Source organism: Ranitomeya imitator, chromosome 1, assembly GCF_032444005.1.
Source record: "Ranitomeya imitator isolate aRanImi1 chromosome 1, aRanImi1.pri, whole genome shotgun sequence".
Taxonomy (NCBI): Eukaryota; Metazoa; Chordata; class Amphibia; order Anura; family Dendrobatidae; genus Ranitomeya; species Ranitomeya imitator.
The window spans coordinates 56,246,151-56,318,239 of record NC_091282.1 but is presented as its reverse complement, the minus strand read 5'-3'; the positions used below and the strand labels follow the sequence as shown (position 1 = coordinate 56,318,239).

Below are 72,089 nucleotides of genomic sequence, written 5' to 3'. Positions count from 1 at the left end.
GTGTCCCCCTTATAGGGCCCAGTATTTATACTCCATCCTCCCACACTGCGTTCATGCCTCCCCCATCCTCCCACCCTGCGTTCATGGCTCCCCCATCCTTCTCCCCTGCAAGCATGGCTCCCCCATCCTCCCACTCTGCGTTCATGGCTCCCCATCCTTCTCCCCTGCGTTCATGGCTCCCCCATCCTTCTCCCCTGCGTTCATGGCTCCCCCATCCTCCCACTCTGCGTTCATGGCTCCCCCATCCTCCCACTCTGCGTTCATGGCTCCCCATCCTTCTCCCCTGCGTTCATGACTCCCCCATCCTTCTCCCCTGCGTTCATGGCTCCCCCATCCTCCCACCCTGCGTTCATGTCTCCCCCATCCTTCTCCCCTGCGTTCATGGCTCCCCCATCCTTCTCCCCTGCGTTCATGGCTCCCCCATCCTTCTCCCCTGCGTTCATGGCTCCCCCATCCTTCTCCCCTGCGTTCATGGCTCCTCCATCCTTCTCCCCTGCGTTCATGGCTCCCCCATCCTTCTCCCCTGCGTTCATGGCTCCCCCATCCTTCTCCCCTGAGTTCATGGCTCCCCCATCCTTCTCCCCTGCGTTCATGGCTCCCCCATCCTTCTCCCCTGCGTTCATGGCTCCCCCATCCTTCTCCCCTGCGTTCATGGCTCCCCCATCCTTCTCCCCTGCGTTCATGGCTCCCCCATCCTTCTCCCCTGCGTTCATGGCTCCCCCATCCTTCTCCCCTGCGTTCATGGCTCCCCCATCCTTCTCCCCTGCGTTCATGGCTCCCCCATCCTTCTCCCCTGTATGCACGGCTCCCCATCCTTCTCCCCTGTGTGCACGGCTCCCCATCCTTCTCCCCTGTATGCACGGCTCCCCATCCTTCTCCCCTGTATGCACGGCTCCCCATCCTTCTCCCCTGTGTGCACGGCTCCCCATCCTTCTCCCCTGTATGCACGGCTCCCCATCCTTCTCCCCTGTATGCACGGCTCCCCATCCTTCTCCCCTGTATGCACGGCTCCCCATCCTTCTCCCCTGTGTGCACGGCTCCCCATCCTTCTCCCCTGTATGCACGGCTCCCCATCCTTCTCCCCTGTATGCACGGCTCCCCATCCTTCTCCCCTGTATGCACGGCTCCCCATCCTTCTCCCCTGTATGCACGGCTCCCCATCCTTCTCCCCTGTGTGCACGGCACCCCACTTTTTTTCCCTGTCATACTTACCTCTCACCGGCGCGCAGCACAGAACTTCCTGGCATCTCAGCGTCTTCCTTCCTGTCTTCAGCGGTCACATGGTAGCACTAATTAAGGGTGATGAATATGCGCATATTCATCACCCTTAATGATCGGTACCATGTGACCGCTGAAGACAGGACGGCGCTGAGACGCAGTTGCAGCCACCGCTGGAGGAAGGTGAGTATTACGTCTTCAGGGAGGGAGGGAGGCGGGCGGGAAGGAGGGAGGAGGGGGGGGGCGGGAAGGGGGGCGGGAGGAGGGGGGGCGGAAACTTGAAAAAAAAAAAAAAAAAAAAGAAAAAACCTAGCTCAAGGGCGCCCCCCCGCATCCCGCCGCCCTAGGCACGTGCCCTCAAGTGCCTAGTGGCAAATACGGCCCTGCCTGCAGGTGTTTTTTTGGTAAATAAATGGGTGAAAGAGGGTGTCTGTTTTTATATTTAAAATACATGTTTTTAATCTGTGTGTTGATTTTTACTTAACTTACAGTGTTAGTAATCGGGGTGTTTCATAGACACCTCTCTATTACTAATCCTGGGCTTGATGTCAGCTGTGATTTTCAACAAATCACAGTTGTACTTATACTTACCGCTCTGGCAAAAATTAAGAGACCACTGCAAAATGTTCAGTTTGTCTGATTTTTCTCTTCATAGGTATATTTTTGAGTAAATTGTTCTTTTATTCTATAAACTTCTGACAACATGTCTCCAAAGTTCCAAGCAATAAATTTTGTATTTATTTTCTGAAAATGAGAAATGGTCAAAATAACAACAAAATGCATTGATTGCAGACCTCAAATAATGCGGAAAAAAAAATCATTTAGAAACAACAATGCTAATGTTTTAACTCAGGAAGAGTTCAGAAATCAATATTTTGTGGAATAACCATGATTTTTAATCACAGCTTTCATGCGTCTTGGCATGCTTTCCTCAAGTCTCTCACACTGCTTCTGGAGCAAAACTGTAAGCAGTTCTTCTTTGATGTCTTGTTGTGACTATCCATCATCCTTTGATTACATTCCAGAGTTTTTCAATGGGGTTCAGGTCTGGAGAATGGGCTGCCCATGACATGGTTTTGATGTGGAGGTCTGTTAATTTTTGCCAGAGCTGTATATATTACCCCAATTGCCACAGCACAAAAGCAATCAGGAAGAGCTGAGGCGAAACGCAAGAATTAGCGCTTCTAATACAACTCCTGGCAAAAATTATGGAATCACCGTCCTTGGAGGACGTTCATTCAGTTAATTTTGTAGAAAAAAAGCAGATCGCAGACATGGCACAAAACTAAAGTCATTTAAAATGGCAACTTTCTGGCTTTAAGAAACACTAAAAGAAATCAAGAACAAAAAATGTGGTAGTCAGTAATGGTTACTTTTTTTTAACCAAACATAGGGGAAAAATTATGGGGTCACTCAATTCTGAAGAAAAATTATGGAATCATGAAAAACAAACAAAAAAACATTCCAAAACATCCCTAGTATTTTGTTGCACCACCTCTGGCTTTTATAACAGCTTGCAGTCTCTGTGGCATGGACTTAAAGGGAACCTTTCACCCCCCCCCCCCCCCAGGCTTGTTTAACTAAAAGAGCCACCTTGTGCAGCACTAATGCTGCATTCTGTCAAACTGGTTCTTTTAGTTTGGGTCCCTGCCAACGCTGAAATAATCGTTTTTATAACTAGTCCCTCATACCTCTAGTTTGTCAGAGTAAATTTTTTTGGGGGTATGCGCAGTTTGCGCTGCCCTTCGACTCCCATCACATGATGGGAACTTACAGCGCGGGTGCTGGGGACGTTCAGGAAGGAAATGGAGGCGGCGCACAGAGGCCCTGAGTGAGGGCTGGGAGGCGTTTGTGTTAGGGGGAAAGACATGCCCCTCTGACAAACTAGAGGTATGAGGGACTAATTATAAAAACGATTATTTCAGAGTTGGCAGGGAACCGAACTAAAAGAGCCACCTTGACAGAATGCAGAATTAGTCTTGCACAAGGTGGCTCTTTTAGTTAAAAACACCTGGGGGGGGGGGGGGTGACAGGTTCCTTTTAATGAGTGTCAAACAGTACTCTTCATCAATCTGGCTGCAACTTTCTCTGATTGCAGCCCCATATCATCAATGACTGTGGAAATTTGCATGTTCTATTCAGGCAGTCATCTTTATAAATCTCATTTGAACGGCACCAAATAAAAGTTCCAGCATCATCACCTTGCCCAATGCAGATTCGTGATTCATCACTGAATATGACTTTCATCCAGTCATCCACAGTCCACGATTGCTTTTCCTTGGCCCGTTGTAACCTTGTATTTTTCTGTTTAGGTGTTGTCGATGGCTTTCGTTTAGCTTTTCTGCATGTAAATCCCATTTCCTTTAGGCGTTTCTTGTAGTTCGGTCACAGACGTTGACTCCAGTTTCCTCCCATTCGTTCCTCATTTGTTTTGTTGCGCATTTCCTGTTTTGGAGACATATTGCTTTAAGTTTCCGGTCTTGACGCTTTGATGTCTTCCTTGGTCTACCAGTATGTTTGCCTTTAACAACCTTCCCATGTTGTTTGTATTTGGTCCAAATTTTAGACAAAGCTGACTGTGAACAACCAACATCTTTTGCAACATTGCGTGATGATTTACCCTCTTTTAAGAGTTTGATAATCCTCTCCTTTGTTTCAATTGACATCTCTCGAGCAGATCTAATTTGATGCAGGTGTTATTTTTGGGTATGAAAATTCACAGGGTGATTCTATAATTTTTTCCTCAGAATTGAGTGATTCCATAATTTTTTCCCTATGCTTGGTTAAAAAAGTAACCATTACTGACTACCACATTTTTTGTTCTTGATTTCTTTTAGTGTTTCTCAAAGCCAGAAAGTTGCCATTTGAAATGACTTTAGTTTTGTGCCATGTCTGTGTTTTTTTTTTCTACAAGATTAAACAACTGAATGAACATCCTCCAAGGCCGGTTATTCCATAATTTTTGCCAGGGGTTGTAGATGCTGCATTTCTCGTGCGGCTGAGGACTAGTCTTACTAGTGTTGGAAGGGGCCAATATCCATGGACCTTCAAAGCTTTTTAATATCAGCCCTTAACTGTCTGTTTTGCCTTAGCTGGTTATTAAAAATGGAGGGGACCCCAATTAATTTTTTGGGTGAGCACCCATTTTTTAATAATCAGCAAAGAAGAAGCAGACAGCTGTTGACTGATAGGCTGAAAAGGTTAATGTTTATTGGGCCTTTCCCAGCATAATGAGAACAGTTCACAGAAAATAGAAGCCAATGTGGTCTCAAACTTTTGTGCTGTAAAATGGGGGTAGTAAGGGGTAAAGCTGAAAAATGGAACAAAATGGGGGTAATCAGGACAATAACCCTGAAAACAAATGTGGATAGTGAGATCACTTAAAATAACAGAGAATAAAAAGTAATAATAATAATCTTGAAAAAAGAGGCGTAGGTCCAAATGTAGGAGGAAGTGTAGTAGTTGGATGAGCTTGAGGTGGACGTGGTGATGAAGGTGGAAGAGGCAGGGGATGAGGGGATGAGACCTCTCTTAAAAGAGCATAGTATAAAATAAAATAAAAAAGAACAATGTAGATACAGTAGTCGGATGTCCAAGTGGAGGAGGAGGTGGTGTAGGTGGACCTGCAGTAGATGGACATTGCAGTGTAGGTGGAAGAGGCAGGGCTGATGGTATCCAACATTATTTTTGTTTTTTTTCTCTTTCTTTTTTGTGAGGCCCCAAAATAAAACAAATGACAAATAGAATACAACAATGTCTGGTACAGACAAGTCCTGTGGGCTCCACTCCTGGTTTATTTTAATGAATGCGAGAGTGCCCATGTTGGCTTTGGACAGGTGGATGCGCCTATGTGTGATTACATCCTCTGCTGTGATAAACACACGTTGTGACATTACACTTGCATGCCAGCACTTCCAAGTCGAAAAGTACAAGCCTAGGCCATGTGTCCAGTTTGGAAACCAAAAATTTAAATGGACAGAGCCATCACTTAGTACATGCAGACGTGTGGACATGGACACATACTCTTCCACCATGTTGTTATAACGCTGGCACCTGGTTGTACGGACCGTATCAGATGGTGGTGCTAGATGTTGTGGCGTGCTGATGAATTTTTTTCACATTTTAGCCATGCTAACCCTCCCTTCCAAGGTGGTGCCCCAGCTGCGTTGGCGACTTCCTCCGCCTCTGCCTTGTGTTTCTTCTGTCAGGTGGGAACGCTGTCAGTAGTGCCCCTACCAGCGTGAACTTGTATTCACACATTTTGCCATCCCGCTCTAGTAACGGAAGTAAAGATGGTACTTTGTCTTTGCTGCAGGGTGGCCACCCAGTAATCAGTAGGGGTACGATCTGGGCAACTCAGTGGTTGTTGCGCAGGCACAGCAGCATGTATTGGCTCATTTGTGCCAGGCTGCCCAGAGGTAAAGACAAGCTTTCCTCTGTGGAAGGTGTATGGTCTGTGTCCTATATCCTCCCTGCCATGCTTCAGTGATGCCCGTGAGCTACTTTGAGGGCCACCCTGTTGTGTTCACGATATGATGGTGAAGTGTTGTTCCGCGAAGCAACTCACCCGTGCGTGCTGCAGCTGAAACTCCAGTGTTGCTTGCTTCTGCTCGCAGTCTCTGCAGCGTATTCAACTTTTAAGTTCCACCTTGTTGATATGTCGCATATGTGGCGCTGAGCAAAAAGGCAGAAGTGACGCTGCAGAGGAGACAGGCGAGCAGCTGCAGGGTGTGAACGCCATAAGCGGCACAGACAACCTACAATTTCTGCAGCAGTTCTCACATACGGGTAATTTTTAAGAAAGATTGGCACCACTAAACTTAACACATATGCCAGGCAAGGGATGTGCTTCAAACCGGCTAGGAATAGAGCTGCTACCAGAATTCACCCGTTATCGCACACCACCAGGCTGGGATTTAGGTTCAGCGGCACCAACCACTCATCGGTCTCTTGTTTAATCCCTGTCCACAGCTCCTGCGCCGTATGGAACATGCCCCCCAAAATGATGAGTTTGAGAACAGCCTACTGTCTTTTCCCCCTGGCTGTGTTGAAGTTGCTGGTGCAAGTCTTACTGCTAGGTGGTGGAGTAAGAGGAGTAGGAGGCTACATGGGCAGAGCAATGTCCAGCAATAGTTGTAGGACATGTGGTAGAACGCCTTCCACCTCTGTCCCAGCTGCTACATTTACACAGTGTGCAGATAGGGAGATGTAACGTACCTGCCCATACTTACTGGTCCATGTATCGGTACTTATCTAGACCTTGCCACTGATGGCATTGCGCAGTGCACACCTGATTTTGGCTGCAACATGTGTGTTGGGCAGGGATGGGCAACTTGAAACATTAGTGGTGGATGGGAACCACGTACTACGCAACAGCCACCACCATCAGTTTTTTTAAAACGTTTTTTTCTCCATCAGTTGGAATGGCAGCATTTCAAAGGCTAGGAATTTGTAGATGCTGTTACTCAGGACCATGGCCTGTGGGCGGGTAGTGGGGTATTTCCTTTTTATCTATAGGGTTTGGGTGATGGAGAGCTGAACACTTCCATGGGATGGGGTGGAGATGCTTGGTGACACTGCTGGTGGTGGTGCTGTCACATTCTGTCTTTGCCGGTAGGCTGTTGTTCGTCAGCTGGACAAAGAGGTCAAGACAGCAGGAGGAAGCTCACATTTGTCGTGTTTTTTAAGGCGTCTACTGCAGCTCGTAGTTAGAACTCAGATGCAGGTGGCGCCCAGGTTAAGAAAATGTAAAAAAAAAAAAAAAATCAGAAGAGACTGCTTCATGACTTTGGGTTGATACTGCTTGGTCGATTTGCAAGGGGGTGAGGTGGAAGAAAGATGCCCAAGGTCCTCAGGTGAGACCTCTGCACTTTCAGCAGTGGACCCAGTAGAAGGAACTGGAGGCGCTCTCAGCCATCCAGTCTACCACCTCCACATGTTCTTGACTCACTCTCCATCCAGCTCCAGCAGTGCTCATGCCTAAGATATGATGCCCAACATCCTGTGGACTGCATGCACCAGCGGAACGTGTTTCATGTGGACATGTAATTGGCACAGATAAACCATATCATCTGCTTGAAGCGGCTACACCTCCATCTCGACCTTCATTTGATGCTCTCCTCATGTTTCCCCCCCCCCCAACAATAATTCCCAGTAGAGAAGAGGCTGAATTAGGGCACACTGAACCATGCTTCATTACTGTCAGAGTGCATCAGGTTGTTACGGAATGCTGTAACCAGGGTGATAAACAGTATAATGGTCTAAAAAAACTAAAATTGCAAAATATTAAAATTTGAGAATCATCAGTGGTCGATACCCTTTTAAAGGACTGTAAAACTGATTGTATGCAGCATCTTGGGAGTGTTCTCCTGTCTCTATCAGGGTCAGTATAGGAGGACACTTACAGTAGTGTATAAAAGAAAGCGCTCCCACTCTCATCCAGAACGGGAGGATTTGTTCTCACTTCTCATTGGTGTGCTAGCCCAGTTTTTGATAATCAGGGGCTATTAATCTTTTACAGGACCATTTTCAATTTTCCATACTACAGAATTGTATCTTTATAAATGTCGCACTGATGGGCCGTATGGCGTCCAATGTTTTCTGCTCACACCCATCTGATTTCAGTCACATTGCAGCTGAATACAGTAGAGGAAAAACTCCACCGATCTGCCCGACCTGATAGAAGAACATTGCTGAGTGCGGCCGATATTTACAGGATTGCACTCATCTGATATTTATGCCAGCATGGGACACAAAATGTGAATAGTCACATACTCTACTGAACAGGCCGTAAATAAGACAAGTGACGCATAACTATCAGTATGGAGGGGGGAAACAGTTGTGGCCAGAAATACTGCAGCAGTTCATAGATTGGGAGTGTGAGGTTGTATTGTCCTGGGACTTAGGTCAGATCCAGGGTTGTGAAGTCTCCAGGAGGTCCGAGGGGGGAACATTCCTTAATTGATGTAACGAGTCAAATACATGCGACACATTTATTCCAGCTCTGTCACAGGTCGTCAGAATTTTGAAAACTATTAGTACAAAAAAATTAAAATGTGAATATTACCTAACATTACAGATACATTTTTCCTCTGGAAAATATGCCATAGCCCAGAGGTGTCAAACTGCATTCCTCGAGGGCTGCAAACAGGTCATGTTTTCAGGATTTCCTGGTACTGCACAGGTGATAATTTAATCACCTACACAAATAATGAGTTGTTGATTAAATTATCACCTGTGCAGTACAAGGAAATCCTGAAAACATGACCTGTTTGCAGCCCTCGAGGAATGCAGTTTGACACCCCTGCCATAGCCTGTCCCATCAGTGATAGCAGCAGCAGTCAAACCCTCAGCGAAAAGTAGCTTATGTCTTAAGAAAAAAAACAATTATGGATTAAAAAAACAAACAAACAGCTAATCTGGCTGTATGGGCTGCATGGAAGTGCGGGTCTTGTCTCCTGGTGAGGACTACCCTGGTGAGGACTTCCCTGGTGAGGACTTCCCACAGCCTGATACAGATTTAGCTGCAGTTACTCTCCACTAATGTCACCCCGAGCTTTAACATTATAGAAATGAAAACAACTCATAGCTGGCAAACAATTTTATTACAAGTCAAATAGATAGAACTAAATAAGAAAATTATATAAAATATGCATACATACAAATGAATAATAATGAGTTTTAGAAATTAAAACGATGAATTAAGCCACATTAGAGACTAATGACAAAAAAAAGCAAAACACAATTTGTACCAAAATTCCCTGTGCTTTACCTGCAAAAATCCGGATTACTCACCAGTAATGCTCTTTTAGTGAGTCCACGACAGCACCCTACTGGAGAGAGGGATCTGCCCCACAGGAACAGGAAACCTACAGAAAGATAAAAGGGGGCAGTCCGCCTCTCCTCAGTTTTGATTTCAGAGTACCCGGAGGACCGCCAATGTTAGGCAAATATCATTATTTAAATTCAAACGTATTTGCTCTATGTTAGGCAAGAGGAATTTTACTTATTAGTATACACTATATTAACCTAGGAGGGATGTGAGAGGGTGCGGTCGTGGACTCACTAAAAGAGCATTACCGGTGAGTAATCCGGCTTTTTACCCTTCGCCACGACAGCACCCTACTGGAGATTTTCAAGAGACCATCACCTAGGGAGGGACCACCGTGCTGAGGACAGTCCTGCCAAAGTCTAGGTCAGAAGTTGATGATAGGTCAAGCTTATAGTGGTTATCATCAACTTTTGACCTAGACTTTGGCAGGACTGTCCTCAGCACGGTGATCCCTCCCTAGGTGATGGTCTCTTGAAAATCTCCAGTAGGGTGCTGTCGTGGCGAAGGGTAAAAAGCCAGATTACTCACCGGTAATGCTCTTTTAGCGAGTCCACGACAGCACCCTCTCACATCCCTCCTAGGTTTAGTGTATACTAATAAGTAAAATTCCTCTTACCTAACAGAGCAAATAAGTTTGAATTTAAATAATGATATTTGCCTAACATTGGCGGTCCTCCTGGTACTCTGAAATCAAAACTGAGGAGAGGCGGACTGCCCCCTTTTATCTTTCTGTAGGTTTCCTGTTCCTGTGGGGCGGATCCCTCTCTCCAGTAGGGTGCTGTCGTGGACTCACTAAAAGAGCATTACCGGTGAGTAATCCGACTTTTTACCCTTCGCCACGACAGCACCCTACTGGAGATTTTCAAGAGACCATCACCTAGGGAGGGACCACCGTGCTGAGGACAGTCCTGCCAAAGTCTAGGTCAGAAGTTGATGATAGGTCAAGCTTATAGTGGTTATAGAAGGTAGAAGGATCTGACCAAGTTGCCGCCTTACATATAGTTTCAATTGGGACGTCTCCTCTTTCGGCCCAGGAGGATGCCATCGCTCTGGTGGAGTGCGCTGTTATGCCTTCCGGAGGGATTTCTTTCCTCGCGGAATAAGCCAGTTTGATAGACTCTCTGATCCACCGGGATAAGGTGCTTTTTGTGACTCCATGCCCTTTCTTATGACCCTGGAAGGATATGAACAGAGCCCTACACTGTCGCCAGCTTCTGGTTCTTTCAATGTATTTTAAAACTACTCTTCTAACATCTAGAGTGTGATATTTTTGTTCTTCAGGGGTGGAGGGATTACTGAAGAAGGTGGGCAGGAGTATTTCTTGTGATCTATGAAATTTTTTTGCTACCTTGGGAAGGTAGGAGGGGTCTGGTTTGAGAATCAATTTATCCTGAAAAGTTAGTAGGAAAGGTAGATCTATAGAAAGAGCTTGGATATCCCTGATTCTCCTAGCTGAAGTCAGTGCTACCAAGAGGGCCATTTTAAGTGATAGGTGTTTAATGGGAATTGAGTCTATTGGTTCAAATGGAGAGTCTGTTAGGGCTTGTAAAACTAAATTTAAATCCCAGGGTGGAATTCTAGGTATGTTAATGGGATTTATCCTTTCGCAAGCTGGACGGACGGACGGAGGGAGGGCCGACGGGACGGACGGAGGGCGGGCCGACGGGACGGACGGAGGGCCGACGGGACGGACGGAGGGAGGGCCGACGGGACGGACGGACGGAGGGAGGGCCGACGGACGGACGGAGGGAGGGCCGACGGGACGGACGGACGGAGGGAGGGCCGACGGGACGGACGGACGGACGGAGGGAGGGCCAACGGGACGGACAGACGGACGGCCGACGGGACGGACGGAGGGAGGGCCGACGGGACGGACGGACGGAGGGAGGGCCGACGGGACGGACGGACGGACGGAGGGAGGGCCGACGGGACGGACGGAGGGAGGGCCGACGGGACGGACGGACGGACGGAGGGAGGGCCGACGGGACGGACGGAGGGAGGGCCGACGGGACGGACGGACGGACGGAGGGAGGGCCGACGGGACGGACGGAGGGAGGGCCGACGGGACGGACGGACGGACGGAGGGAGGGAGGGCCGACGGGACGGACGGACGGAGGGAGGGAGGGCCGACGGGACGGACGGACGGAGGGAGGGCCGACGGGACGGACGGAGGGAGGGCCGACGGGACGGACGGACGGACGGAGGGCCGACGGGACGGAGGGAGGGCCGACGGGACGGACGGAGGGAGGGCCGACGGGACGGACGGACGGAGGGAGGGCCGACGGGACGGCCGACGGGACGGACGGACGGAGGGAGGGCCGACGGGACGGACGGACGGAGGGAGGGCCGACGGGACGGACGGACGGAGGGAGGGCCGACGGGACGGACGGACGGAGGGAGGGCCGACGGGACGGACGGACGGAGGGCCGACGGGACGGACGGACGGAGGGCCGACGGGACGGACGGAGGGAGGGCCGACGGGAGGGAGGGCCGACGGGACGGACGGAGGGCCGACGGGACGGACGGAGGGACGGCCGACGGGACGGCCGACGGGACGGAGGGAGGGCCGACGGGACGGAGGGAGGGCCGACGGGACGGCCGACGGGACGGAGGGAGGGCCGACGGGACGGAGGGAGGGCCGACGGACGGAGGGAGGGCCGACGGGACGGACGGACGGAGGGAGGGCCGACGGGACGGACGGAGGGAGGGCCGACGGGACGGACGGAGGGAGGGCCGACGGGACGGACGGCCGACGGGACGGACGGAGGGAGGGCCGACGGGACGGACGGAGGGAGGGCCGACGGGACGGACGGAGGGAGGGAGGGCCGACGGGACGGACGGACGGAGGGAGGGCCGACGGGACGGACGGACGGAGGGCCGACGGGACGGACGGAGGGAGGGCCGACGGGACGGACGGAGGGAGGGCCGACGGGACGGACGGACGGAGGGCCGACGGGACGGACGGACGGAGGGAGGGCCGACGGGACGGACGGAGGGAGGGCCGACGGGACGGACGGACGGAGGGAGGGCCGACGGGACGGACGGCCGGCCGACGGGACGGACGGACGGAGGGCCGACGGGACGGACGGACGGAGGGCCGACGGGACGGACGGAGGGAGGGCCGACGGGACGGACGGACGGACGGAGGGCCGACGGGACGGACTTTTTTTTTTTTTTTAGGAATTATATTCATCAATGTAATATTATCAGACGCCCACAGTGTCATCCCTTTGGGTCCTCACATGGATTGTGGGGTCACCAGCATTCCACTTGGTGAAGAGAAGTCCAGTGATGAAATGACATCTGCAGGGAGGTCACTGCTCTGGGAGACACAGGATGGGGAAAGCCACAATACCTAGAATAAAACAGAAAAAATCATGCAGAAAACTCCATACAAGTAGTGGCTGACACCAGTGGCCACCGGGCTAATACTGAACAGAACAGCGTGCGAGGAGAGAATAAAGCCCGGGATCTGGAGACATTCGCTCCCAGAGGTCATAGGTCAGTCATCAACCTGACATCATGTGTCCCCACTAATATTAATGAGAAAACGTTTTATGTAAAAAAACAGAACAGGACCGACTCCTCACCTTCAGGCAGAGATTCTCATGTTAATATCAATCCCTCAGATCCCCAACATCATTCATCCCCTCCCCTGTTCGCCCTTCCCACCGCAAGTGACAGGACATGTAACATCAGCCCCCTACCCCCCGCAGACCCATGCGAATAACATTAGCCCCATTCCGCAGGTAGACCCCCCTGCACGCAGACCCCCCCCCACGCATGCAACATGACCCCCTTCCCCACTGAGACCAACACACAGACTCCCCCCACACAGGCAACATGACCCCCTTCCCCAGACCCCCATTACACAGCCCCCCACGCGTGAAACATGACCCCCTTCCCAATAGAGACCCCCATCACGCAGCCTCCCTTCCCCACAGAGACTCCCAGCACGAAGCCCAACTTCCCAACAGACACACAACCCCGCCCAAAGGAACATAACCCCCTTCTCCTAGAGACCCCCAGCACCCAGCCCTGCTCGCAAGGAACATGACCCCCTTCTCCTAGAGACCCCCAGCCCTGCTCGCAAGGAACATGACTCCCTTTCCCCACAGGGACCTCAAGCACGCAGTCACCCTTCTACAGGCAGCCCCCCACACAAGCAACGTCACCCCCCTTCCCCAGGCAGACCCCCAGCACGCAATCCCAGGCATGCAAGGTCACCCCCCTTCCCCAGGCAGACCCCCAGCACGCAATCCCAGGCATGCAAGCAACGTCACCCCCCTTCCCCAGGCAGACCCCCAGCACGCAATCCCAGGCATGCAAGGTCACCCCCCTTCCCCAGGCAGACCCCCAGCACGCAATCCCAGGCATGCAAGCAACGTCACCCCCCTTCCCCAGGCAGACCCCCAGCACGCAATCCCAGGCATGCAAGCAACGTCACCCCCTTATCCCAGGCAGACCCCCAGCACGCAATCCCAGGCATGCAAGCAACGTCACCCCCCTTCCCCAGGCAGACCCAAAGCACGCAATCCCAGGCATGCAAGCAACGTCACCCCCCTTCCCCAGGCAGACCCCCAGCACGCAATCCCAGGCATGCAAGCAACGTCACCCCCTTACCCCAGGCAGACCCAAAGCACGCAATCCCAGGCATGCAAGCAACGTCACCCCCCTTCCCCAGGCAGACCCAAAGCACGCAATCCCAGGCATGCAAGCAACGTCACCCCCCTTCCCCAGGCAGACCCCCAGCACGCAATCCCAGGCATGCAAGCAACGTCACTCCCTTACCCCAGGCAGACCCCCAGCACGCAATCCCAGGCATGCAAGCAACGTCACCCCCTTCCCCAGGCAGACCCAAAGCACGCAATCCCAGGCATGCAAGCAACGTCACCCCCTTACCCCAGGCAGACCCCCAGCACGCAATCCCAGGCATGCAAGCAACGTCACCCCCTTACCCCAGGCAGACCCAAAGCACACAATCCCAGGCATGCAAGCAACGTCACCCCCCTTCCCCAGGCAGACCCCCAGCACGCAATCCCAGGCATGCAAGCAACGTCACCCCCTTACCCCAGGCAGACCCAAAGCACACAATCCCAGGCATGCAAGCAACGTCACCCCCTTCCCCAGGCAGACCCCCAGCACGCAATCCCAGGCATGCAAGCAACGTCACCCCCTTCCCCAGGCAGACCCAAAGCACGCAATCCCAGGCATGCAAGCAACGTCACCCCCTTACCCCAGGCAGACCCAAAGCACGCAATCCCAGGCATGCAATTAACGTCACCCCCCTTCTCCCCAGGCAGACCCCCCCCCCAGCATGTAAATGCAGCCCCATGCAAGTAACATCACCCCCTTCTCCCTCCAGCATGCACATGCAGCCCCATGGAAGCAACATCCCCCCTTCTCCCCAGGCAGACCCCCCTCCAGCATGTACATGCAGCCCCATGCAAGTAACATCACCCCCTTCTCCCTCCAGCATGCACATGCAGCCCCATGCAAGTAACATCACCCCCTTCTCCCTCCAGCATGCACATGCAGCCCCATGGAAGCAACATCACCCCTTCTCCCCAGGCAGACCCCCCTCCAGCATGTACATGCAGCCCCATGCAAGTAACATCACCCCCTTCTCCCTCCAGCCTGCACATGCAGCCCCATGGAAGCAACATCACCCCTTCTCCCCAGGCAGACCCCCCTCCAGCATGTACATGCAGCCCCATGCAAGTAACATCACCCCCTTCTCCCTCCAGCATGCACATGCAGCCCCATGCAAGTAACATCACCCCCTTCTCCCTCCAGCATGCACATGCAGCCCCATGCAAACAACATCACCCCTTCTCCCCAGGCAGACCCCCCTCCAGCATGTACATGCAGCCCCATGCAAGTAACATCACCCCCTTCTCCCTCCAGCATGCACATGCAGCCCCATGGAAGCAACATCACCCCTTCTCCCCAGGCAGACCCCCCTCCAGCATGTACATGCAGCCCCATGCAAGTAACATCACCTCCTTCTCCCTCCAGCATGTACATGCAGCCCCATGCAAGTAACATCACCCCCTTCTCCCTCCAGCATGCACATGCAGCCCCATGGAAGCAACATCACCCCTTCTCCCCAGGCAGACCCCCCTCCAGCATGTACATGCAGCCCCATGCAAGTAACATCACCCCCTTCTCCCTCCAGCATGTACATGCAGCCCCATGCAAGTAACATCACCCCCTTCTCCCTCCAGCCTGCACATGCAGCCCCATGGAAGCAACATCACCCCTTCTCCCCAGGCAGACCCCCCTCCAGCATGTACATGCAGCCCCATGCAAGTAACATCACCCCCTTCTCCCTCCAGCATGCACATGCAGCCCCATGCAAGTAACATCACCCCCTTCTCCCTCCAGCATGCACATGCAGCCCCATGCAAACAACATCACCCCTTCTCCCCAGGCAGACCCCCCTCCAGCATGTACATGCAGCCCCATGCAAGTAACATCACCCCCTTCTCCCTCCAGCATGCACATGCAGCCCCATGGAAGCAACATCACCCCTTCTCCCCAGGCAGACCCCCCTCCAGCATGTACATGCAGCCCTATGCAAGTAACATCACCCCCTTCTCCCTCCAGCATGCACATGCAGCCCCATGCAAGCAACATCACCCCTTCTCCCCAGGCAGACCCCCCTCCAGCATGTACATGCAGCCCCATGCAAGTAACATCACCCCCTTCTCCCTCCAGCATGCACATGCAGCCCCATGCAAGTAACATCACCCCTTCTCCCCAGGCAGACCCCCCCTCCAACATGTAAATGCAGCCCCATGCAAGCAACATCACCCTTTCTCCCCAGGCAGACCCCCAGCTCGTGTATGAACATCCACGGCAAGAGAACACTATAAATCCCGGCGCCATGACATCCACAGCTTCCCGGTGTCTGCTCTGTGGAGGAGCAGGCGCCGCCCCTTCTGGTCACATGGCCATGACGTCAGCAGAGGTCATGTAGCCGACTTGAATTTAGCCTCTAGCAGGCAGGATGGTGTGGGGAGAAAATGGCGGATCCCGAGGAATTACGGGTGAGAGCAAATGGTCGCTCCTGAGGGAAGGACGCGTAGGAGGGGGCGTCAGGACTGCGGCATAGGGATTGTTGTCCCAGGCGAGGCTCTGCGGACAACCCTGGTGGGGGTGACAGTGACTGAGGGGGATGGGCAGGGTTGTCAGGCGGGATTCTGTGGTAAATAAATGGAGGATGACTCTGTGGTGACACGGATGACGTTTACACCTGTCCATCTATATAATGGCGCCTGTCAGTCAGTGCGGCTGCTCCGGCCTCTCCTGTCACTGATGATTTTTGGCCCATTTGTGACATGTATTTATACCACCACATGACTGCTGCAGCCAATCACTGGCCTTGAATGTAGCTTCACAGGATGGTGATTGCCTGCAGCGGTCACATCTGTGTTTCACATTAAATATCGATAGACAAACTCCAAACCAGCCCTGCAGCGATGTACGGGATGGCGGCAGGGTTATGGAGACGGCCTCTAAACGTAAAGGAAATAGGAAGGTGTGAAAACGTCATTATTATGTAGGGGGCTGGGTATGGAGCGGGTCCCGGAGCTGCGCCTGCTGCTTACCCGGCCCTGTTATATGGGTGTCCTCATCTGCGCGCTGTTCAGGCCCCTAATTCACGTGATGTGGAGGCACCACGGTAACCAGGGCCACTGATAGTATAATGTCACCCTCTTTTTTTTGGTCCTTTTATGTCTGAGGTAAATACAGGGTAATATAGGGGGTCGTCCTGTGAACCAAAGTGATATCGAATCCCATCAGATAGGTGGTAGGTTACTGATCCTCGGGGGTCTGACTGCTGCGACCCCCAACCATCGGTAAAACAGAACTCTTATCCCTGTCAGTTCACAGGCTCCATTCACTTCCTATCGGTGCAATAGAAATTTATGAAGCGGCCACGCTTGTGTCAAGAGAGCCGCAGCCAGTCTTGGCTTTGTGGTCCGATCTCAAACCGATTTATATGGCCATCTGCATGTGCCCTAACAGGGATCAAAGCTTCCAGTTCTGCTGATCAACGTGACTCCCAGCTGTCATACTCCCTACTGATCTAAAAATTATGTCGCGCCGTTCAGGACGTGATGCTGCAGTAACCGCACGGCGGCGCTGGAGGCAAAGCCCTAGGAAGGAGGACCTGCAGGAAATCAGAGCCAACGCTGCAAAAATGCAGCACGTCCAAGCTGGTGAGGAGACCGTCAGTAACACGGGATCAGGACCATGGATGAGAGCGGTGCTGGACATGAGTCAAGGCGATGGAGGTCTGCGGAGGTGAGCGGCAACGGAGAGGAAGAGACGAGAGCATGGTGAGTGGTGAGTAACAAGCCAGGTGGTCGGTAACAAGCCAGGAGCGTAAGGCCACAAGGAGGAGACAGAAGCCAAGTCACGAACAAGCAAAGAGGTCGGAAGACAGAGAGGACGGAACAGTATCAAATCAGAGAATGAAGGGACAGATCAAGTAACGAACAAAGTCATACACGTGGGAGTCAAGCATACACAGAGAAGTAGGGCAGGGGCACAGGGAAACGGGACAGACACTGCACAGGAAAGCAGAGGATCACGGAGTAACCTAGGTCAGCTGCTCTAGCCGAGGGACCGGAACTAGGCAGAGACAGCACTAAATAGCCGCCCCTGAATCAAAGAGAGGCGGATAAAATTAACCCTGACCTGACCAGGATGGGAAAGAAGCAAACCCCGTCCTGGATCATGACATAACGCTTGTCTTAGTGATAAGCGAACGTTCTCGGGTGTTAACTGAGTGTCTTTGGCATGCTCGAAAAATATGTTTGAGTCCCCGTGGCTGCATGTCTCGTGGCTGTTGGACAGCTACAACACATGCAGGGGTTACCTAACAAACAGGCATTCGCTGCATGTGTTGCAGCTGTCAAATAGCCGCGAGACATACAGCTGCGGGGACATAACCATATTTTATGAGCACGCCAAAGACAATTGGTTAGTATTCGAGCATGTTTGGATAACAACTTATCTGAGCACGTTCGCTCATCCCTACACCTGTCAGCATACCTCTTTTAATTTTACTATATACTGCAATACTGAAGTATAAGGCCGGGATTACACGAGCGAGAAACTCGCACGAGTCTCGCATCTCAATATGCGGCACTGCCGCCGGATCTCGGGACTGGAGCGCTCGGCTGCATAGAAATACATGCAGCCGCATGCTCTGGTCCCGAGTGCCAGTGGCAGTGCAGCGTATTGAGTATGTGTGACTTGTGCGAGTTTCTCGCACGTGTGATCCCGGCCTAACAATTGCAGTTTCAAGCTCCCTAGCCGAAAGAAAAAATAAAATTGAAATGAATTAAAAAAAAAAAAAAAGTTTTAAAACTCTCAAATAAGAAAAAAAATAAATATAACTTAAACTTGGATCCGTCATCAGGACAGAAATGACCCTTTTTGCTTTGCTGATTCCCTGACTATTCCATGGGTGTCTGCTGCTGCCACTAGGAGGCTGACACTATGCACAAAAAAAGTTAGCTCCTCCTCTGCAGTGTACACCCCACCGACTGGCATTCTGAACCTCAGTTTAGCTTAGTGTCAGTAGGAGGTGGACACGGGTCTTTTATTAGACCCATATCTACCTCAATGTGCGTCATTCCCTTTCAGGTTTCCGGAGGGATACAGAGTGAATAGTCACAACTGTAATCCCACAATACGGACTATGAGTACGGTGTGTACTGCCACCCCGTATCCTCATAGATCCGACAGCAGGACCAAGACCGCTAGCACACAAGCGTGCTTAGGAGATCCGGACTGGTCCTAGCTCCCTCAACTGGTGGCTGACGTCACCTCTCATCTCCCAGGGCAGGTCCTTCCTTCCAGTTCACTGGCAGGTGGTGACGACGGACGCCAGCCTTCTCAGCTGGGGTGCAGTATTTCATCACCTGACTGTTCAGGGTCGTTGGTTGGCTCAGGAGTCCTCTCTGCCGATCAATGTCCTCGAGATATGGGCCATCTTTCTGTCCCTTCTTCACTGGGAAAGGATTCTCAGGGGTCTGCCAATTCGAATTCAGACGGACAATGCCACAGTAGTGGCATATGTCAACCACCAGGGGGGACTCGGAGTTCTTTGGCCTTGGCTGAGGTATCCAAGATCCTCCTTTTGGGCAGAGGCAACGGTTCTGGTGATATCCACGGTGCATATCCCCGGCGTGGACAATTGGGCCACCGATTTTCTCAGCCGCGAGGGCCTCGCGGCAGTGGAATGGTCCTTGCATCAGGAGGTCTTCCGTCAGATTTGCCATCGATGGGGGACTCAGTATGTGGACCTCACGGAGTCCCGACTGAACAGGAAGGTCCCTTGGTTTGTCTCCAGGTCCTCTCGCAGTGGGCGTCGATGCTCTGTCCATTCCTTGGTCACAGTTCGTGCTCCCCTATCTATTTCCACCCCTTCCCCTGCTTCCCAAGCTGTTGAAAAAGAGCAAGGCGGAAGGGGTGCCGGTCATTCTGATTGCATCGGATTGGCCCAGGAGATCTTGGTTTGCGGAGATTATCAACCTTTTCGCGGACGCTCCCTGGCGGCTTCCAGACAGACCCGATCTGCTGTCTCAGGGCCCGATCTGCCACCCGAATTCTCGGTCACTCAGTTTGACGACGTGGCTGTTGAGACCCCAGTACTAAGAGCGTCCGGTTTTTCAGATTGGGTGATTCACACTATGATCCAGGGTAGGAAGCCTTCGTCCTCCAGGATTTACTATCGAACCTGGAGGGCCTATTTCCTGTGGTGTGAGACCAATCACGTTTCACCCATGTCTTTTTCTCTTCCCTCTATTTTGGCCTTCCTCCAGGCAGGACTGGATGCGGGTCTTGCCCTTAGTTCTCTAAAGGGCCAGGTTTTTGCGCTCTCCATCCTCTTCCAGAAGACGTTATAATCCTGACCACAGGTCAAGTCCTTCCTTCAGGGAGTAGCCCATGCTGCTCCTCCATACAGGGCTCCTGTGGATTCATAGGATCTCAATCTTGTTCTGTAGGTCCTGAGGGGTTCCCCACTTGAGCCTCTCAGGGAGGTTTCCATGTCATTTCTCTCTTGGAAGGGGTGGCCTTTCTTGTGGCCATCACCTCTATGCGGCGCGTTTCAGAGTTGGCAGCCCTTTCTTGTCGACCTCCTTTCCTGGTTATCCACCAGGACAAGGTGGTCCTGAGGCCTCCGCCTTCCTCCCTTCTGAAGGTGGTATCCAACTTCCACCTCAAGGAGGACATCGTCCTACCTTCTTTTTGTCCAGCTCTGACTCATCCTCTGGAGCGTTCTTTGAACAAGCTAGACCTCGTCAGGGCGGTGAGGATCTACATGGCTAGAATGGCCTCTTTTCAGAAGACGGATTCTCTTTTCGTCATTCCAGATGGCATGCGTAGAGGCCTGCTGGCTTTCCAAGGCGACTATTGCTCGCTGGATCAGAACGGCAATTTTGGAGGCTTACCGGGTCAAGAACAGAGTGCCCCCTCCTGAGGTTAAGGCTCACTCTACCTGGGCAGTCGGCGCCTCCTGGGCGGTGCACCACAGGGCTTCCGCCTTACAGCTTTGCAAAGCAGCAACCTGGTCTTCCTTCCACACGTTCGCCAAATTTTTCAAGGTCCATACCTACGCCTCAGCGGACGCCAGCCTAGGCAGAAGGATCTTGCAGGTGGCAGTGGTGAGTCTTCTGGCCTGATGGAAGTCTGTTTTTCCCTCCCCAGAGACTGCTTTGGGACGTCCCATGGTTCCTGTGTCCCCCAATGAAGCGATAGAGAAAACAGGATTTTTGGTCGCTTACCGTAAAATCTGTTTCTCGGAGCCTTCATTGGGGGACACCGCACCCTTGCATATTGTTCAGTTTCTTGTTGTTCTGTGATTGTTTTCTTCTAATGTTTTCATGCTTAGAGTTTAAATATATGTAGTCTTGCCTTGCGCAGGCATGTACTACGGAGGACAGAGAATGAACTTCAATCCAATATTGCAGCCAGCATGCAGCCAGCGGGTAAGGAAAAGGTGAATCAAACACCTGAAAACTCCGCCCATATGACCGAAAACCGGTCCCGCCAAATTCAGGTGACAGGTTCCCTTTAAAGCTGGATTTGGATACAAAATGATTTCCAAAACTTTAAACATCCCAAGCGATCTTATTGAAATGGAAGGAGTATCATACCACTGCAAATCTACCAAGACCCGGCCGCCCCTCTAAACTTTCATCACAAACAAGGAGAAGACTGATCAGAGATGTAGCCAAGAGGCCCATGATCACTCTGGATGAACTGCAGAGATCTACAGCTGAGGTGGGACAGTCTGTCCATAGGACAACAATCAGTCGTACACTGCACAAATCTGGCCTTTATGGAAGAGTGGCAAGAAGAAAGCCATTTCTCAAAGATATCCATAAAAAGTGTTGTTTAAAGTTTGCAACAAGCCACCTGGGAGACACACCAAACATGTGGAAGAAGGTGCTCTGGTCAGATGAAACCAAAATCGAACTTTTTGACAACAATATCAAACGAAGATGGTTAAAATTGATGGGAAGATGGATGGAGCCAAATGCAGGACCATTCTTGAAGAAAACCTGTTGGAGTCTGCAAAAGACCTGAGACTGGGACGGAGATTTGTCTTCCAACAAGACAATGATCCCAAACATAAAGCAAAATCTACAAAGGAACTGTTCACAAATAAACGTATCCAGGTGTTAGAATGGCCAAGTCAGAGTCCAGACCTCAATCCAACTGAGAATCTGTGGAAAGAGCTGAAAACTGCTGTTCACAAACGATCTCCATCCACCTCACTGAGCTCCAGCTGTTTGCCAAGGAAGATTGGGCAAGAATTTCAGTCTCTCCATGTACAAAACTGATAGAGACATACCCCAAGAGACTGCAGCTGTAATCAAAGCAAAAGGTGGCGCAACAAAGTATTAAGATAAATGGGCCGAATAATATTGCACGCCCCACTTTTCAGTTTTTGAATTTCCACAAAAATTTTAAATCCATAAATTTCGTTCAACTTCACAATTGTGTTCCACTTGTTGTTGATTCTTCACCAACAATTTACATTTGGTATCTTTATGTTTGAAGCATGATATGTGGGAAAAGGTAGAAAAGTTCCAGGGGGCTGAATACTTTTGCAAGGCACTGTAATTACCTTGTAATGATTTAATTTCCTGTTCTGTCCAGATGTCACCGTATCCCAGAGTTCCAAGTGGAGTAAGTTCACCGAGCACCATATTGGGACACCCAAGTGATGGGTGTCTCAATATGGAAACTGCTGCTGGCACCAACCTATTGCGTGGTACCACCAGTGGAACACCGTCGCACCATGCACGTGCATGCACACACACACTCTATACGCCGTTTGCACCACACACACTCACATTCACACACTCACATTTTCACCCACATTCATACTCACAATCACACTCACATTCACACTCACATTCACACTCTCACACACACTCACACATTCACACTCATACTCACACACTCACATTCACACTCTCACACTGTCGAAGGGGAAGTGCCCCAAAATGTATATCTTTACATAGAGATGTGTTTAGTGATATAATCCTGCCATGTGTTCCACATGAGGCCCCCTCCTCCATCTTGCTCCATGTGCTGGCATTCAGGATTGAAGTGATGTACCTTTACCAGTGGACAATAGACTTGTGACCTCATCCCTACATACCTGGGGCAGAACACACCCCTTTTTGGCTGGACATAAAAAGGACAACAAATGTTCTTGGAGCCCTCTCTTTTGTATTGCCTGCAATGATGATGGACTCACATGGCTTAAGTATACTCTGTATCCCCCTTTCTTACTAGGCCCTGTAACTTCTTAGGCCTTAGGATAGATGAGCTATAGATGGGAGGGCTGATATTGTATGTGCGATTTGGGTAATCTGGCAGTTAATTGTGGGTTTTTATATTGTGGTGATATTGTTGTGATATTACTGTACATTGTGGGTTTTTACTGTGTGATACTGTTGGGATAGCACTGTATACTGGAGTGCTATTACTGTATCAGAGTTGTAATATCTGTATATCTGTATATATTTATAGCTGCTAGCTTGGGTATAACTATATATGTATGTTATAGACTGCAGACTTGTGTGTGTGTGTGTGTGTGTGTGTAATAAATATCCTTTATTGTTACACTGTTTTGTCTCAGTTAGTATATAGTATAAGGAAAAGATATCTTTGAGGCGTATTTAGTGGATATTAATTATTAATAGTAAAGTTTGGCGATAATAGTTAATATCGGACCTCAAAAGAGGTGTAAGGAGAGTTCCTCCTTTGGTAACTATAAGTTTAGTAATTTGTGGAGGAAAAACCTATCCTTTTACACACACACTCACGCAGCCTCTTGCGCGGTACCACCAGCGGAACACCGTCACGAACACGCCGCCGCCGGGATCAGCTGAATGATTCACTGACCGCCGCCATCTTTGTACAGGAGGAGCGCATGCGCAGTTTTAATGTGACCGCCACTATCTGTCTCCACAAAGATGGCGGCGTTCTGATTTACTGCGCCTGTGTGAATTACGCGCAGGTGCAGTGAATCATTCGGCTGATCCCGGCGGCAGATGCGCGACCTGTCTACAGGCAGAGGAAGCCGGTCACATTAAAGGGGTTTTCCCACAAACGAAAGTTCATTTTAAAAATTGTCTGTGTCTGACCGTGTACGGAACATACCACATCTCCTGGGCAGGGGAGGAAGCAAAAGACAATACTGACATTACAGGAGGGGATCACAGTGGATTCATTTTGTGAGGTAAAATATTTCACTGACTGTTTTTAAACAATATTTTATCTCACAGAATGTATCCTCTGCCATCTCCTTCTGTAATGTCAGTATTGTCTTTGAGGGGAGAACACAGCACAGGAAGGAGCGAGACAGCAGACAAGGGGGATAGCACATGGGGTAGACGGGTCAAAGAAGAGAGCACAGACGGGAGAAGTCAGCGCATGGGGAAAGAGAGAGTGGAACAGGTGGGTGAGCACATGGGGGAGAGATTCTCAACGCTGCAAAGCCTGCCCCCATCCTGACATTACCGCCATCCCGATGCGATAGCAACCGTACCTCCATCTACTGTAGTCTTTAGTAAAAGGGATTCCTTTTGAGCATTAGTCTACCTATTATTAAATGCACTAGTAGGTGGCAGTATACTATTGGATTTTTTTTCTTTATAATAGGAATATAACATTACAATCTTTTTTTAGTGATTTAAAGAGTATTTAATTAAATTAGTTTGCTGTACTATGTGACAATTAAGTTTCCTTTGATTTTTCATGGCAATATAGCCCGAATTGCTTGTTCTTCCTTTTTATGCACTTTACTTCCTATTTACCCGACTATATAGCTACTGTCAATCTAGGTAAATATATTGTATTTAAAGTGTCTTGAGATTCTATACATCTCATATGCATATTTTTGGTCAATATTTTTAGACTCCTGAGTGGACATGACACATTATAGAATTATATACATAAAAATCATGTTGCGTTAATTCCCGTTGTTTTTCCACCAATCATGTATGGCCATGCCACGTGATGCATCTGTATGCACCACCTCATAGTCTTTTTATGCAGGGCTGTTTAGTTGCTAAGCCAAACCACTGACTCAGACTTCTAAATTTCCCAGTCTTCCGACTTCACAGCACTGCCTTACTACAGAGCCTGTAGATAAAGTGCAGCACAGATTCATCTCAACTAAAAGCCTAGATCCTTACATCAGGAATCGAGCAGACATTTATAGGACATTTTATACCGATTCAGACTCCACCAAAATGGACACCAACTCCACAGCCCTGTGAAGTTTTTTTTATGTGTTGTTTATTGTCATAGGAAATCTTAAAAATCCTTGTGGTCCCTCATATCCCCTCATCCGTTTTTTATTTTCTCTTAACATTTATCATGAGGAGACAGGAGCCAGCACTCCAAGCTGCCTTTATGTAAAATGCAATGTACAAAGGGATGTGAAGCAGCTTAATTAACATGCAAGGATTCCTCTTTGTGCCCAGGTGACTGAAGAGGATATGTATTGTCCACAGACAGACAAGAAAAAGTCTTATTTGATTAAGAGTGGATTAAAAAAAAAAAAAACAATTCTGCAATCCTTCATTTTAATTTTATTGTCAAAGCTCATTATACAGTAAAAATGAACATATTTCTCACACACTAAGAAACCTGCTCTAAGCTATAGTGGGGGCGTGTTCTTTTCTTTGTGTTGCTCCTGCAGGCTTATGATTGGTCAGAGTCATACAGGGAGAAGAAGTACACTCCCACAGTGAAAACTGTCTAATAACACCCACTTGGACTTGAAAAAAGGTGCAAAATACTTTCATTGCTAATATCTCCGTAACAGAGAGTTAAAAATAAAAATGTTTTATTCTGCTCTGCCGCCAATACTGTATTATATCCTGTGTCCAATTCAAAATGAAAAAAAAAAAAATGGTGAAAGGTCCTTTTTTAACATTGCAGAATTAAAAGATTAATTAAAAACAATGCCAGAATTGCTGTTTTTGCTCATTCAGCCTTCTGCAAAAGAAAATTTACGATATTGACCTGTCAGGTGACACGTTCTCTTTAACCCCTTCATGACCGGGGGATTTTTCGTTTTTCCGTGTTCGTTTTTCGCTCCCCTCCTTCCCAGAGCCATAACTTTTTTATTTTTCCGTCAATTTGGCCATGTGAGGGCTTATTTTTTGCGGGACGAGTTGTACTTTTGAACGACATCATTGGTTTTAGCATGTCGTGTACTAGAAAACGGGAAAAAAAATCCAAGTGCGGTGAAATTGCAAAAAAAGTGCAATCCCACATTGGTTTTTTGTTTGGCTTTTTTGCTAGGTTCACTAAATGCTAAAAATGACCTGCCATTATGATTCTCCAGGTCATTACGAGTTCATAGACACCTAACATGACTAGGTTATTTTTTATCTAAGTGGTGAAAAAAAATTCCAAACTTTGCTAAAAAAAAAAAAAAAAAATAAATAAATTGCGCCATTTTCCGATACTCGTAGCGTCTCCATTTTTCATGATCTGAGGTCGGTTGAGGGCTTATTTTTTGCGTGCCGAGATGACTTTTTTAATGATAGCATTTTGGTGCAGATACGTTCTTTTGATCGCCCGTTATTGCATTTTAATGCAATGTCGCGGCGACCAAAAAAACGTAATTCTGGCGTTTCGAATTTTTTTCCCGCTACGCTGTTTAGCGATCAGGTTAATACTTTTTTTTAATTGATAGATCGGGCGATTCTGAGCGCGGCGATACCAAATATGCGTAGATTTGATATTTTTTTATTGATTTATTTTGATTGGGGCGAAAGGGGGGTGATTTAAACTTTTATGTTTTTTTTATTTTTTTCACATTTTTTTAAACTTTTTTTCTTAACTTTTGCCATGCTTCAATAGCCTCCATGGGAGGCTAGAAGCTGGCACAGCACTATCGGCTCTGCTACATAACAGCGATCTGCTGATCGCTGCTATGTAGCAGAAATGGAGGTGCGCTGTGAGCGCCGACCACAGGGTGGCGCTCACAGCCACCGCTCATCAGTAACCATAGAGGTCTCTGGGACCTCTATGGCTACAATATACAAGCATCGCCGACCCCCGATCATGTGACGGGGGTCGGCGATGACGTCATTTCCGGCCGCCCGGCCGGAAGCGGTAGTTAAATGCCGCTGTCTGCGTTTGACAGCGGCATTTAACTAGTTAATAGGTGCGGGCAGATCGCGATTCTGCCCGCACCTATTGCGGGCACATGTCAGCTGTTCAAACCAGCTGACATGTCCCGGCTTTGATGCGGGCTCACCGCGGAGCCCTGCATCAAAGCAGGGGAGCCGGCATCGGACGGTATAGTACGTCCGATGCCGGTAAGGGGTTAAGTTTCTGTGGTATCACCATATTCTTTGTTTCTTTGCGCTATTTCTGTATATTAACTACATATTTTTTTGCATTCAGAACATGGTTTCCAGTTTTCGAGTGTCGGAACTCCAAGTTCTTTTGGGCTTTGCTGGCCGCAACAAAAGCGGGCGCAAACACGACCTCCTCATGAGAGCCCTCCACTTACTGAAGAACGGATGCAGTCCCGCTGTTCAGATTAAAATCAAAGAGTTGTACCGGAGAAGGTTTCCTCGTAACTTAGAAGCAGGTCCAGGTCTCTCTTCCATCAGATCTAATGTCTTCAACTTGGATAGCAACTCATCAGTAGATTCAGATCTGGCTTTGGCTGGAATCCACTCCTTACCCTCCACATCTGTAGCTACACACTCCCCTGCATCCCCACTTGGCACAGTGCTACTACAGGACACCAAGCCACACTTTGACTTACAGCAACTTTCGCCACCAATCCCACCTGTCCATCCAGATGTCCATCTCCGAAGTCTTCCTTTCTATGATGTACTTGATGTCCTCATCAAACCAACGAGTCTGGGTAAGGCTGATTTGATTCATCTGACATTTATGGTCCACGTATGGTATGTGATGCACAGACCAGTCATAGGTCTCCAGACCCAAACTCAACAGCTTCACAAACAAGTAGGTTGAGTTTGGGTTAGGAGACCCACAGCTGATCTGGACATCGCAGGCTGTAATCATACCCAAATGTGAAATCATAATAATTTGCTAGTCTCCGTAAAGTGGAGTTGGTTAAACTTCTGTTGTAACAGGAAAAGTCCTATGACATTTATGTAAATCACATCTACATAACTTGCTTGTACTAACAGTTAGATTGCAAAAATCAGACCGGAACGTTAAAGAATCCAGAGCAGACAAATTGTTCTTTTTCTTGTCATGTGAGACTTTTTAGACAGTCACAAAGCAAATAATCCAGCTTATTCTTTGGTTAAAAAAAAAAAAAAGGAATACTCTGAAACATGAATATAAGTGTGGGTGCTGTGTACCCTAATGAAGGTTATGAGAAAGTGATTTTTCAGTAAGCCTAAAAATCCTATATTCTGGGGCACTTCTATAGGAGACACAGGAAACCATGGGATTTCCCAAAGCAGTCCCTAGGGCAGGAAATATGTAGGAATATGTAATGCAAATCCCTCAAGTAGTGATCCAAATGACTGACACTTGCAGCACTTTTCTGCTCAGACTCAAATCTGTGGAGGCGATAGTGTGAACCTTGAAGAATCTTTAGAAAGTGTAGACGGAGGACCCATCAGCAGCGTTACAAAGCTGCAACATCGAGGCCTGTTGGCGGAAAGTCCAGAAGCCCCCATTGCCCAGAGGTTTGAGGCTTGATCCCTGGTATGGGCGCTTTGTTTTTGGATTTATAAGCTTCAAAATGGCAGACCAAAACCAGCAGGCAATGTTCGCCAAAAGGAGTAGAGAGACCTTGACGAGGTCGTCATAGAATGAAAAACGGAATGTGAAAGTCTGAAAAAGGCTGTTACCGACAGGTAGTGACACACCGCTCTGACCAAATCCAAATGGTGTAAGGATTCCTCTGCTGGATAAGAAAGAAAAGTAGGCCAAAGTGAAGGCAGAATGATGTTTTCATTAAGGTGGAAGGAAGAAACCACGGGAACAAATGAAGGTGCCAGATCCAAAACCTGATGACGGACAAGAAAAACAGGGCAGCAAGACTGAACCGCAAGTTCTGATACTTGCCTGATGGAAGTGATATCAATCAGGAGCACCACCTTCCAGGAAACTGAGGATTTCTCTATAAGGTTAGAGGGAAGGAAGAAAGTTCTATTTGTTAAAGGGGGTATCTGGTCCAAAAAGCTAAGTCTGCAGTCACTCTGTGTGAATGCAGACTTATGAATTCCTCCAGCACAAGCACTGTGTGCCTCGGGGATTTGTGGTTTCTGAGCCAGGACCAGCGGGTATGTATTAGTTATGCATACTTCTGGCCAGAGCCCGATTAGTGGGCACAGCCTTACTACATACACTTGTATTGAGCGAAGCCGTGCCCTGTCTAGTGAAGCGGACTTCCAGTGGATGTGGCCGACTATCGGGTGCGACCATGCTCAATGCAAGTGTAAGGAGCGAGGCTGCTCGAGCTGGGATGAGTAGTTATGGGAAATGGGAGGATAAGGGCCTCTGAAAGGAAGAGAGTGCTAGAGGAACAAGCGGACATAAGTGAGTCAAATGGCTCAAAGAACCATCAATACTGGTAACAAAAGTATAACTGGGTATGAGCTGTCAGGGGAGGGGGGGGGTTGGGTTTTGTTGGGATTGTTGGGGGCTTGGAAAATGTTAAAATTTTGCAAAATACTGGAAAATGCATAAATTGTATTGTTCACATTTGCTTTCAATAAAAAACTATTTAAACAAAAAAAAAAAAGGAGCGAGGCTGCACCCACTAGTAAGGCTCTGGCCAGGAATATGTATAACGCATATGTACCCACTGGTTCTGGCTCAGAAACCGGCGAATTCCTGCAGTGCACAGTACGTGACTTAGACTTAGAGTGACTGCAGACTTATCATTTTGGACTGGAGAACCCCTTTAAGAAGAAAGAAAGCAACAAAGGCACTTGACACTTCACCACTTTGTCCAGCTGAAGGACGAGAAAAAGAGAGGGGCAGAACAGAGCCCTGACTTCTGATACTCACCTGAGGGAAGAGAGCAATCAGGAACGCCACTTTCCAAGAAAGCCAAAGTTGGCAAATGCTTTGGATTGGTTCAAAGGGATGACAGTAATGCATTAAGCATCAGGTTAAGGCCTCAGGGATTCAAGGAAGGCCGGTAAGTAGGAACAGAGTGAGTCAGATCATGAAGAAAAATCTAGGATCCCCTCTATGGCTGCCACCATCTTGCCTAAAATGCTCGTGCGAAAGGTGAGCTGGACTGCTAAGAGATTGGTTGTCAGTTTGTAAAGTTAACATTTTTGTCCTCTGGAAGAAAAACCTTTGATTGAACAGTGTTGAAAAGCATTTCCAAGAAGATGATGTGCTGAGCAGGGATCAGCTAAATATAAGAAAAAAACTGATGAAGGTACAGAAAGGGGAAAAAAAACAGGGAGCAAATACCACTGAAAATGTGGTCCTGGATCTAGCACAATGCAGTAGGATATGGAAGAAGATCTCCTCGCCTGTCCTACAGAGGCTTGATCCACCCATGGTCCGAATCTTCGACTTGGTCTTCCCTCCATGCAACACGCCATGCTTTGGTGGTTGAGGCAGGTAGAAGACTAAGGGCAATGATCGTCCGCACCAATACCTGAATGCTGACTGTGTTAGGAGAAGAAAAGGTCCGACCATCCACATGGGAGAGGATACAACCTGAGCCCTGGCAGAACTGTACTCGGTCTTTTGAGTCAGGAAAACAGAGCGTCCCATTCCCCTGTCCATTCCCCGCTGTTACACTATCTAGAAGAGACCAGAGAAGAACATTAGAGACAATAATAAATACACCTTTGGCAGAAAACAGTCTGGAGACTCCAGACCCATGTCTGCCTCCTAAGTGACACTAAAGGTACCGTCACACAGTGGCACTTTGATCGCTAGGACGGCACGATCCGTGACGTTCCAGCGATATCGTTACGATCTCGCTGTGTCTGACACGCTACTGCGATCAGGGACCCCACTGAGAATCGTACGTCGTAGCAGATCGTTTGAAACTTTCTTTCGTCGCTGGATCTCCCGCTGACATCGCTGAATCGGCGTGTGTGACGCCGATTCAGCGATGTCTTCACTGGTAACCAGGGTAAACATCGGGTTACTAAGCGCAGGGCCGCGCTTAGTAACCCGATGTTTACCCTGGTTACCAGCGTAAACGTTAAAAAAACAAACACTACATACTTGCCTTCAGTTGTCTGTCCCCGGCGCTCTGCTTCTCTGCACTCCTCCTGCATCCTGTGTCAGCGCCGGCCAGCCGGAAAGCAGAGCGGTGACGTCACCGCTCTGCTTTCCGGCTGACCGGCGCTGACAGTGCAGAGGAAAGCAGAGCGCCGGAGGACAGACAGCTGAAGGTAAGTTTACCTTGTTTTTTTTAACGTTTACGCTGGTAACCAGGGTAAGCATCGGGTTACTAAGCGCGGCCCTGCGCTTAGTAACCCGATGTTTACCCTGGTTACCGGGGACCTCGGGATCGTTGGTCGCTGGAGAGCTGTCTGTGTGACAGTTCTCCAGCGACCACACAGCAACGCTGCAGCGATCGACATCGTTGTCGTTATCGCTGCAGCGTCGCTTAGTGTGACGGTACCCTAAGCTAATAGGCTGCTTTTTGACTTTTTTTGTTAAAGTTGTAATTTTTAGTGGCAGCAGCGTACACCCGTGATTTCGTGTTTCCCCCAATTAAGCACCTGATGAATATTATTTAACAGCATTAGTGCTAGGCATTGATACATATGTCTGTTTCTTCCAGTTCAGAACAGTTTGCAGCGGTTTCAAGAGAAATTCTTTATCTTTGCATTGACACCTCAGCAAGTGCGTGAAATCTGCATCTCCAGGTGAAATGTTTTCCATAATTATTTTCTCCTTCTTTCTGTGATGCTCGTCTGCTTAGATGCAGATGACGTAAGGAAGTGCACAGACGACGATAGACTATGTGGTTTCTGCTTCCTAGGTATTGTAAGGAAGGACAGTATGATTAATGCCGCCTAGCCCTAGATGGCCAGAGCTGATCTCTAATCTGACACTGCTTTTGGTCCATGACATTACAAATTGTAAAAGGGCTACTGAGTTTACGATTAACTGCAAATGATTGTATGCAACGAGCTCCATCATTACTGATGGCCTATCCTTAGCAGCAATGTACAAGGTTTGTGTAGATGTCATCTTTACACAATGCATTTATCTTGGAGTCCCTGCCCTAGTCGGACGGCTTGTGGGATTGTCCAGGATTACAAAAACATGGCTGCTTTCTTTCAGAAACTGCGCCACCGATGAATCTGGGCTGTGATTGGTATTGCATCTATGCTCCATCCACCTCGGTTTTGCAACTTGCTTCTATTGAACACAACCCATGGTCAGGGGTGGAGCAGCCATGTTTTTCCAATCCTGGACAACCCCAATAATAATGTACAAATGCAATAAAAATTACGGGCTTGACACTAAGTGATTAAGTGATTAGCTGACCGCCGCGCCTCTTACTTCTGGCACTAGCTGACCACTGCGACTCTCACCCATGACACTAGGTGACTTGCTGGCCACTGCGCCTCTCACCCCTGGCACTAGCTGACCACTTTCTCCTCTCACCCTGGCACTGGCTGACCACTGCGCCTCTCGCCCCAGGCACTAGCTGACCACTTTCTCCTCTCACCCTGGCACTGGCTGACCACTGCGCCTCTCACCCCTGGCACTAGCTGACCACTTTCTCCTCTCACCCAGGCACTGGCTGGCCACTGCACCTCTCACCCCTGGCACTAGCTGATCACTGCACCTCTCACCCTGGCACTGGCTGACCACTGCTCCTCTCGCCCCAGGCACTAGCTGACCACTTTCTCCTCTCACCCAGGCACTGGCTGACCACTCCGCCTCTCGCCCCAGGCACTAGCTGACCACTTTCTCCTCTCACCCTGGCACTGGCTGACCACTGCGCCTCTCACCCCTGGCACTAGCTGATCACTGCACCTCTCACCCTGGCACTGGCTGACCACTGCGCCTCTCACCCCTGGCACTAGCTGACCACTTTCTCCTCTCACCCAGGCACTGGCTGGCCACTGCGCCTCTCACCCCTGGCACTAGCTGATCACTGCACCTCTCACCCTGGCAGTGGCTGACCACTGCTCCTCTCGCCCCAGGCACTAGCTGACCACTTTCTCCTCTCACCCAGGCACTGGCTGACCACTCCGCCTCTCGCCCCAGGCACTAGCTGACCACTTTCTCCTCTCACCCTGGCACTGGCTGACCACTGCGCCTCTCACCCAGGCACTGGCTGACCACTGCTCCTCTCGCCCCAGGCACTAGCTGACCACTGCGCCTCTCACCCAGGCACTGGCTGACCACTGCGCCTCTCACCCCTGGCACCAACTGACCACTGCGCCTCTCACCCAGGCACTGGCTGACCACTGCGCCTCTCACCCAGGCACTGGCTGACCACTGCGCCTCTCACCCAGGCACTGGCTGACCACTGCGCCTCTCACCCAGGCACTGGCTGACCACTGCTCCTCTCGCCCCAGGCACTAGCTGACCACTGCGCCTCTCACCCAGGCACTGGCTGACCACTGCGCCTCTCACCCCTGGCACTGGCTGACCACTGCGCCTCTCACCCCTGGCACTGGCTGACCACTGCGCCTCTTACCCCTGGCACTGGCTGACCACTGCACCTCTCATTCCTGGCACTCGGGTGTTTTGGTTGTTTTGCATGGTGCCCGTTCATGTGAAGCTTTTTGTTTGCGTTGCCTCATAGAAAGGAGTCCCGAATGTATAGGATGGGGTAATTCTGACTGTACAGGAGGGGGTATCGTGTTTGTGTATGTCTGAGCATCCAGGAAAACTTGTGTTCTTCTCCTTTCTGTTCAAAGGGATTATATGCCAGGGGGACGGAGAGACTATACAGTGCAAGTTCAGCTGAGGTAAGGCCAGTTTGGCTATCCTAGAAAACGTTTGTCGTCCATGAAGACTGACTGATCTTTATGCTCTCTGTCCAGGTTGTGCTTAGCAGAGACAAGTTGTCCTCAGGAGGATAACTATCCCAGCAGCCTTTGTATTAAAGTTAATGGGAAGCTATTTCCATTGCCGGTAAGTTATTGACGTACACTTTTGCTTATATTAAGTGTTGGTGATCACATTGTTTAGTTTGTAAATCCGATCCTCCAGTATCGCAAGATCTCCGCTTGCTGTCATTGCATAGGAACGTTCTCTGTTTATTATCAGTGCAAACAAAAAACGTGTCCTGCTCATGTGATGGGGTTATTCACAATTCCTGACATTTAATCCTAGTAGACATTTCCTCTCTTATGTCAGTAGGATCACTGCTCAAAAAGTGAAGGGAAGTTTTACACATCACAGAATAATCCTCGGGAATATTCATCTGTCCAGTTAGGAATCAGGTGCGATTGTGAATCCCTGCCGCCGGCTTTGGTGCTAATGAAAGTGACAACAGGAGCACTGGAGAGGAGAACGCAAGATGACCTCCAGAAAGGAAGTGGTGCAGGCGGTGGCTACAGAGAATTACTCTCTCCTTATCCTTCCCAATTATCTTTCTCTCATTTTGTGTTTTGTTGTTTTTGTCACTACTAGTAGCATAAGGCGGTACCTCCAGCCCATTCAGGCCGCACAGGTAGTCCAACTCCTCCAGGCTGGAACATCCATATGTAGCATGGGACCCACAGCACCAAAATTGCCATATCCGCCATTGACACCCCGTTCTTTTCTCAGATGAAAGCAAGCACGTGACAGAAGCGAAAGACCCTGGAGACGTTCTGGTGCCTGCAACGTTATCCAACATGGTTGGTTTGGTGGTGGATCAGCGATATAGGGGGAAGAATATTTTTGGAGGGTCCCTCAAACCTCCATTCGATAACAAACAGTACCCTCTCTGCCTGCTATTAGATGTCGGGTGAAATCTTCAGAGCCATGGTGCAGGCAGTTTCTGGATGACAAAGGCATTGATGCCAGGGACTGCCCTCATGTTCTCCCGACCTGAATCCAGTTGAAAACCTTTGGGACATTTATGATTCAGTGCGTTTGACGCCATCAAGTAGCGCCACCGACTGTACAGGAGGTCACTGATGCTCTGACGTGGGTCTGGGAGGAAATTCCTCTGAACACCATCCCCCATCTCATCAGAACCATGCCCAGACATTGTGGGAGAGCACAAAGGCCGTACACACTTCTGAGTCACATTATTATGAGCGCCTGTGATGAAATTCACGCAGATCAGATCGGCTTGTGATTTCAGTTTTTTACTTTGATTTTCACAGTGATTTGGAATCCAGCCCTCAAATCATTTTACCACCTTGGTTTCCATCCACCGTTGTTACATCCATTTTGTCCTCAACAACTTCCACAATTTATATAAAGAAAAGTTTACAACTTGAATCTTTCACTAGCGAGATCCGATGTGTATTTTACGTGATTTTCATGTTCCCTTCATTTTCTTTGAGCAGCGTGTATTTACTTTTCTATCTTTCATTATATGGTCAATAATACTGTAGCATTCACGTCAACCCTTTACCCACCGCACACAGCTTTCTTTTTTACACTATCATTTTTTTCCTCCCCTATTTCCTGGAGTCTTTTTTTTCTCATCTGTTTTGCTGTACAGGGGCTGTGAAAACATGATGCAAAAAACCAAATTCTGTCATGGTTTCTGAGATTTTGGAGTTTTTGTGTTAACACCGTTCATTGAATAGAAAAAATAGCAGAAATGTCACATGTATACAGCTTGTTAAATAATTCAGAACTTAGTACAAACAATTTAGGGGTTTTTTTTGCCCATTTTTTTTGGGGTGGTGGGGGAGATCAGACTACTACTGACACAGTGATAACAATTTTTCAGCCCCACCCCCCCTATATTTTCGGTCTTCAGGTATCATTCACCTGTCCCATTTTATTGGGAGGCGCAGGAATACAGCCCTTCACTGTACCCCTAATACACCTTTTGGAGGCAGCCACAAAAAGGGCCTTAAATCTACCAATAATCTTTTTTAAGAAGCTGTTTTAGGAGCCTGGTATGGGCATCCTGTTCCAGGCATAGTAGAGACTTAGCTGCCTAATGCCATCCGAGCTCTTGCTCCAACAGCCGAGATCAGAGAATTCTCCGATACCCAGGCTTTTAACTCCGGCGCTGTAGAAAATTTGTATTTGTCGTCCTTTTATTTCAGAGTCTTGTGACTTGTTGCCTTGGCTGGTGTATTCTATGTACTTTAGTAATGATTTTTGTCCTTTGCTATTTCAGGGTTGTGCTCCACCTCCAAAAAATGGTGTCGAACAGAAACGACCCGGACGCCCGCTAAACATCACCGCTCTTGTTCGCCTGTCGTCTGCTGTCCCAAACCAAGTGTCTATCTCCTGGGCTTCAGAGATTGGAAAGGTGGGTGAGTTCTTAGCAGCGTTACTCACAAATTTGGATGGTCGTGATCTGTATGAACGCTATAGGGGTTTTTATGTCAAACGCGCATTTTAAACATCTAGTTCTTCTAAAACGAGTGCCTTTATTTGCTGTAGAATTACTCAATGTCTGTGTACCTGGTCCGACAGCTGACATCAACGGTGTTATTACAAAAGCTAAAGATGAAAGGCATCAGGAATCCAGATCACTCCAGGGCACTGAGTAAGTGTATGCGCATCATATCGACTCCCAAATCTTCTGTCCCCTCTCCGCTGCTGCCTTGTTAGTCATTGCTTAACTCTACTTGTCCGCTACTTCTTTGAAAGTCTATCAAACAGATTCCAGCCTAGATCTGTTCTCTATCTATCTTTATCCCTTATCCTTTGGTGCGGCACCACGTGCTCCAGTCAAGCTCCCAGTTCTGTATAGGGAAGGGAGAGGGGGATTCAGGGATTTAGTGAGGTCCCCAGCAGTCAGACATTTATCACCTGTCCTGTAGATTTATGATTAATGGCAATTCTATTTTAGTTTTTCTTTGGACTTTTTAGTAAAGGAGAAGCTAACTGCGGACCCAGACAGTGAGATTGCCACCACTAGCCTGCGCGTTTCATTGATGTGCCCCGTAAGTAGCGCTGTGCAGTAAGTATACCTCTTATTATACCCATTCCAGTTATGTGTCTAGTGATCATTTTTCCTGCACAGCAAATTACTCAGCATGTTAAGTTTACAGCGCTGGATGGTTATTAAGTTCCCAGGGCTAGTAATAATTTTTTGAGAGCTATTGTGAATTGCACTTTACTCATATGTTAAAATGAACACCTAAAAGTCTTTGTTTCCCCCAGTTCCATATTCAGTATAGACAACTCTGTTATTTTGAATATTTCCCTCCTCTCGACATGCGACGTACACTCGAGTATGGGAGCTAAACTCACTACATACAGGGCATTACCGGTTGTGTTGTACGGTCAACCCTTGGCTCTAACAGCAGCAATCGGAGCTAGCGCCGTTCGCCGATGATAACTTGGATGCCAACATCAGTCAATGACAGCGACCTTCAAGTGATTTGAACCCTGGTGCAGCCATCACCCTAGTGCTCCTATGAGTCCCAGTTTGCGCCTAAACTTCATAGGAGATAGTTAATCTCACTATAAATCAATTGCAGAGTCAAGTCCGCTAGGGCGAATAAAAAAAAAAAATGTTTAAAAAGTAGATAAACATATTAAAGAAATTAAAAAATATATATAAAAAACTAAAAGTTGGAACCCCTTTTTCTAATCTGAAACTAGAGAAATAAGAAAACAAAATGAAAAATTAGGATTTATTTTTTGTTGCATCTATAAAAGTCTGAATTATCGAAATATGGAGTGATTTAAAGGTAATCTGTCAGCATCTTTTTGCTATTTAATGTGACAGCAGCATAAATAAGAGCAAAATAGCCTGATTCCAGGGATGTATCACTTATTAGGCTATGTGCTGTAGTTACAATGCAATCGTTGTTTTATCAGCAAGAGATTATCACTGCAAGACTAGTTCTCAGGCACAGCTGATCTGTGTAACCCCGCCTCCTCCACTGGCTCACAGGAAGCTGCCAATCAGGGGTGTGGGCGGGGTTATAAGAGCTCAAAATTCAGAGCTCTTCTGTATCTAAGCAGGGATTCTATGCATACTGAACCAAGCAGCCCAGTAAGTGGCACATCCTTGGAATCAGGCTCCATGTCCCTACCCCATGCTGCTCTCAGATTACATGGCAAAAACCTGCTGACAGATTCCCTTTAACCTTTATGGTAGATATTGCAAAATAAAATAGTGAAAACTTACATATCCCCCAAATAAATGCACTAAATAAACAAAATGTCGCACATATCTAAAAACGATACCAATAAAAAAATACAGCTCACCATTCATACAAGCCCTTGTACAACTCAGTCGATGGAAAAATTAAAGGTATGACTTTCTTCCTTTAAGTTCAGAATTTTCTTCAAACAAGTAAAATATATAAACAGATCCCATTTCCGGTCCTTTTTTTTTTTTTTTATAAACTACATATTGATTTTGGAAACCCAAGCAATAATTACAGATTCGTGTTTTGTTTTTGTTTTTTTGTTTTTTACAATTTCACCTCATTTTGTAATTTTTTCCATTTTTTTTAGTGCATTACATAGTATGAAAGAAAACAGTCACATATGAAACTACAACTCGTCCTGTAAAAAAACAAAAAAAAAACAAGCTCTTATATGGCTAAGTCGACGGAAAGGTAGTAATAAAAAAAAAGGTATGATTTCTGGGGAATAAGGAAGGAACAAATAAAAGCTCAAAAAAGGAATAAAGATACAACAGAAAGGGGTTGAAATGAGTGAGAGCAGCACAGCAAGGCTCCATGTACCGAGCGTTATGGCTGAGAAGTTATCAGGCTGAGTGTATTGATGGCATGTTCTGGTGGTTGTCAATGATTGATTATGCATTTTTGGAAACCTTGCGCTTCTTCAGCTTGGGAAAATGAGGCTCACGTTCCCTTGTCGGGCCGTCACCTGCTCGCACTTACAATGCTTCGACGCTGCACTTTACCTGCAAATGAATGAAAAGAAGCCGACCTGGATCTGCCCCGTGTGTGACAAGAAGGCCAGCTACGAGAGCCTCATATTAGACGGGTATGTACCGCTTGGGTCTTACACGGGGCAGGCAGCAGAGGGTTTTTCTTTATCAGTAGTCGTGGGGCATAGAAGCAGAAACTAGCAGTCTGGGGCTAGTGGCACACGGCAATAGTCTTGTCACATCTCTGAAAGTGCAGCCAAAGTGATGGTTTCATCTGCTTGTTTATGGGCAGAAATGGATATTTATTCTTTGGTGATTTAACATGAAACATGACCTTATCCTTAAGTCTTTCTCCATACTTGTACTGTTCTAGTGCTAAAGAGGATGTCGCTAGTCAGCCCCTTGCTGCCCACAGACATAGTAGAAGCTATGGCCGATAGTGTTCCTCTCTCATCCATAAACCATGGGAAGAGAGGAATAATCTACTGTCAAACATGTCCCATCAGATGCATCGGCTTCAGGCAGCGCAATTCTTTTAGGATTGTAATTCGTTGGGCATGTTGAAGGTCTCCAATGACTTGTAGTCTCTACAGATGTCGGAGAAGCTGTCCGATGTATACATTATATTCAGGGGTGGAATTGTCTCCTTTATTTTGGTTTGGTTGTGACCGCTGGGCATTACTAAGTTCTGGATTAATAGGCATAGCACAAAATATTTTGTTACAGATATGTCTTCGCATCTTTCTCCTTAAAAGGGTTTTCCAGGACTAAATAATTTTTTTTAACTACGAAGTAAGAGCTAACACACAGGTAATTGCTAACTACCTGCCTATTGTACCCGGCTCCGATGTCTGCCGACACAGAGCGGCCACAGATCACTTCTGCCGTTGACTCATTGGCTTCCTATCTTGCCATGTCAACAGAGCAGCAGATTCTCATCTGCTCTGCTGTTAACAGGGTGTGACTGCCTTCATTATGCTTATTGATAGCAGGCTCCCCACTGCCCAACTGTGGGAAGCCAGCAGACCGGAAGAGTAAGAGCTGCTCTGTGGATGTGGAGCAAATTAATAGCTGGCATCAGGTAGAACAGGCAGGCAGTTGCCCATGTTAGCAACTCCCTTTTAGGCCCATAGTAAAAAAAAAAAAGGCCTATACAAAACCTTTAAGTAACACATTGAAGACCAGGTTTTTATATTTAAAATTAGTGGGTGGTTGGGAACTGGGCAAGTTAAAATGGATATTCTCGTGCGTCTCATTGAAGACACAGGAGACCATGGGTGTACACTGCTGCCATCAAGAGGTGTCAGGTCCTCCTCAGCGAGCTACACCCACCTACCAGCACCAAGCTGCTCAGTTTAGCTTTGTGTCACATAGGCAGACACAGGTTTAAAGGGAACCTGTCAGCAGTTTTGGCTGATATAAGTTATGGCCATCACCTTTCAGGGCTGATATACAGCGTTCTGTAATGCTGTATATCTGACCCCAACCTGACCTGTAAGAGTGGAAAAATAACTTTTATTATACTCACCTGCGGGGCGGTCCGGTCCGAGGGTTGTCGCTCTTCTTGGTCCGGCGCCTCCTATCTTCATGCGATGTCGTCCTCCTGCTTGCCACGTGTCGCGCTCCTGCGCAGGCATACTTATGTGCCCTGTTGAGGGCAGAGCAAAGTACTGCAGTGCGGAGGCGCCAGGAAAGGTCAGAGAGGCCCAGCGCCTGCGCACTGCAGTACTTTGCTCAGCCCTCAACCGGGTAAATCAGTACGCCTGCGCAGGAGCACAACGCTGAGGAGACTGTGTGGATGACGCAGGGATCCGCACATGAAGCAAGAAGGAGGGCGGCGATCATAAGATGGGAGGCTCTGGACCAGGACCAGTGACACACATCGGACCGGACCGCCCCGCAGATGAGTATAATAAAAGTTATTTTTCTTCTCTTCCAGGTCAGGCTGGGGGCATGAATGCTGTATATTAGACCTGAAAGGTGATGGCCGTAACTTATATCAGCCAAAACTGATTACAGGTTCCCTTTAAGGCCCAGATCTGTCTCTTCCTATGGTCTTTTTTTATAGTAAAGCCTTAAAGAGTGACCATTGTTTTAATTTTTATTTCATATATAAATAGTACACATTAAAATAAGCAACTTTGTAATATACCGTATCAGAGACATCTGCTTTTTCCTCCTCCCGGACTGATATTTCACTCTCAATTCATGGAGAAAATCTGCAAAATGTGTATTCAGTGGAGAGAGATTTTCACATTGATGAAATAGGAAATGACGTTTGGGGCTTATAAGGGTCTATTTAGAGGGGGAAGTGGGAGAAGGAGCTGGAGGCAGGCAGACATTCTACTGCAAGTTCTCCTGAAAACCACCGTTACAGTTCTCCGTAGAACTTTATGAGCACCAACTGTCATCTCCTATTTTATTAATGAGAAAATATGTATTCACTGAAGACAGATTTTACTCATGACTCGAAAAGTTTGAGAATGAATGATCAGTCAAGGAGGAGAAAGAAGAGGATTTATCTGATATAAAGTTTCCTATTTTCACATGCAGTATGGATTTCTCCTTCGCCTCAGGGGGGGGACACAGCCTGTGGGTGTATGCTGCTGCCACTAGGAGGCGACACTAAGTGATACCAAGAAGGTTCGCTCCTCCCCTGCAGTATACACCACCTGCTGGCTCTCAGATAACCAGTTCTTGCTTAGTGTCCGTAGGAGGCACACGGACGAGTCTGCTGTTCAGTCATAAAACTCTTTATTATTTTATTTTTACCTTTTACATTTTTGATTTTATCTCTTACAACGGATGAAGGGGCGACAGATCCTTTCAAGGCTCCGATCTCCCCGAACCATCAACAGGCGAGCACGGAGAGTGTCGCCTCTCCGTATCCTCTCCTGTGACGTGCCACGCCTGGGCTGATTCTTAGGGGCGACGGGTCCCTTCAAGGGCACCGATCTCCCTGCAACCTGAACGGACGAGCACATGGAGTGACGCCTCCATGTATCCTCTCCTGGAGCCAGGCCTAATGCCGGACAACTGGCCCTGTCCACATGGGGGCTGAACTCCGTGGATGTACAGAGGCCCCTCTCTATGGCGTCCGAGCAGCCCCCACTGCACCACCACTGTAAAAGCGGATGGCACAAGTAGGCGGACGGTTCCTCTCCACCTCCCTAACAAAGGGATGGTGGATTGAGGTTTATTTCTCTATCCCTGCACCTACAGCAGAACGGTAGAGTGCACGCGCTTTCGTCGGCGCTGAAACCCAGTCATCGCGGCGGCTCCATGCCGGGATGCACACCGATGGTGAGTGGATCCAGTCAGCGATGGGCCACCGCAGTGGGATATTCACATACTGACAGGCAGCCTCAGCTTCCCTGTGGCCCACCTCCCTGAGGTAGCGCTCCAGCCGGCTGCAAAAATTTAGACCTCGGCTTCAGCCGATGTGTAGGCCGCATCCCAGAAGTCGTGCCCACACTATGGCGCGCTAAGGCGGCTCCGCCCGCTTTTCTGGTGCTTCTCGCCTGGCACGGGAGTGCTCAATTTTCTCGGCCACTACAACGCCATTCACTTCTACCAATGGTATCGCTCCTGCCGGCTGCAAAAATTTAGGCCCTGGCTTGGGCCTATTAATGGAAATCTTGAGGCTCCGCCAACATCGTGTCTCTGGCTCCGCCCCCCAAATTGGCGCTTTTCGTTCGCTGCGAGATTTTATTACCTCTGCAACTCCCGGTGGCCATCTTGGTCCACCCGGCCGGCTCACACAGGGGCGACGGTTTTTTGCATTAAAGGGGCAACTCCAGTTCTGCTCTACACTACGCAGTGTCCCTCATAAGGAGACTAAGCTCCCTCGTTGAGCATTTTCCATTCTGTCCGGATAAGCGACTCACTGGACAGAAGCCTCCACGTGGGGTGCCATGCCTGATCTTATTTTTAAAGGCGACGGGTCCTTTAAAGGGAACCGATCTCCCCACACCATCAACAGACAAGCACATGGAGTGTCGCCTCCATGTATCCTCTTCTGCATCCAGGCCTAACACCAATCTGCAACATCAGTACCCGGGTAAGGACGTAAAAGGCATGACCAGTATTCCCTGGTCTTAAAGGCACATGACCAGTATGCCCTGGTCTTAAAGGCACATGACCAGTATTCCCTGGTCTTAAAGGCACATGACCAGTATTCCCTGGTCTTAAAGGCACATGACCAGTATTCCCTGGTCTTAAAGGCACATGACCAGTATTCCCTGGTCTTAAAGGCACATGACCAGTATGCCCTGGTCTTGAAGCCACATGACCAGTGCGCCCTGGTCTTAACCCCTTTCTGCCATTAGACGTACTATTGCGTCCATGTGGGGTGGGCTTTACTTCCCAAGGACGCAATAGTACGTCCTATGCGATCGGCAGCGCTCACAGGGGGAGCGCCGCCGATCGCGGCCGGGTGTCAGCTGTTTATCGCAGCTGACATCCGGCACTATGTGCCAGGAGCGGTCACGGACCGCCCCCGGCACATTAACCCCTGGCACACCGCGATCAAAGATGATCGCGATGTGCCGGCGGTACAGGGAAGCACCGCGCAGGGAGGGGGCTCCCTGCGGGCTTCCCTGAGCCCCCCGCAGCAACGCGATGTGATCGCGTTGCTGCGAGGGTCTCACCTCCCTCCCTGCTCCCTCCAGCCCCGGATCCAAGATGGCCGCGGATCCGGGTCCTGCAGGGAGGGAGGTGGCTTCACAGAGCCTGCTCAGAGCAGGCACTGAGAAGGCTGCAGCGCTGCATGTCAGATCAGTGATCTGACAGAGTGCTGTGCAAACTGTCAGATCACCGATCTGTGATGTCCCCCCCCCCCTGGGACAAAGTAAAAAAGTTAAAAAAAAAAATTTCAAATGTGTAAAAAAATAAAATACAAAAAAATATTCCAAAATAATGAAAAAAAAAATAAAAATATTATTCCCATAAATACATTTCTTTATCTAAATAAAAAAAAAACAATAAAAGTACACATATTTAGTATCGCCGCGTCCGTAACGGCCCGACCTATAAAACTGGCCCACTAGTTAACCCCTTCAGTAAACACCGTAAGAAAAAAAAAAAAAAAAAGAGGCAAAAAACAACGCTTTATTATCATACCGCCGAACAAAAAGTGGAATAACACGCGATCAAAAAGACAGATATAACTAACCATGGTACCGCTGAAAACGTCATCTTGTCCCGCAAAAAACGAGCCGCCATACAGCATCATCAGCAAAAAAATAAAAAAGTTATAGTCCTGAGAATAAAGCGATGCAAAAATAATTATTTTTTCTATAAAATAGTTTTTATCGTATAAAAGCGCCAAAACATAAAAAAATGATATAAATGAGGTGTCGCTGTAATCGTACTGACCCGAAGAATAAAACTGCTTCATCAATTTTACCAAACGCGGAACGGTATAATCGCCTCCCCCAAAAGAAATTCATGAATAGCTGGTTTTTGGTCATTCTGCCTCACAAAAATCGGAATAAAAAGCGATCAAAAAATGTCACGTGCCCGAAAATGTTACCAATAAAAACATCAACTCGTCCCGCAAAAAACAAGACCTCACATGACTCTGTGGACCAAAATATAGAAAAATTATAGCTCTCAAAATGTGGTAACGCAAAAAATATTTTTTGCAATAAAAAGCGTCTTTCAGTGTGTGACGGCTGCCAATCATAAAAATCCGCTAAAAAACCCGCTATAAAAGTAAATCAAACCCCCCTTCATCACCCCCTTAGTTAGGGAAAAATTAAAAAAATGTATTGATTTCCATTTTCCCATTAGGGCTAGGGTTAGGGTTAGGGCTAGGGCTAGGGTTAGGGTTAGGGCTAGGGTTAGGGCTAGGGTTAGGGCTAGGGTTAGGGCTAGGGTTAGGGCTAGGGTTAGGATTAGGGCTAGGGTTAGGGCTACAGTTTGGGTTGGGGCTAAAGTTACAGTTAGGGTTTAGATTACATTTACGGTTGGGAATAGGGTTGGGATTAGGGTTAGGGGTGTGTCAGGGTTAGAGGTGTGGTTAGGGTTACTGTTGGGATTAGGGTTAGGGATGTGTTTGGATTAGGGTTTCAGTTATAATTGGGGGGTTTCCACTGTTTAGGCACATCAGGGGCTCTCCAAACGCGACATGGCGTCCGATCTCAATTCCAGCCAATTCTGCGTTGAAAAAGTAAAACAGTGCTTCTTCCCTTCCGAGCTCTCCCGTGTGCCCAAACAGGGGTTTACCCCAACATATGGGGTATCAGCGTACTCAGGACAAATAGGACAACAACTTTTGGGGTCCAATTTCTCCTACCCTTGGGAAAATACAAAACTCGGGGCTAAAACATATTTTTTGTGGGAAAAAAAAAGATTTTTTATTTTCACGGCTCTGCGTTATAAACTGTAGTGAAACACTTGGGGGTTCAAAGTTCTCACAACACATCTAGATTAGTTCCCTGGGGGGTCTAGTTTCCAATATGGGGTCACTTGTGGGGGGTTTCTACTGTTTAGGTACATTAGGGGTTCTGCAAACGCAATGTGACGTCTGCAGACCATTCCATCTAAGTCTGCATTCCAAATGGCGCTCCTTCCCTTCCGAGCTCTGCCATGCGCTCAAACGTTGGTTTCCCCCAACATACGGGGTATCAGCGTACTCAGGACAAATTGGACAACAACTTTTGGGGTCGAATTTCTCCTCTTACCCTCGGGAAAATACAAAACTGGGGGCTAAAAAATAATTTTGGGGGGAAAGATTTTTTTTTTTAATTTTCACGGCTCTGCGTTACAAACTGTAGTGAAACACTTGGGGGTTCAAAGCTATCACAACACATCTAGATGAGTTCCTTAGGGGGTCTAGTTTCCAAAATGGTGTCACTTGTGGGAGGTTTCTACTGTTTAGGTACATTAGGGGCTCTGCAAACGCAATGTGACACCTGCAGACCATTCCATCTAAGTCTGCATTCAAATGGCACTCCTTCCCTTCTGAGCCCTCCCATGTGCCCAAACAGTGGTTCCCCCCACATATGGTGTATCATCGCACTCAGGACAAATTGGGCAACAAATTTTGGGGTCCAATTTCTCCTGTTACCCTCAGGAAAATACAAAACTGGGGGCTAAAAAAATAATTTTTGTGAAAAAATATGATTTTTTATTTTTACGGTTCTACATTATAAACTTCTGTGAAGCACTTGGTGGGTCAAAGTGCTCACCATACCTCTAGATAAGTTTCTTAGGGGGTCTACTTTCCAAAATGGTGTCACTTGTGGGGGGTTTCAATGTTTAGGCACATCAGTGGCTCTTCAAACGCAACATGACGTACCATCTCAATTCCTGTCAATTTTGCATTGAAAAGTCAAACGGCGCTCCTTCCCTTCCGAGCTCTCCCATCCGCCCAAACAGTGGTTTACCCCCACATATGGGCTATCAGCGTACTCAGGACAAATTGTACAACAACTTTTGGGGTCCAATTTCTTCTCTTACCCTTGGGAAAATAAAAAATTGGGGGCAAAAAGATAATTTTTGTGAAAAAATATGATTTTTTATTTTTACGGTTCTACATTATAAACTTCTGTGAAGCACTTGTTGGGTCAAAGTGCTCACCACACCTCTAGATAAGTTCCTTAGGGGGTCTACTTTCCAAAATGGTGTCACTTGTGGGGGGTTTCAATGTTTAGCCACATCAGGGGCTCTCCAAACGAAACATGGCGTCCCATCTCAATTCCAGTCAATTTTGCATTGAAAAGTCAAATGGCACTCCTTCGCTTCCGAGCTCTGCCATGCGCCCAAACAGTGGTTTACCCCCACATGTGGGGTATTGGCATACTCAGGACAAATTGTACAACAATGTTTGGGGTCCATTTTCTCCTGTTACCCTTGGTAAAATAAAACAAATTGGAGCTGAATTAAATTTTTTGTGAAAAAAAGTTAAATGTTCATTTTTATTTAAACATTCAAAAAATTCCTGTGAAGCACCAGAAGGGTTAATAAACTTCTTGAATATGGTTTTGAGCACCTTGAGGGGTGCAGTTTTTAGAATGGTGTCACACTTGGTTATTTTCTATCATATAGACCCCTCAAAATGACTTCAAATGAGATGTGGTCCCTAAAATAAAATGGTGTTGTAGAAATGAGAAATTGCTGGTCAACTTTTAACCCTTATAACTCCCTAACAAAAAAAAATTTTGGTTCCAAAATTGTGCTGATGTAAAGTAGACATGTGGGAAATATTACTTAAGTATTTTGTGTGACATATCTCTGTGATTTAATTGCATAAAAATTCAAAGTTGGAAAATTGCGAAATTTTCATAATTTTCGCCAAATTTCCGTTTTTTTTCACAAATAAACGCAGGTACTATCAAATAATTTTTACCATTGTCATGAAGTACAATATGTCACGAGAAAACAATGTCAGAATCACCAGGATCCATTGAAGCGTTCCAGAGTTATAACCTCATAAAGGGACAGTGGTCAGAATTGTAAAAATTGGCCCGGTCATTAACGTGCAAACCACCCTTGGGGGTAAAGGGGTTAAAGGCACATGACTAGTATATCCTGGTCTAAAAGGCACATGATCAATCCGAAGCCGGTGACCCTAAATGAGCTCAGGAGCCCTCCACTGCTGATCCCAGCTTATCCTAGAGTACATAGTTCCTTCAGTGGACTTCGTCACTGACCGCAATCCATGGTTTCTCTGACCAAGAGGTTGAATCCCTCCATGAACCCTCTGTGGCTCGGAGTGCTTGCAGGACAGATATACATGGTCCCTCTCCTACATGGGAGCCGTCGGCTAGCAGGGGCCACAAGTATTCTAGAAAGGTACAGGCGTCTAGAAAGGTACAGGCGTCTAGAAAGGTACAGGCGTCTAGAAAGGTACAGGCGTCTAGAATCGTACAGGCATCTAGAAAACGGAAGTTTTCATTTCCTGATCTCTCTCCTCAATGATTTGCTGAGAACAAGGCTCGGAATATGGATCGGATATTGCCTTGGATCTGGACTTGCCAGAGCTTCAGAAAAGGATGGATTCACCTATTTATATCATCAACCAATCTCTGTACATTGACGAGGGACAACCTGCCCTGTTTACCCGGGGACCTGAACTCTGTGGATGTACAGAGGCACCCTTTTTTGGCGTCCGAGCACCCCCCTCTGCATCAGCACTATTTAGCAGATGATGCAAGAAGGCGGACGATCCCTCTCCACTCACTTTAACTCTGCACTGTCAAAAGACATCGGCGATGGCAATAGACGGCTTTTTCCCGAACTGCCGGATGCAGCCGCGCATTCTGCCACTTGGCAGATTAACCGGGTGGAATCTCCTGTGGTATACCTACCAGTATCCCTGCCCGATGGGTCATCAATTAAAAATACCACAGACTGTCAGATAGCAAATCTGGTTTGTTTCGTCTTGTGGCTTCGGGTTCAGCGCTCTACCCTTCCTTAGCCGCCGCATGGGTTGCTAGAGCAATGATCTTTTGATTCACACCAGTAACCTTTTCCCGAAGACAGTACAGCTGACCAATCAAATCTTCTGAGCGGGAGTCTAACAAAGTATCGTATGTTTCCTACAGACCCAACCAGCAGTGGAAGGGTTATCCAGGACAGTCTAGATCTAACGGATCTTGGTTCCAAAAAGGGGACCAAAAAGTAAGATTGATCCTGGACCTCAAGCTTCTAACAACCTTTGACAAGGTCCTCCTTTTTCGGATGGAGTTCCTCCGCTCAGCCATTACTTCAACAGAAAAAGGTGGAGTTTCTGGCATCCATCAACATTCGGGATGCTTACCCTCACGTTCCTATTTTTCCCCTCTTCAAAAGTTCCTTCGCTTTTCCATTCGCGAACAGCATTTTCAAGGTACGACCTTGCCCTTCGGCCTTGCTACCGCATCCAGAGTGTTTGCAAGGGTCATGGTGGCTGTCATGTTCCTCTTGCACCCTAGAGGCGTGGTCGTCCTGCCCTATTTGGTCGACTTTTTAGCCACTCTTCCTGGACTACGCTGAGTCGTCTATATCACTTGCGATACCCTCTCACCTGGGCTGGCAGCTAAACTTAGACAAGTTTTCCTCATTTCCAGCCCAATAGATCCTTTTTGAGGATGATCATGCACACTTCCAGAAGGATGGTAATTCTCCCTCGAGACAAGGTCGTGGCCCTTCAACAGGGAGCTCGCGCACTTGATCACTCATCCCCTCATTTCGTTTGATTTGCTAGGAAGGTTCTGAGGAAAAATGGTGACTACAATGGAAGCAGTTTCCTTCCTTTCCCTCGTTTTCAGCAAGTCAAACAGGCTTCAGAGGGTAGTCTCTGAGCTCCTTCCTCATCCAGGGCCTTTCTCCCGGTTCAATGGTGGTTCAATTGGTGACTCCCAATGCCAGTCTTCTTCTCCCGATCATTGCTCTGGGGATCCGAATGGTACGGCTAGTCCTACAGCAGGTCCACTGCCTTCTGGCGGGTCACCCCATCCAAATTCAATTGGATAATGTCACGGCTGTGCCATACGTCAATCATCTAGCGGGTACCCACGGTCAGGCGCCAGGGCCAAGGTACCTCACATTCTCTGATGGGCCGAGATCTATCATTCGGTGATCTCGACAGTACATATCCCAGGAGTAGAACTCTGGCCAGCAGACATATTCAGCCGTCAGGGTTCCCCTCAAGTGAGTGGGAACTTCACCGGGAAGTCTTCCATCAGATCTGCCTTCACTGGAGCTCTCCAGTTGTAGATCGGATGGTGTCCAGACTGAATGCCAATGTATTCGAGTTCATGGTTCAGCCTCGAGATCCAAGAGACATCACAGTGCATGCTCTGGTTCTTCCGTGGTACCAGTTTCCATAACCCCTCTTCCACTACTTCAGAAAGCCTTTCGGAAGCAGAAAGGGCCCCAGTGATCCTCGGGGATCTGCACTGACCACGTCAGTTTTTTGTTTGCGGAGCTAGTATCTTTCCGTCTTCTTGCAACAGGGAGTTTTTCACATGTAGTTCATCCCTATCGCATACCATTAGATCTTTGGGACCTTAATGGTCCTGGGAGTCTTACAGTGAGATCTTGTCATCCTGATGAGTCTTCAGAGCTTGCCGGTCTGTTCTTTCAGACTATTTTAATTATTACCATCAAGCAAGGTTGTCCTAAGGCTATTCTTGTCCCTTCTTACCAAGGTGGTATTGTATTCCCACTGTTATGAGGGCATCATTCTTCCCTCATCTCTTTCGGCTCCAGTCTACAAAACGGAATGGGTTCCCCATAATCTCAACGAAGTGAGTGCTCTGAGTAGGTACGTATCGGGGACGGCGTCCTTCCGAAAGTTGGACACTTTATTTGGGCTTCCTGACTATAAGAAGGCTTCCTGATGGTTACAGGAAGGGTTTAGTCGTTTCATCGACCATGTTAGCCTGGTGGATTCGTTTCACCATCCAGGAGTCCTTCCGTGTTAGATGTCAGCCTATCTCCCTGTCTATCGAGGGATCTAGGCACCAGGAGTCAGCAAAGCACGCCTGCAAGCTTGTGGATTCGTCCAGTCCGCATGCATTCTGGAAGCACTATAATCCCCACACTTCCACAGATGTGAGTCTGGGCAGGCGGACTCTGCAGGCCGCGGTGACGCACTTGTAAGTAGCGGTTACACGGGGCCTGATCTAATGTTGTCCCCACCCAGGGACTGCTTTGGGACGTCCCATGCGCTGTCTCTCCCAATGAGGCGAAGGACAATTGGGATTTTTGTGTACTCACCGTAAAATCCTTTTCTCCGAGCCATTCATTGGGGGGACACAGCTCCCACCCTGTTATTAGCTTGTGTTTGTTTTATAATTTGACATGCTATACTCTCATATATAACATGTCATGCTATACGCCCATATGTTGTTATTGATCTCCTACTGCTTTTGCACCGAACTGGTTAGCTGAGAGCCAGCAGGAGGTGTATACTGCAGAGGAGGAGCTAGCTTTCTTTGTATCACTTAGTGTCAGGCTCCTAGTGGCAGCAGCATACACCCATGGTCTGTGTCCCCCAATGAATGCCTCGGAGAAAGGAATTTACGGTGAGTACACAAAAATCCCTATTTTTGTTAACAAAATATAGAAATTAAAACAATGGTTACCCTTTAATAATGAAAGAAAAAAATAAGCTATACTTATCACCCGGCCACCAGTCACTTGACCCTGCAGCCAATCAGTAGGCTCAGCGATTAGATCCCCCGGGGTCGTGACATCATCGCTTGTGGTCTGACGTAGCAGCAGCGATAAAGAGGAGTCCAGGAGCGATTATGACTATTTTCATTATATTACAACCATGGCTTGCGGCTGTCAAATGTAAATAGTGAGCGAAGAACCCTTTAATTAACAGAGCAGAAGTTCCCCCTTTAAGTCTCTGCCTGATCTTTATATCGCTGTGTACTCTTCTCACAGACTCTTCATGGAGATTCTCAATCAGTGCTCAGACGTAGATGAGATTCAGTTCCAGGAGGACGGATCCTGGTGTCCCATGAGACCAAAGAAAGAGTCACTGAGCTCGCCGACCTCACAATTTCCACACAATGAAGGTACGGCCAGAGCATAATGGCCTAAAGGTTTTTTTTTCTTCTAAGTTTAAAGGTTTGGCCACTTTAGGACTAATATTAAATCTGTTAGGGATGGATCATGATTTTGTGCAACTAATATAGGAGTAGTACATGTTCTCCTCTTTGTTAGCGTAGCCGTCCTGTTCTCAAACTGGGCGCAAATCGAGGAGCACTGCTCCTATGTGGGCCCTGATCTGTTCTCTCGCCTCGTCTCACAGGATCTGGAGTGATCAGCAAGATCTACTCCACTAAAGAGTCGGCTGAGATAAGCCCTAAGAAGAAGGCAGAAGTCATCGACCTGACCGTCGACAGCTCCTCTGAAGACGAGGATGAGCCATCTCAGAAAAGGAAATGTCTGTATATGCCACCAGACTCGCAGGGGTCTCCGATGAAAAGGTGCGAGGATTATCGGCTCATCCAGCATGATAAGTGTCCTGAATCCTCTTCATGTTTCAGATTTTCCCTTTTGAAACACATTTTGTCAGGCGTCTAAAGAATACCTCCCACCAGCCGCTACATCATGGTTTTACGTGTGTGACATTGACTAATCGGTTATTTATTTATTTTTTTTAAGTGTGTTATCTTATCAACCATCCACGATGCGACTTGGGAAGATGGCGGGCATAGAGCCCGACTCCTTACATCAGTCTATGCTGGAATACCAAGATCACTTCCACCATTCGGCCATCTCTGGTCTCACTGCAGATTTACCAGGTATATGTTATGTACTCGGGGGTCTCACACTTACCCCACAGTGTCACAAAGGGTGGTCCCCTCTGCTTTTTACTTCCTCCAAGACAGATTGCCACTGCAAAGAGCTGCTACAGTTGTAAATTACATGGATAATATTACTTATTATGGTGATGCAGCTACTTGATTGAGTCAGTGTAAAATCCAGCAATTAGCAAACATCAGAGAAAGTAGACGCAACCCGCTTAATATAGAAGGGCAGAGGCAAGGACTTTTTGCTGCCCCATCCTGCTATCACAAGTAAAGGGAATTCTGTTGATACTATAACATCAGAATGACTCGGTACCCACCCTGAGCCGCGAGGCCACGCTATTACTAGCAGGTCTCGGCTATAGCATTCGTCTGGCACCCTGTTTCAGCATCTAAGATCGAAGCTAGCTCATAATCTGGCTGTTTAGCCTCGAACATGTCACGATGAAAAGCGACCATGGCTTTTTAAAAGGGTATAAAGGGAGGGCAGCACCATGGCTCAGTGGTTAGCACTGTATGGTGGCGCAGTGGTTAGCACTGCAGCCAAATCTTACAAAGGACAACATATGAAAAGCTTTTGTATGGTCTCCCCGTGTTTGCGTGGGTCTCCCCTAGTTTCTTCCCACACTCCAAAAAGACATAGTGATAGGGAATTTAGATTGTGACCCCAATGGGGACAGCGATGATGATGATGTCTGTAAAGTGCTGTGGAATATGATGGCGCTATGCAAGGAAAGCGTAATAACCTTTCACATCCCCAAATGCTATTAATCTGCAGGTTAGTAACATTACAATGCTGGCTGACCGCCTTAGGCTATGTTCACACTTTGCGATTTTTCTGCAAATTTTAAGCTGCGTGATACAGTACCAGTAAAAGCTATGAGATTTCAGAAATCCCATCACACACTGAGTTTTTTGTTTCTGACTGATTTGTAAAACTGATGCGTTTTTTAAAACTGCAGCAAGTCACTTCTTTCAGTGTTTTTTTTCACCCATAGAAATCAATGAGTGAAAAAACACAGCAAAAAAATGCAGATATCAGGTTTTGCTGCGTTTTTTGGTGCATCATGTTTTTTTGTGGGGGGTGCACTAAACTTTATCAGCATGCACAAAAGACAATAAAAACGCAGCCAAACCTGCTTTTCGTGAGCAGGTTCTTTACTGCCAGGTTTTGCTTGCAGAAAAAAACTTGTGAATATAGCCATGCTGAAAGCCCGACTTCCAGGAGAAAATGAACTAATTTCATCACACGAGCTGACTGCTTTCAATCAAATACGTTTATAAAGGTTTGTCACCACGTACAGCATTGTGAAAAAGTGGCCGTAAGCACGCACGGCACAGATGTGCTGTAGATCGAGTAGTCAAAGTGCCGTGCGTGCTCACAGCCGCTGCTCACTGCGTACTGACTAGCCACTCCATGCCTCTATGGCTGATAGCCAGAGGCTCCCAGATGGAAATAAGAGGATTTTTGGTACTCGCCATAAAATCCCTTTCTCAGAGCCTTCAGTGGAGAACACTGGAAACCATGGGTCAATTGTGCTGCCACACTGAGGCCCAGGTCTCACCCTTACAGAACTGCAGAACAATCAGAGAAGAGGGAATTATCCGCCTTTAATGACCCTATATGTGCATATTAATAGGGTTTGGGGGCATGACCGGTTCCCTTTAAGTTTTCATTTTTGAGTTCTGTTCATACGTTTTCCACATTGATGTACATGGATGATGAAAGGTCATAATTGGTGAACCTAACTTGTATGATACATTTCCATAAAAATAATAATTTTTTTTTTTTTTGTATTAGGTTTGGATTTCCTGTCTTTGGTCCCCGTTGACTCTCAGGTGAATGATTTATTACACATTTTTCAAGAAAATGGTTAGTTATCTGCCACATTTAGTAGAAACAGTACATAGGATCAGTGCATTATGATGGATGATAAATCTGCACATAAAAGGGAACATTCAGTTTTATCTTATATGCATCCTGTATTATGGTTAGGGTGTACACTTAAAGGGGTTCTCTGGGGCAAAAATAAAAGTTGCCCTAGGGATAGGATCTGTAAAAAAAAATAAAAAATTAATTGATACCCTACCAACACCCACCTAAATTTAAAGCTGGACGACTCCCATGATCTGCGGCCGGACAGGAAGCGTGACCTCACCGTTCTCAGCCGCAGCGGTCAGGTGGCTTGAGTAACCTATCATCAGATGTTTTTCTAATGATGCGCCGTTCATAGTCCTGCGACCCCTGCTGGAGGTGAAACGGATAAGATTGCAGTTCCTGTGGTGGTCTGGTCGGGACTGGATCCTGGTGGGCGAGAATTAATTGGTTTGTCAGGTTTTTCTTTAAAAGTCTGTGAGGAACTTTTCTTTGTTTTTGTCCTGGAAAATCCCTTTAAATGTCTATCATGTCTCAAGTTATAGAAAAAACTGCCCCGTAGCTTCCGGCTGTGCTAATTATCAGCCATATTGACCCTCTTGCTGTACAGCGTTCCAGCATAAAATCGTCACGATGCCCCGTTTTGAGCTTATGAGTACCATTCGTTTCAAGCAGCACTATCCCCCTATGTTTTTGGATAGTCTCAACTCGGCTCTCCTAGCTCGGCACACTCATGGCAAGCCCAAAACCTAGAGCAGCCACCTTGAAGCCTGAACCAGCAGCAACCCATAAGAAGAAAGTCATCTGGAAGCAGTTCTGAGGAGTCCGGCATATCCGGGTCCAGTCTGCAGAACAAGTCTGGTATTTATTGGTTTGTTTGCAGACTTTAAGACGTTCAAGGCCCTCGAGGAAGTTTTCTTTGGTGTTTGGAGCCACCTCTGGAACCGAGTGATCATCTTACTGCAGTTTTGTTTGTTGATTTGCGAGTTGCACATGTTCAGTTCATGTATATAGGATGCACTAAAGGAAATAATTGTAAATAAGTATTTTTATTAAAATAAAACCCTAAAAAAATCTCCATCTTGTGTCTGTATTCTTCAAATTCAGTCTATGTGGTGAATAAGCAGCGCCAGTGACTGATGAAAGCAAAACAACCATAATCTGTTTTTGCAATTGTAAAACATCAGGTTTGGCTCCATCTTTATGATTCATGATCACATGAAAGGGAATCTGGGAAAATGTAGGTGAAGCTGTAGACCTGTGGGGTATGATCATCTATAAAGACAGAGACGTAATTGCAACCGTTCACAGCACTCAATGGGAATTTAACCCCTTTCCAACATCAGGCGTAATAGTAGGCTGATGTCGGATCCCCTCCCTTTGATGTCGGCTCTGGCGGTGAGCCCACATCTTTCCTTGCACATGTCAGCTGTTTTGAACAGCTGACATGTGCCCGGAACAGCCGCGGGTGGAATCACGATCCACCCGCGGCTATTAACTAGTAAAATGCCGCTGTCAAACGCTGACAGCAGCATTTAACAAGCGCTTCCGACAATCACGCCAGAAAACCGCCCACCCGTGACCCCTGTCACGTGATCGCAGGTCACCGGTGGGTTGGCATGACAACCAGAGGTCTACTGGACACCTCTATGGTTGTCAGTGCCAGATTGCTATGAACGCCACCTGGTTATCGGCGCTCATAGTATGTCAGTAAATCTCCTACATACAGGTGATCTGATCAACGCCTGTATGTAGCAGAGCCGATCGGGTTATGGAAGCTTCTAGTCTCCCATGGACACTATTAAAGCGTGCCAAAAGTAAAAAAAAAAAAAAAAAGTTTTAAAAAATATTAAAATAAAATATAAAAGTTCAAATCACCCCCCTTGCTCCCCATTCAAAATAAAACAATAAAAAAAAATCAAACCTACACATATTTGGTGTCGCCGCGTTCAGAATCGCCCGATCTATTAAAAAAAAAAAAAAAAAAGGATTAACCTGATCGCCAGATGCTCTTCTCATGTGCCTACAGTAAGAAAAGTTTTAAAAATATGATAATAAAAAGACATACATCTTATGCAAAACAGTATAAAAATAAACAGGAGAAACTTACAGAAATCATCTAACTTGGTAGTCTGCTCCCTGAGGGTAGGACGAATGTAGCTTGGGTCACACCAAATCGGCCGCCCCCATTATGTGAAAAAGTTTTTAGGTATCAGGTCTAGTTTATAGCTTTGGTCTGGAAGTCAAGTTTCTAGACCAGCCACTCAGGTTAACCCCTTTCTGCCATTAGACGTACTATTGCGTCCATGTGGGGTGGGCTTTACTTCCCAAGGACGCAATAGTACGTCATATGCGATCGGCAGCGCTCACGGGGGGAGCGCCGCCGATCGCGGCCGGGTGTCAGACCGCCCCCGGCACATTAACCCCCGGCACACCGCGATCAAAGATGATCGCGATGTGCCGGCGGTGCAGGGAAGCACCGCGCAGGGAGGGGGCTCCCTGCGGGCTTCCCTGAGCCCCCCGCAGCAACGCGATGTGATCGCGTTGCTGCGAGGGTCTTACCTCCCTCCCTCCCTGCTCCAGGCCCGGATCCAAGATGGCCGCGGATCCGGGTCCTGCAGGGAGGGAGGTGGCTTCACAGAGCCTGCTCAGAGCAGGCACTGTGAAGCAGCCTGCACTCCTATCAGATCGGTGATCTGACAGAGTGCTATGCAAACTGTCAGATCACCGATCTGTGATGTCCCCCCCTGGGACAAAGTAAAAAAGTAAAAAAAAAATTTTTCAAATGTGTAAAAAAAAAATTAAAAAAATATTCCAAAATAATGAAAAAAAAAAAAATAATATTATTCCCATAAATACATTTCTTTATCTAAATAAAAAAAACAAAACAATAAAAGTACACATATTTAGTATCGCCGCGTCCGTAACGGCCCGACCTATAAAACTGGCCGCTAGTTAACCCCTTCAGTAAACACCGTAAGAAAAAAAAAAAAAAAACGAGGCAAAAAACAACGCTTTATTATCATACCGCCGAACAAAAAGTGGAATAACACGCGATCAAAAAGATGGATATAAATAACCATGGTACCGCTGAAAGCGTCATCTTGTCCCGCAAAAAACGAGCCGCCATACAGCATCATCATTTGTAGATTGTGAGCCCTCGCGGGCAGGGTCCTCTCTCCTCCTGTACCAGTTGTGACTTGTATTTTTCAAGATTATTGTACTTGTTTTATTATGTATACCCCTCCTCACATGTAAAGCGCCATGGAATAAATGGCGCTATAATAATAAATAATAATAATAATAATAATCAGCAAAAAAATAAAAATGTTATAGTCCTGAGAATAAAGCGATGCAAAAATAATTATTTTTTCCGTAAAATAGTTTTTATCGTATAAATAAAAAAATGATATAAACGAGGTGTCGCTGTAATCGTACTGACCCGAAGAATAAAACTGCTTTATCAATTTTACCAAACGCGGAACGGTATAAACGCCTCCCCCAAAAGAAATTCATGAATAGCTGTTTTTTGGTCATTCTTCCTCACAAAAATCGGAATAAAAAGCGATCAAAAAATGTCACGTGCCTGAAAATGTTACCAATAAAATCGTCAACTCGTCCCGCAAAAAACAAGACCTCACATGACTCTGTGGACCAAAATATGGAAAAATTATAGCTCTCAAAATGTGGTAACGCAAAAAATATTTTTTGCAATAAAAAGCGTCTTTTAGTGTGTGACGGCTGCCAATCATAAAAATCCGCTAAAAAACCCGCTATAAAAGTAAATCAAACCCCCCTTCATCACCCCCTTAGTTAGGGAAAAATTAAAAAAATGTATTTATATCCATTTTCCCGTTAGGGTTAGGGCTAGGGTTAGGGTTGGGGCTAGGGTTAGGGCTAGGGTTAGGGTTAGGGTTGGGGCTACAGTTAGGGTTGGGGCTAAAGTTAGGGTTAGGGTTTAGATTACATTTACAGTTGGGAATAGGGTTGGGATTAGGGGTGTGTCAGGGTTAGGGGTGTGGTTAGGGTTACCGTTGGAATTAGGGTTAGGGGTGTGTTTAGATTAGGGTTTCAGTTATAATTGGGGGGTTTCCACTGTTTAGGCACATCAGGGGATCTCCAAACACGACATGGCGTCCGATCTCAATTCCAGCCAATTCTGCGTTGAAAAAGTAAAACCGTGCTCCTTCCCTTCCGAGCTCTCCCGTGTGCCCAAACAGGGGTTTGCCCCAACATATGGGGTATCAGCGTACTCAGGACAAATAGGACAACAACTTTTGGGGTCCAATTTCTCCTGTTACCCTTGGGAAAAAACAAACTAGGGGCTAAAAAATAATTTTTGTGGGAAAAAAAAAAGATTTTTTATTTTCACGGCTCTGCGTTATAAACTGTAGTGAAACACTTGGGGGTTCAAAGTTCTCCCAACACATCTAGATGAGTTCCCTGGGGGGTCTAGTTTCCAATATGGGGTCACTTGTGGGGGGTTTCTACTGTTTAGGTACATTAGGGGCTCTGCAAACGCAATGTGACACCTGCAGACCATTCCATCTAAGTCTGCATTCCAAATGGAGTTCCTTCCCTTCCGAGCCCTCCCATGCGCCCAAACAGTGGTTCCCCCCCCCACTTATGGGGTATCAGCGCACTCACGACAAATTGGACAACAAATTTTGGGGTCCAATTTCTCCTGTTACCCTCCGGGAAAATACAAAACTGGGGGCTAAAAAATAATTTTTGTGGGAAAAAATGTTTGTTTTATTTTTACGGCTCTGCATTATAAACTTCTATGAAGCCCTTGGTGGGTCAAAGCGCTCACCACACATCTAGATAAGTTCCTTAGGGGGTCTACTTTCCAAAATGGTGTCACTTGTGGGGGGTTTCAATGTTTAGGCACATCAGTGGCTCTCCAAACGCAACATGGCGTCCCATCTCAATTCCTGTCAATTTTGCATTGAAAAGTCAAACGGCGCTCCTTCCCTTCCGAGCTCTCCCATGCGCCCAAACAGTGGTTTACCCCCACATATGGGGTATCAGCGTACTCAGGACAAATTGTACAACAACTTTTGGGGTCCAATTTCTTCTCTTACCCTTGGGAAAATAAAAAATTGGGGGCGAAAAGATAATTTTTGTGAAAAAATATGATTTTTTATTTTTACGGTTCTCCATTATAAAGTTCTGTGAAGCACTTGGTGGGTCAAAGTGCTCACCACACCTCTAGATAAGTTCCTTAGGGGGTCTACTTTCCAAAATGGTGTCACTTGTGGGGGGTTTCAGTGTTTAGGCACATCAGTGGCTCTCCAAACGCAACATGGCGTCCCATCTCAATTCCTGTCAATTTTGCATTGAAAAGTCAAACGGCGCTCCTTCCCTTCCGAGCTCTGTCATGCGCCCAAACAGTGGTTTACCCCCACATATGGGGTATCGGTGTACTCAGGACAAATTGTACAACAACTTTTGCGGTCCATTTTCTCCTGTTGCCCTTGGTAAAATAAAACAAATTGGAGCTGAATTAAATTTTTTGTGAAAAAAAGTTAAATGTTCCTTTTTATTTAAACATTCCAAAAATTCCTGTGAAGCACCAGAAGGGTTAATAAACTTCTTGAATATGGTTTTGAGCACCATGAGGGGTGCAGTTTTTAAAATGGTGTCACACTTGGGTATTTTCTATCATATAGACCCCTCAAAATGACTTCAAATGAGATGTGGTCCCTAAAAAAAAATGGTGTTGTAAAAATGAGAAATTGCTGGTCAACTTTTAACCCTTATAACTCCCTAACAAAAAAAAATTTTGGTTCCAAAATTGTGCTGATGTAAAGTAAACATGTGGGAAATGTTACTTATTAAGTATTTTGTGGGACATATATCTGTGATTTAATTGCATAAAAATTCAAAGTTGGAAAATTGCGAAATTTTCATAATTTTCGCCAAATTTCCGTTTTTTTCACAAATAAACGCAAGTACTATCAAAGAATTTTTACCATTGTCATGAAGTACAATATGTCACGAGAAAACAATGTCAGAATCACTGGAATCCATTGAAGCGTTCCAGAGTTATAACCTCATAAAGGGACAGTGGTCAGAATTGTAAAAATTGGCCCGGTCATTAACGTGCAAACCACCCTTGGGGGTAAAGGGGTTAATATCATAACTGCTTGTTTTTTGATTGGACCATGGCCACGCCCCCAATGAATATATTATTTTCTCTTGAGATCCTTTGTGTAAGGGTACCGTCACACAGTGCAATTTTGATCGCTACGACGGCACGATTCGTGACGTTCGAGCGATATAGTTACGAGATCGCAGTGTCTGACACGCTCCTACGATCAGGGACCCCGCTGAGAATCGTACGTCGTAGCAGATCGTTTGAAACTTTCTTTCGTCGTCTAGTGTCCCGCTGTGGCGGCATGATCGCATGGTGTAACATATATTGTATACGATGTGCGCATAGTAACCAACGGCTTCTACATCGCACATACGTCATGAAATTATCGCTCCAGCGTCGTAGATTGCAAAGTGTGACAGCAGTCTACGACGCTGGAGCGATATTGTTACGACGCTGGAGCGTCACGGATCGTACCGTCGTAGCGATGAAAATTGCACTGTGTGATGGTACCCTAACAGCTGTCACAGAGATACTATCAGGCCGTAATTAACATCTCTCTTCCAAGAGCTAGGAGGTGTCAAATGTTACCTTTCTTCCTGGCTTCCAGCAGGACCCCCTGGTGAGATTGGGGACCAAAGTCTACTTCTCCCAGGAAAATACATATTAACACCTGGGACAAGCCCCTCAAGACTGATGTTACATTATTGCCAGTGACACAATAAATCTATACATAGTCAACTGCGCACATAATATAAATATATATATATATATATATATATATATATATATATATATATATATATATATATATTATCTAAGTATATATATATATACAGTACAGATCAAAAGTTTGGACACACCTCATTTAGAGATTTTTCTGTATTTTCATGACTATAAAAATTGTACATTCACACTGAAGGTATCAAAACTATGAATTAACACATGTGGAATTATATACTTAACAAAAAAGTGTGAAACAACTGAAAATATGTCTTATATTCTAGGTTCTTCAAAGTAGCCACCTTTTGCTTTGATGACTGCTTTGCACACTCTTGGCATTCTCTTGATGAGCTTCAAGAGGTAGTCACCGGGAATTGTCTTCCAACAATCTTGAAGGAGTTCCCAGAAATGCTTAGCACTTGTTGGCCCTTTTGCCTTCACTCTGCGGTCCAGCTCACCCCAAACCATCTCGATTGGGTTCAGGTCTGGTGACTGTGGAGGCCAGGTCATCTGGTGTAGCACCCATCACTCTCCTTCTTGGTCAGATAGCCCTTACACAGCCTGGATGTGTGTTTGGGGTCATTGTCCTGTTGAAAAATAAATGATGGTCCAACTAAACGCAAACTGGATGGAATAGCATGCCGCTGCAAGATGCTGTGGTAGCCATGCTGGTTCAGTATGCCTTCAATTTTGAATAAATCCCCAACAGTGTTGAGTTCTCAAGGCCACCAATGTTTTCGTACAAACGTAATCGGACCATAGCGTCAACCCTGGTCAGGTCAGACATTGGGTCTTTTAAAAAATCTAATCAACTTACTTTCACAGGACAGACTAGGAAGGGATGTTTCCCCTGTCTTTCCTGTGTTAATTGTTGTTTGATGTTGAAGGGCTCTCCATTTACCCACCCGGTAACCAAAGAAGAGTTTAGGATACAGCACTTTCTGACGTGTAGTTCAGAATTTGTGATATACCTATTAGAATGTCCTTGTCAATTATGGTATGTTGGTGAAACCAGTTGTGACTTTAAGACACGTATCAACCAACACCGGCATACTATAAGAAAAAAACGCTTGGATTTACCGGTTTCCAAACACTTTACAGAAAAAATGCACACAGAGAAGCAGTTGCGTTTCCGGATAATTGACACTATTCCCGTTCAGAGGAGACGTGGGGATCGTATTAAACTTTTAAAAAGGAGAGAATTGGAATGGATAATGAGACTTAACACTCTTAAACCGCATGATCTGAATGTAGACTTTAAATTAAACCAGCTTTTGTAACATACAATGATAGTTCTTTCTCCTGTATGTTTTTAATTTTTATATGATGATCCTTTTGGATTGATAATATTTTTTGTTCTTTTTCTTTTCCAGGTGTCCCATTTCATGAAGCGGCAATTTGAATATAATTTTTCTTTTTGTTTCTTTTTTATTGTTCATTTTCTTCCATTTTTTTTCCGTTTTTTATACATGGAATAATGCTTAATAAATCATGAGTATATGCAATATATTGTCATTCAGCAAAAGTTATTAAAGATCTAACAATAATAAAGATCCTCCTATAGATCTATTGGTCAATGTGTACAAGGATTTGAGATCATCTTTTTTTGCATGCATGAGCAGTGGTGTTGCTTGGCGTTGATGGGAGTGGGAAGGGGGTATTTCTACCTCCTTTTTTCACTCGGGTCTGCGCTTCGGCATGGGTGACCCCGCTTTGTTAAGTGGGGTCATTCTGTGCCCAGTGACGCTTATTTGGGCTCATGTCCTGACCCTGGTTCTCTGCTGCATAGTGTCTTGTTCTATGATATCCTTAAAGTACACATTCTTTCCAAAGGAGGTTTAATTTATCTATGGGTGGCGTTTCTATAATAGCTATATGCTCAGCTTATTCATATATGTTATCTAGAGGGTGCTTTAGCACTGTTTCACAGTGCTCCCTATGCAGCTGCATTTATATAGACTCATGAAGAATGTGTCCTGGTTGCTATGGCTACAAGTAATTGCAGTGAGGGACGGATTATAGGTTATTACCATTACAAAGATGGCGGCTAGTGTCCGGGAGACGTACTGCGCATGCGCGGATGTGAGCGCAAGTGATTGTGGGTACTTTCGTCATTGACATGCTCAGTCTGCCCCTGAGAACGCCGTGGACATGGCGCTTACAGGAGATAAACACATGTGAGTTTTTCTGATGGCGTTTCATGAATTGGGACACCTGGCTTATTTAATTAGCATAATTGAGTACTTAATGTATTTTTATATAATGCACTGGTATGCTGGAGTATTTATATATGTATCTAAAAAAATTCAAAAGGATTTTCGAATAACGCACTGATGCACTTTTTTTCACATTTATGATGAATATTTGATATGTAATCTAATGATATTGTTAATGAGCTATGCATGTGTTGTGTATAAGAACCTGACACTTTTATGTAACCACTAGTGCTGAGTGATACCTTCCGATATCAGAAAGTATCGGTATCGGATTGGATCGGCCGATATTCAAAAAAATATCGGATATCGCCGATACCCGATCCCAATGCAAGTCAATGGGACCAAAATATCGGAATTAAAATAAACCCTTTCTTTCCTTGTAGGTTCATTCTACATGAAGGAAAACAACTAAGAATAATGCAGGATGTATTTGGGGAGGAGACATTAAAGGCATAGAGGTTTAGCCCAATCAAATAGAATAGCAGGAATTTTAATTTTTTTTTAAGACGTTCGGAGTTACAAAGATATTGACTATGTTAAGATTTTTTTTATTTTGTCAGATATTGATGTTTCACTATTCCACGCCCTTCACCTTTTTTTTTTTACTTTTCCCACACTTTCATCTTCATCATCATCAGCATCTTTGACATCAACTTCTTCTTCACCTTATTCATCTTCTTCTTCATCTTCTACCTATTTTTTTTTTAATTACATTCTTCATATTCATTTTCTTCAACTATTATTATTCTTCCTATTCTACTTCTTCATCATATTCTCATTTGTGACAGGCATTCCCGTAGTTATCTATAAAAGTTTGAAGATTACACCTTCCTTTCTGCCAGTCACAAAAGTTACATTTGTCCGCGTTCAGTTTGGCCTGCAGCATCAGGCTTTATCCAGGGGCACCACGAGGAGGAACGGACTCACCCCCATACACTGCTTAGTCTTCTTCTGCATATAATTTAGATAATATCTTTTGCTCTGATATTAAGTGTTATGCTTAATGTTCTTCTGCTCTTTGTTCTGCAGCCTCTTGTTCTTCTGCTTCTCGGTCTTCCATGTCGTCGTCTCCAGGGTCGTCGTCTCCAGGGTCGTCGTCTCCGCCGTCGTCGTTGTCATCGGGGTGGTCATCAGGGTCGTCGTCTCCAGGGTCGTCGTCATCTCAGTGGTTGTCGTCTCTGGTGTCGTCGTCATCTTAGGGGTGGTCTTCCGGGTCGTCGTCTTTAGGGTCTTGAACTTAGAAATGTAGCAGAAGGTACAAAAAGGCTGAGAAAATGCCGAGAACCAGCTGATGGAACTGGAACTCGGATGGCTACCCGAAGGTCCAAGAGCCAATGGAACTACCGAGGACCAGCTGACGTTACTGGAACCCGGTTACTAAGCAGGAGGTACCCGTGCTAAAAAGCACTACCAAGGACCGCCTGACGTTGGCGGAACTCGGATACCCAGAAGGAGGCACCTAAGCCAAAGGCTCTGCCCGGAACCAGCTGACGTTACTGGAACCAGGATGGGGAGCAGAAGGTACAAGAGCAAAAGACACTGCCGAGAACCAGCTGACGGTACTGGAACCCGGATGCGTTGGCCAACTGTGCAAGAGCCAATGGCAGGACCGAGGACCAGCTGACGTGCTGGAACACGGTTACAAAGCTGTAGGTACCCGCGCTGTAGGTACCCGCATTGGCGGAACTCAGATTCCCAGAAGGAGGCACCTAAGCCAAAGGCTCTGCCCGGAACCAGCTGACGGTGCTGGAACCAGGATGTGGACCAGAAGGACCACAGGAGAAGAGAGAACAGCTAGGCCGCGAGGCTGCCGCAGTTACCGAACACCATCAGTCCTACAGGGGGAGCTTGGCCTACTGGCACTACAGAACCAGCCTTGATTGCCAATTCCCGCAGCCCACATAGGAAGCTCCTAAACTGGAGGCACCATGGAGTTGGCTAACCCGACCGCAACATGACGGGACAACGTATAGGCGTGTAAGTGACCTTGACACTACCCGGAACCAGCTGACGGTGCTGGACCCAGGCTGGGCAGGAGGGAGTACCCGTGAAAAAGACACTGCCGAGAACCAGCTGACGTTGCTGGAACCCGGATGTGGACCTAATCAAGATTGTCTTCCTAGAGCCCCAACTGGCGGTGTTGGAGCAAAGGGTAAGCAGGGGGAGCAGAGTGTAGGCCGAAGCCTGCACTGGAGGCAGCTTTGTGTCTGCGTTGCGTTTGCAGGACACGTTGTTGGCTACACAGCAGGGGAACAGCTGGCGTTGCTGAACCCCACTGACACAATAGCGGGTGTTTTTCTCTGTGCAGCCAGCACTTCCGGGCCCCAACTGGCGGTGTTAGAGCCCAGAGTCTGCAGGAGGAGCAGAGTGTAGGCCGAAGCCTAATTGAACCAATTTCAAAGGTAACCTTTAACCCACCCTCAGGTGTTACAATCCAGAGGAGCCACACCTTGTGCAGCAGTAATGCTGCACAAGTGAAAGGTTGCTCTTTAAATTTTGCTCATTGCACACGCTGAATGAAACACGTACACAATTTAGCCCATTATACAGTAAAACTGTATTGGAGGCGTGACTTGTCTTTTTAAGGAGACGCAGCACATGTGTCCAAAATAACGCCTTGGTGCTGGGCGCATCCTCCTGAGCGTCGTTATTTGCTGTACAGGAGTCTGCGCTCTTGTGTTATCCCTTGGCCATGCCCTGTTAGCGCTGCCCGTCTTCTGACCTCATTTCATGTTGGCCGGTGCGGTTAACGATGGCCATGAATCCCTGACCCGCAGTGTCTTTTCATAAAGTCACACTGCAGGGCTGGGATTCATGGCCTTGCGCAGTAAATATGTTCGCCGCTCACTCATGTCCTTACACCTGCTTCAGACTGGACGGCCTCAGCTGATCCCTTATCGCATGCCGCGGCCATGAGGCCGCACAGTCTGAAGAAGGCGGAAGTAGGGGAGTGAAGACAGGCGAAGATATGCACTGCTCGTTCCCATCAATCACACCCTCGCAGTCAAAATAAGGAAGACAACGAAAAGCGTTGGGTCGGGCAGGGCGGACGCACAGGCAGCCAACCAACGATGTCAGAAGACGGCCAGCGTTACCAAGGGGGGTGCTGCGTGTCATTTAAAAAGGAAAGTCACACCTCAGGGACAGTGTAATGGTCTCTAATGAGACACATTTTGTACGTGTTGAGTTCCACGTGGGCAAGGAGAAATAGTCAGCCACCTTGTACAAATGCAGCATTACTACTGTACAAGGTGGCTGTTATACATAGAAACACCTGGGGGGGGCAGGTTCCCTTTAATTTCAGTTTAGGTGCCTGCGTGGCGTTTGCAGGACACGTTGCCGGCTACACAGCAGGGGAACAGCTGGCGTTGCTGAACCCCACTGACACATTGGCTGGTGTTTTTCTCTGTGCAGCTAGCACTTCCGGGCAAAAACTGGCGGTGTTAGAGCCCAGGGTCAGCAGGAGGAGGAGAGGAGCAGAGTGTAGGCCGAAGCCTGCACTGGAGCAAGTTGAAGGGGAACCTTAAATCCCCCTACCCCTCCCCCCCCAGGGATTTGTTGCTGAAAGAGCCATCCTGTACACCAATAATACTGCAAAAGGAAAAGGGGGCTCTTAAAATTATGCTCCTTGCAAACGCTGAAGTACACACTCATGTAATGTGTCCCCTCACAACGTAAAACCGTCCCGGAGGTGGGACTTTCCTTTGTAATGTGACGCAGCACAGCCGTCATTCCAACCCCCTTGGTGGCGTGCGCCGCCTCCTCAGCGTTGTTTGATTCTGTCATGGAGCCCGCGCTGTAATGTTATCCCTTGGCCATGCACACTTAGCGCTGCCCGTCTTCTGACATCATTTAGATTTCAGGCTGGTAGTGCCTGTGCGTCCACGCTGCCCGAGATGCCACCTCGCAGTGTCGTCTAATGTAATCCCACTGCAGGCCTCGGATACATGGGCATGCGCAGTGCATATCATCGCCTCTCACTCCCCTCCTTCCTGCTTCTTCAGACTGTGCGCCGTCACGGCCGTGGCATGCTATTAGGGATCAGCTGACGCCGCCTAGTCTGAAGAAGCCGGAAGGAGGGGAGTGAGAGGCGAGGATATGCACTGCGCATGGCCATGGATCCCAGGCCCACTGTGGGATGACATTAGACGACACTGCGAGGTGGGATTTCGGGCAGCGTGGACACAGGCGCAGCCAGCCCGACAACAAATGATGTCAGAGGACGGGCAGCGCAAACTGTGCATGGCCAAGGGAGAACATAACAGCGCAGGGTCCGTGACAGAATCAAACAACGCTAAGCTGGCGGTGCACGGAGCCAAGGGGGTAGGAATGACGGCTGTGCTGCGTCACATTACAAAGGAAAGTCCCACCTCCGGGACGGTTTTACGGTGTGAGGGGACACATTACATGAGTGTGTAGTTCAGCGTTTGCAAGGAGCATAATTTAAAGAGCCACCTTTTCCTTGTGCAGTACTAGTGCTGCACAAGGTGGCTCTTTCAGTAACAAACGCCTGGGGGGGGGGGACAGGTTCCCTTACATTTTAGTTGTGCCAGCGTGGCGGTCGCATGACACGTTGCCGGATACACAGCAGGGGAGCAGCAGGCGTGACTGAACCCCACTAACACATTGGCGAGGTGTTTGGCTCTGTGCAAACAGCACTTCCGGGCATCGACCAGCAGTGTTGGAGCCCAGGGACAGCAGGAGGAGCAGAGTGTAGGCCGAAGCCTGCACTGTAGGCATGTAAATGTCTGTTAGTGTGCTAGCGTGGCGGTCGCATGACACGTTGCCGGATACACAGCTGGGGATCAGCTGACATTACTGAACCCCAATAACAGAGGAGCGACTGTTGACTGCAGACAGCACTTCCAGGCACCAACTGGCGGTGTTAGAGCCCAGGGACAGCAGGAGGAGCAGATTGGAGGTATTGTCGCACACACAGCTGAGGATCAGCTGACGTTACTGAACCCCAATAACAGAGGAGCGACTGTTGACTGTGCAGACAGCACTTCCAGGCACCAACTGGCGGAGTTAGAGCCCAGGGACAGCAGGAGGAGCAGATTGGAGGTATTGCTGCACACACAGCTGAGGATCAGCTGACGTTACTGAACCCCAATAACAGAGGAGCGACTGTTGACTGTGCAGACAGCACTTCCAGGCACCAACTAGCGGTGTTAGAGCCCTGGGACAGCACGAGTAGCAGAGGAACAGAGTGTAGGCCGAAGCCTGATTGGAGCAAGTTGAAAGGGAACCTTTAACCCTTCCCCCCCCCCCCCCCCAAGGCGTTTGTAGCTGAAAGAGCCATCTTGTGCAGCACTAAGGATGCAAAAGGAAAAGGTTGCTCTTTTAATTATGCTCCTTGCAAACACAGAAGTAAACACTTATAAAATGTGTCCCCTGATACCGTAAAACCGTCCCGGAGGTGGGAATTTCCTTCTTAATGGGACGCAGCACAGCCGTCATTCCTACCCCCTTGGTGCCGTGCGCCGCCTCCTCAGCGTTGTTGTAAGCTGTCACGGAGCCTGCGCTGTTCTGTTATCCCTTGGCCATGCACACTTAGCGGTGCCCGTCTTCTGACATCATTTAGGTGTCAGGCTAGCAGTGCCTGTGCATCCACGCTGCCCAAGATGCCACCTCGCAGTGTCGTCTAATGTAATCCAACTGCGGGCCTGGGATCCATGGGCATGCGCAGTGCATATCCTCGCCTCTCACTCCCCTCTTCAGACTGTGCGGCGTCACGGCCGTGGCATGCTATTAGGGATCCGCTGACGGCGCATAGTCTGAAGAAGGCGGAGGGAGATGAGCGAGAGCCTGAGGTGAAGATATGCACTGCGCATGCCCATGGATCCCAGGCCCGCAGTGTGATTAAATCAGAAGACACTGCGAGGCGGGATCTCGGGCAGCGCGGCCGCACTGGCGCAGCCAGCCTGACACCAAATTATGTCAGAAGACAGGCAGCGCTAAGTGGGCATGGCCAAGGGATAACAGAACAGCGCAGGTTCCGTGACAGCTTAAAACAACGCTGAGGAGGCGGCGCGCGGCACCAAGGGGGTAGGAATGACGGCTGTGCTGCTTCACATTAGGAAGGAAAGTCCCACCTCCGGGACAGTATAACGGTATCAGTGGACACATTCTATAAGTGTAAAGTTCTGCGTGAGCAAGGAGCTAAACTAAAAGAGCTACCTTTTTCCTTGTGCAACATTACTGCTGCCCAAGGTGGCTCTTTCAGTAACAAACGCCGGGGAAGGAGGGGGGGACAGGTTCCCTTACATTTCGGTTGTGTCAGCGTGGCGGTCGCAGGACACATTGCCGACTACACAGCTGGGGATCAGCTGACGTTACTGAAACCCAATAACACTGGGTCGTATGTTTTTACTGTGCAGCCTGCACTTCTGAGCCTCAACTGGCGGTGTTGGAGCCCAGGAATTGCAGTTCAGGTGGTAGAAAGATGAACTCATCGGGAGACCTGGATGACACCCAATTACTTAATCAGGCAGAGGAGTGGCAAATTCCTGCGAGATCCAGGCCTGGTTCATTTTCAGAAAAGTAAGCCGGTCAACGTTATCGGAGGATAGTCGCATGCGTTGGTCTGTTAGTACACCACCTGCGGCACTAAAGACGCGTTCCGACAACACACTAGCCGCAGGGCAAGCCAGCACCTCCAATGCATACTGGCTTAGCTCTGGCCATGTATCCAGCTTAGAGACCCAAAACTTGAAAGGGGAAGAGCCGTCTGGGAGTACAGTAAGAGGGCAAGACATGTAGTCTGTCACCGTCTGACGGAACCGTTGCCTCCTGCTGACTGGAGCTGGGGATCAGCTGACGTTACTGAAACCCAATAACACTGGGTCGTATGTTTTTACTGTGCAGCCTGCACTTCTGAGCCTCAACTGGCGGTGTTGGAGCCCAGGAATTGCAGTTCAGGTGGTAGAAAGATGAACTCATCGGGAGACCTGGATGACACCCAATTACTTAATCAGGCAGAGGAGTGGCAAATTCCTGCGAGATCCAGGCCTGGTTCATTTTCAGAAAAGTAAGCCGGTCAACGTTATCGGAGGATAGTCGCATGCGTTGGTCTGTTAGTACACCACCTGCGGCACTAAAGACGCGTTCCGACAACACACTAGCCGCAGGGCAAGCCAGCACCTCCAATGCATACTGGCTTAGCTCTGGCCATGTATCCAGCTTAGAGACCCAAAACTTGAAAGGGGAAGAGCCGTCTGGGAGTACAGTAAGAGGGCAAGACATGTAGTCTGTCACCGTCTGACGGAACCGTTGCCTCCTGCTGACTGGAGCCGCCGGTGATGGTGTAGACATTTGGGGCGGGCACACAAAAGTTTGCCACAGTTGTGCCATACTGGCCTTGCCTTGGGCAGAGGCACTGCTTCTGCTCCCTCTTTGTGCAGAGCCTCCTCCTCTGCCTCGACGCACTGAGCTGCTTTGTAAAGCACTAGCAGCACTCCTCTCAGTTGGACTGGAGAAGATGATGGAATTCACCGGTGTGTCGTGGTACTCCCGCATTTTACGCTCCCGGGTCAACGCTGGGATGAGGTTTTGGACGTTGTCCCGGTAGCGAGGATTGAGGAGGGTGTACACCCAATAATCAGGCATGTTGAGAATGTGGTCGATGCGGCGGTCGTCTCCCAGGCACTGCAACATGAAATCAACCATGTGCTGCAGACTGCCAACTGGCCCAGAAACGCTGTCCCCTGCTTGAGACATGATCTCTGCCCGCTCTTCATCACCCCACCCTCGCTGTACACACTGACCACTGGACAATTGTGTAACTCCCTCCTCTGGACGGAGCTCTTCCTCCTCCATAGACTCCTCCTCATCCTCCTCACAAAGTGTCCCCTGCCTACCCCTTTGTGAGGAACCACGTGGCGCTGACTGTCCAGAAGCTGATGGAAAAGGTGACTCCTCATCCTCCACCTCTTCCGCAACATCATCCCTTAACGCTTGCAGTGTTTGTTGAAGCAGGCAGACAAGGGGGACAGTCATGCTGACTAGTGCATCATCTGCACTTGCCATTCGCGTGGAATAATCGAAAGGACGCAAAACCTGGCAGACGTCCTTCATAGTGGCCCACTCTGTGGTTGTGAAGTCTGAACGGCGCTGACTTCGACTTTTTTGCGCCTGATGCAGCTGGTACTCCATTACTGCTTGCTGCTGCTCACACAACCGCTCCAACATATGTAACGTGGAATTCCACCTGGTAGGTAGGTCACATATGATGCGATGTTCCGGAAGGCGGAATCGGGGCTGCAGAGCAGCAATGCACGACCTTGCCAAGCTGGAACGCCGCAAGTGAGCACACTCTAGGCGGGCCTTGTGCAGCAGTGCATCAAGATCCGGATAGTCCCTCAGAAAACTCTGCACAACCAAATTGAGCACATGTGCCAGACATGGGATGTGAGTGAGGTTGCCAAGGGCCAAAGCTGCCACCAGATTTCGGCCATTGTCACACACTATCATACCTGGCTGGAGATTCGCTGGCACAAACCACACATCGCTCTCCTGCTTGATGGCATTCTAGAGCTCCTGCGCGGTGTGGCTTCGATTCCCGAAAGAAACTAATTTCAAGACGGCCTGTTGACGTTTGGCCACGACTGTGCTCATGTCGGTCGTAACAGGTAAACATTCACGGGTCCATGTGAAGGTGGACTGTGACGGCTCCTGCAGCGATGATTCTGAGGAACTTGTGTATGAGGAGGAGTCTATGCGTACAGACTGGATTCCTGCAATCCTTGGAGTGGGCAGGACACGTCCTGCGCCACTCGCACGATCTGTACCCGGCTCAACAACATTAACCCAATGGGCAGTGAGGGAAAGGTATCGCCCCTGTCCATGTTGACTGGTCCACGCATCGGTGGTGAGGTGGACCTTGCTACTGACGGCGTTCAGTAGCGCGTGTTTTATGTGTCCCTCCACATGCTTGTGCAGGGCAGGGACGGCTTGCCTGCTGAAATAAAAGCGGCTGGGCTCCACCAGCCTAAATGAGCGCATTTCCAGTGACAGAAGTTTGGCGATACCTGCATTCAGAGCCTGTGCTCGGGGGTGGTTTGCCGAGAATGGCCGCCTTTTCTCCCATGTCTGTACTTCCGATGGCTGTAGACTAGGCTGGGAGTGTGAGGATGACTGGGAATGTGGGGCTGTGGGTGGAATTACACTAGGTCTCTGGACAACAGTGCCAGAGGTTCTTCCATGGCGATCCTGGGAGGAAGCCGAACCAGCTGTGTGTGAGCTGGAGGAAGAGGCAACACGAGCTGAAGAGGTGGTAGTGTCGGGGTCGTCACGACAATACCCTTCATCCACCAGTCATTCCAAATTAAGATAAGAGCAGTGGTACCGAATTGAAGAATGAGTCAGACAAAATCTGGTTCA

General features: G+C 47.8%; 1 protein-coding gene across 8 annotated transcripts; it reads left to right on the top strand.

Moving 5' to 3' along the window:
- Window positions 1–15,999: 15,999 nt before the first annotated feature.
- On the top strand, window positions 16,000–62,337 carry PIAS2 (protein inhibitor of activated STAT 2). Of its 8 annotated transcripts, none has more exons than XM_069746903.1 (14): window positions 16,000–16,101; window positions 27,020–27,491; window positions 31,377–31,461; window positions 33,478–33,528; window positions 33,604–33,694; window positions 35,856–35,990; window positions 36,125–36,230; window positions 36,557–36,630; window positions 38,496–38,656; window positions 50,925–51,058; window positions 51,295–51,472; window positions 51,651–51,790; window positions 53,598–53,635; window positions 61,866–62,337. In XM_069746903.1, the coding sequence occupies exons 1-14, from the start codon at window positions 16,078–16,080 to the stop codon at window positions 61,968–61,970; spliced, it is 1,794 nt and encodes a 597-aa protein (XP_069603004.1). In that variant the 5' UTR covers window positions 16,000–16,077; the 3' UTR covers window positions 61,971–62,337. The 8 variants fall into 8 exon arrangements, with proteins under 8 accessions (XP_069603004.1, XP_069603048.1, XP_069603031.1 ...); XM_069746947.1 differs by lacking the exon at window positions 61,866–62,337 and adding an exon at window positions 54,374–54,751; XM_069746930.1 differs by lacking the exon at window positions 61,866–62,337 and adding an exon at window positions 54,348–54,750.
- The last annotated feature ends 9,752 nt before the right edge of the window (window positions 62,338–72,089 follow it).

Excerpts from the sequence above, each read along its gene's own strand:
- PIAS2 (XM_069746893.1), top strand. The coding sequence starts at position 16,078 with ATGGCGGATCCCGAGGAATTACGG. Across the intron at positions 33,695-35,855 it reads GGAAGCTATTTCCATTGCCG|GGTTGTGCTCCACCTCCAAA; the intron begins GTAAGTTATTGA and ends TTGCTATTTCAG. Across the intron at positions 51,791-53,597 it reads TCTCACTGCAGATTTACCAG|GTTTGGATTTCCTGTCTTTG; the intron begins GTATATGTTATG and ends TTTTTGTATTAG.